This window comes from Dermacentor andersoni, chromosome 2 (genome assembly GCF_023375885.2).
Source record: "Dermacentor andersoni chromosome 2, qqDerAnde1_hic_scaffold, whole genome shotgun sequence".
NCBI lineage: Eukaryota > Metazoa > Arthropoda > Arachnida > Ixodida > Ixodidae > Dermacentor > Dermacentor andersoni.
Window position 1 is genome coordinate 140,218,610 of NC_092815.1, and position 72,089 is coordinate 140,290,698.

Genomic DNA, 72,089 nt, shown 5'->3' on the forward strand with positions numbered 1-72,089 from the left:
GGGCTTCGGATAAATTTTGAGCACTGGGTGTTTGTTTACGCGCCTACAAGGCAAGGTATGCTCGACTCTTCCTTACGAACCTTGCAGTCCCTTCTGGTTGCGGCCACCATGTCCGGGAGTTGAATCCATGACCTTGTGCTCAGCAGCAGAACGCCATAGGCACAGAGCCACCGCGTCATGCTTCTGGAGTGTGTATTCTGCGGCAGCCTCTCGGGAGAAAAAGTTAAACCGACAGATCTTTGAAGAATAGCATTATCATCATCAGCAGCATCATCATCATCATCCTATCGCTATGTCCAATGCGGACGAAGGCCTCTCCTTGCGCTAGCTGATTCCAACTTCCCTCGGCAAATTTCCTAATTTCATCACCCTACCTAATTTTCTTGCGTCCTCGACTTCGCTTACATTTCATTGGCACGCTTTCTGTAACTCTTATTTACACCGGTTATCTACCCTACGGATTACATCGCCTGCCCAGCTCCATTTATTTCTGTTAATGTCAGCTAGATTATCGGCTATCCCCGCTCGCTCTCTGATCCACCCCGCTCTCTTCCCGTCTCTTAACGTTACGCCCAACATTCTTCGTTCCATCGCTCTTGGCGTGTTTCTTAACTTATTCTCGAGCTTCTTTGTCAGTCTGCAATTTTCTGCTCCATATGTTAGCACAAGTAGAGTGCAATGATTGTACACCTTTCTTTTTAATGATAATGGTAAGCTTCCAATCAGGATCTGATATATGATCTGCCGTATGCGCTCTAACCCATTTTAATTCTTCTTTAAATTTCCTTCTCAGGATCAAGATCCCCTGTGAGTAATTGACCTAGATAAGCGTACTTCTTCACAGACTCTAGAGGCTGATTTGCGATCCTGAACTCTTGTTGCCTTGACAGGCTATTGAACACTATCTTTGTCTTCTGGATCTTAATCTTCAATCCTACTCTTACACTTTCATTGTTAAGGTCCTCAATCATTTGTTATAATTCATCAACGTCCCTAGTGTTGATGAACAGGACGATGTTATCTGCAAACCGAAGGTTGCTGAGATATTCGTCGTTGATCCTCACTCCAAAGCCTTCCCAGTTTAATAGCTTGAATACTTCGTCCAAGCGCGCAGTGAATAGCATTGGAGAGATTGTGCCTCCTTCCCTGACCCCTTTCTTGATAGGTAATTTTCTACTTTTGTTGTGGAGAGCCATGGTAGCTGTGGAATCTTTGCAGATATTTCCCAAGATATTCACGTATACCTTCTGCACTCTTTGATTACACAATGCCTCTATGATTGCTGGTATCTCTACTGAATCAAATGACTTTTCTCAGTCTATGAAAGCCATAAAGAAAGGCTGACTGCCCTCCGCAGGTTTCTCGATTACGTGATTGATGACATGCATGTGATCTACGTTTGAATATCCCATCCTGAAGCTAGGCTGTTCTCTTCGTTGATTCTACTGGAAATGATCTTGGTGAATATGTTATGAATACTGAAAGCAAGCTAATGGGCCTATAATTGGTCAATTATTCAACGTCTCCCTCCTTATGGATTAATATAATGTTAGCATTCTTCCAGCTCTCTGGTACACTTGAAGTCGTGAGGCATTGCGTGTAAAATGCCGCAAGCTTTTCAAAGCATATCTCCTCAATCTTTGATTAAGTGTACTTTTATTTCATCTGATCATGCGGCTCTTTCTCTCGTCGTGTCCTGCAATACCCTTCTAACTTCATCAATATCGTTGTAGAAGGAGCATCTGTACCCTGTTCATCACTACGTCGAATGAAGCTAGCGTGGCTGCTCTGGGTACAGGTAAGTTTAGAATTCTTCTGATCTTTTGACTATATCATCGAAATTGCTGATGGCAATACCGTGCTTGTCTTTCAGTGCATATATCTTTCCTCGTCTTGTGCGAAAATTTCTTCTCACAGATTTCATGCTGTGGCCATTTTTTACTGATTTCTCAATCTTTCCCGCTTTATAATTTTGAATAACCTTTATTTTCTTCTTGTTGCTCAGTTTTGACAGTTCAGCGAATTCTATCTGACATCTTCAGTTGGACATTTTCATGCTTTGTCGTTTCCCTATTAGGATCTTTGTTACTTGGAAGCGCTTATCTAATGGGTTGCCTTGGTGCCTTGTCTCCAACTTCACTTGCTGCTTCTGCAATCAGTCTAGTTACGATTTCATTCATTACCTCTATCTAATTCATGCATTACCTCTTTTGAATATACGTCTTCAATAGGTTTCCCTTCACATTCTTGTAGGCTAAATGGCACCTTATGACTAGGTTCTGGTTATATATATATACCTTTTATATACTGAAAAGGAGAAAATGCACCGGCATGCAACCTCTCATTTAAACTCGTGCTCCTGTAAGCAGCTCCTATGACCATGCTGGAATAGGCCATTAAGTTTTGTCTGTGAAAGCCCCCATATATGTTGCAGAAGAGAGAGCTTTTAACGATTTTAACTTTTTCGATGATTTCTGTTTTATCGCTACCGTTCGGTTATGTAGGTTCGCATGCATGCTCGTGTGCTATCACATACACTTGAAGCCTCTGCACGCAAGTCAAAGCAGCTTAACGTATCGCTTGTACATGGCCACACGAGCAAACGTTGTTTTGCTTTCGCACTGTTTCAAACTTTTGCATCGCTTGGCAGCCACAAAAACTGAAATTGCCGCTGAGTGTCTCGCCTGTGCCTTCCTCGAACCTCTCTTCCGGCACTCGACGTGTCACGCATAGGCAGGAACATGTCAACGAAAGAAATCCCTGAAAGTCCAGAAGCACGTGCCAGACGAGGCCAAACATGCAGCACGCCAGCGAGGGGCGACACGAGGAAACGTCGCTAAGCCTAACGTGTCGGCCAACGCCTGCTTGCTTTTTGTTTTCCCGGTCTCTCCGCCTGAGTGCGCGCGCATTTTTCGCGGCCGCATGCGCAGCTCGTAGGAAGGGCGCGGCCGTCTCACGTCACCCCCTATCACGTGTGCTCATACGCCTTTATAGGTGAGCGCGCTGAAGGAAGAGGTGGATAAGATGGGAAAGCGGGCGTTCGCTACGCGGAAGGGGTGTGCGGCACAAAGAAGGCGGCGGCGATTAATCACCGCGTTCCTTTTGTCGCCGCTTGGCGCAGTGAGCCGCACCGCTCGCCCACGCATCGCAAACTCCGCCGGGCGCCAGCGCTAAGGAGCCGCGCGTCAGCGTCGTTCGAGCATGGCCGACGCAGCTCATTAGCCAATCGTCGAGAGCGGAGGTTTCAGTCTATGGAAAATACTAGAGGTAGTAGAGTAGAAGGGGATAGCGGGGGAGACAGGGGAAGGTAAAGTGCTCCTTTGCGAAGCGCCATCGGCACTAAAGGTGCCCATTTCTGCCTCCCGACCCTTACCTTCCTCCTCACTTCTTACCTAGTACCTTACAGAATTTTGTGCAGAGGACGTGTACTGCGTCAACTTTCGGAGATTCTGTAGCCTTTCAAAGTTTCTCAAGTTTTTCTGCGAGTTCGTTTAACGCTGGCGAGCTTAATTAGGAGTCGATACTGCGGTCGGGAAGCTGCACGTTCCACGGAGAACAGGTCACGACGGCATTCCACGCACGACTGATCATCACGGCCTGATAATGACGGACTGAAGCTTCTTCTAAAAGGTTCAAAAGCTGTGTTAGTACGAAGTGCGTCAGGGAAACAGACTTTAAATTGAGTGCAGTCGAATTCAGCGCAGGCGCTTCCAATGGTGCGCAATGTGACGCTGGGTACTTTCTTTTATTTCCGACATGTGTCACTGCCATGCGGAGTCGTCTCAGGCGCTTTAACTATGGCTCTCTCTCTCTTTATAACTGCTATTGGCTCTTTAGCACTTATCATAGTGAAGCAAACTATCGAAAAAGTGAATGCGCAGATTAAAAGAAACATAGTACCATTTCTATAGCGCCCCCCCCCCCCCCCCTTGTATTTTCGACCGTTTAACAATATTCCCCAGCTCTTTCTCCTGGGAGGTGTGAGAACGCCAGAAATAAGAACTTCCACAAACACGAACCGTATAGCCATAAAAGACCAGCAGCAAGGCAGAGCATGGTTTCACAATGAGCCTCTTACGGTTTAAAGAGCTGAATCATCCTCACTCAGTGCTCTTAATGACCGCGACGAAATATGACGCGCCTTTGCCGTGGCATACTTGAAGTGCAGCCCCCAAACGGTCGTCGAGTGAACTTTGCAAAGCCTCTCTAATCTGTGGTCCTGCACCCAACTGTCACAACCTCCGGCGCAGTGTGGCTGGCAGTAAGGTTGCCCTGACGGCATCTCGCCGCTCCTTGCCGTGTCCTAGAAACAACAACCGCTCCCGCCTTGATAAGGTCGTCTGCCCTCCTCCACGGCGCGCCTCCTCTTCTCTTACCACGCTGTGGCAGCGTGCATGGTCCCCGCCGCTGCGACCGACGACGCTGCCGTCACCGCCTTTGTGCCCAAACCCGAACCGATCGGTGCGTAGGACCCGAGTGCAGGGCCAACGTAGAAGGAGGAGCACGCCTCAAGAAGCGCCAAGTTTTTCAGGCTGAGCAGACGCTTTCAGGCCGGCGGTTCCCGTCTCTCGATTGCTAATAGCGCCAGCGAGCTCGCGCTCATCGACGGCAGTCTTGGGCCAGAGCCCACGCGCAACCGCAGTGCTGCCTAATGGTGCGGTGGCGGTGCGAAAGAAAACCGGTGCGGCGGAGAGAGAGAGGTGAAAAAAGTACAGCGCGTAAGATGGGCACCCAAGGGAGGCAGCACTGGCGTCTCTGGTGCCACGGCGGCTGCGCGCGCAAGACGCGCGAGGGAAGGAGTCTTCGCGTCATCTTCGCCCCCGGCGGCTGCCCGCCAAAGTTTCTTCCCCTCCAGCGGTCCTCCTCATTTTCCCGACGAACGTGGCCCAAACTTTCGTAGGCCTAATCGAAACTTTAATCACCCGCGCGGCTGCTGGTCCGTGGCAGTAATTGATAGGGCTCCCTTCTCGGCGCACGGGATGTGCGGCGAAGGACGCCCGCGTACACGTCTTCTCGGCGAATGATTTCCCCGCCTTCTTTTGTTCGTGCATGCGTTTCCCGGCAACGCGAACTCGACGAAGGTTCGAGAAGCGCCTCGCTGATTAACGATTCCTGGATACAAAGAGGCGCCGTGGTCGGCGCTCTTTGGGGCGCGCGGAGAGCGCGCTTTTCAAGTCGCCAACTCTCCGCGTCCGCGGGAAGCGAAGCCACAGCGCAGCTCGAGGGTGAAATCTGCCGGTTGAGCCTCATCAGTGGGATGGTTAGACGGCAGCTTTGGCTGCGGATTCGAGGCGAAGCCAGGCCTATACAGCAACTCGCGAACGGGGAAAATAAGCGCAACGGAGGTCGCACATATGCACGTAGGCGCACATGTGTGCTTGGGCCATGGCACGGCGCGCGTCAGCGCCCTCTGTGTGCATCGTACCTTGTCTTCTGCGAGGCACGCGAACAGTGCAGGTCACACTTGAAGTGCCTCTGTCTGTAAGGTCTTTCGACCAGCCACGAAAAATATTTCCAGTAACAGCTCGTATAATGCGAAGCAGTGGCGTCATAGCTGGCGCAACATACTATATATGAACCGTAGGTATACTTTGTCTCGTACATCGGTAGCGAATTTGCACATGCGCGCCGGCAATTTGCTTTCGGGAAGGGGGAAAACTTCGTCAATGCCGACTCTGCCAAATGACGTCCATGCTTCTATGGTGGTATGCACGCTCCACGGTGGACGAGAAGTAGAGATGCGTGGCTTCTTGTTATTTTTTCCTTCCCTGCCTTTCGCTTCTAACCACTGGCTTCGTTTGAAGCAGTCCTGCTTTATAATACGACTCTACAGAGTGTGGTATAAGCTAATTATAGCTCTGCAGGTGCAGTCTCGTTTGGAGCATCGGCGGGAGCGAAATATCATTCGCAGCAAAAGCTTGAGCACATTTCTTTTTCTTTTTTTTTTTAATGTGGTATAGACTAGAGTAAGCACACGTATGTACAGAATAAGAAAACTTCCTTAGTTGCGGAGATGGCACTTCAGGTGGTGAAGGGCGGAGACACGGCAATTTCGTCCTTGAATTCCTATCCTACCTTTCGCATTTTACCACTGACTTGATTTAGGCTCTTTGACAGCCATGTTGGCGTACGCGGGATATCTGCAGAGCGCGGCTCGAAAAAATGAAAGCGACTATAGCTGCGTGACCGCACTCTCCAGGCAAGCTATGTTTTTCTCTGCTATAGCATCTGAAGAAACCACCGTTCTGCGGGACTGGAGTTCGAATCCAATCCAAGCAAAGCTCATTTTTCTCAGCGAGGGCTGTGATAGGCTCACTCTCCTCGGGTGCTTTTGACGTCCATCGCTAGCGCCTTTGTCCGCTGTGGCATCGATCGGAAAAATCCTGAAATTATTTGCTAGATGTTTACGAAGAAATAAAGAAAAGACTGAGTGGTCTGGAAGTCGCCAGGTTTCCAAATTCGGTTCCTTTACGCTGCAGTGTAAGCTTCGTTTGTCGACAAAGGATCGACTAGACCAAATCGCATGCTGTCAAAATCTATGACGCCTCAGATTTAGCGTAAGAACTTCGCCAACAGAGTTTCGCTTCTGCGCGTTTCTTGTAGTTCACCAAAAAGTCGTTCACGGTAATAAGCCTGGCAGTTTCCTTATTACAGAACTATAATTTACTGTTCCCCATCTAGCAACTAATATTTATGCTTAGTGTCCGTTTAGAAACGCTCTAAATCACGCGCTGCTTTCACAGTTCGCGCATGCGTTTCGTACGCCGAGTTGCTGATTGAGTACGTTCTCGAAACCAACAACATAGGCCGCAACTATCCAAAGGATGTCAAGCCTTGCGAGTCACGTGTCATGGTTTACGTAGAAGGCAGAAGCGATTTGGACGAGAACTCCGAGAATTGCGGTTTCGCCCCACTCGGCTCTTCTGGCCGGGCGGAAAACGTCGACACCTCGCCAGCATCAGCCGCGGTCACCGAGACTGCCGCCGTCTCCCAAGCGCAATTCGTGGGCCCCCGGCGAATCTTGCCAAAGAACGACCGATGATGATCTAAGAAAGAGGGGAGGAACACGAAAAGAAATAACTGTGGGTACAAGCGAGGCGACCGCATAAAGGTTGTGATGGCTCAAGCTGCGATTGGAGGAGGCACCCCCTTACAACCGTCGAGAGAGATACGCTTTACGACGAGTCAAAGAGCGACGTCGTAAACAGCGGCCATTTGCGGCCCATTTCGGAACGGCGCTCACCGAAGCCCCGGTCGCTGCCCCGCGGCGCAGAGAAGCGTTGCGGAGAAGCCAACTATGCAAGCGCCGCTTGTTTACTTTTTTTGCGTTTGTGTGTGTCAATGCGTTGTAGGTGTGTACGTATGGAGTTCTTTGTTCTTTCTTTCGCGCATTTTCGCTTTGCCTTATGCTCTTCTACTGGGTGACTGGGCAACTGAAGGTGAGCTAGTCGGCGAGCGCGAACAGCGCTGTTCGCGTCACCCTAGCGGGTGTAATCACTACTGCTCGAATGGGCCTGCCTTGTCATATCTCTTGAAAAGATGTTCTACCTCCTCACGGCGTATCTTGGGCACGTGTACCCGTACAACCTTGCACATGTAGACTGAGTATTCCGGACCATATCATGTCTAACTGACGTTACGTGCAGGCGGGGATGCTCGACGAGTTTTGCGGAGATAACAATAAGCGTTTTTCGAGTAGCAAGCGGCGCTATCTGCACATAGTGATCATTGGAAGTGGACTGGCAAAGAAAGGCCAAGGAGGTTTCGGCGCGGTGGGTCTGCCTTTAATGTAAACACTGACACAGTGATCAAGCGACTTTAAGTATAAAAGGAACACAACAGATAAAGCTGCGTGCAGAATATATTTCCGCACACGGTTACTCAGCTACGCCGAAGATGCGCTTGTGCACCCCTGATCTACAGTTGGTGCATTCCAGTGATAAAATACTCGATTTTTATTTTAAGCGAGTACGAAAATTGGCATTAAGAGCGAACGCTGAAAGCTGGTTCAAATGCGGGACGTATGCTACGCGAGTAATAAATTTATGTGAAATCTTTTTTGAAGCATCATCCACGCTGAAGAAAAATATTTCCGAGATATTTACGCAACCGTGCTCTAATCTCGGATCAACAGGTTGGCCATTAAAGTTACACCAGCCCAAATGGTACCGGTACCAATCGTTATAATGGCGTGGTTATCCTGCATTTTAGTACGGTCGCGTCGACCGTAGGCGACTGCTCGTTCAATATGGACCGAAAATAAATCTATCACGTGCGTGGCACCTGAATTATCAGTTCTCATCCACAGGCACCGTGCCAACGTGACAAAGGTCCGAAGAAAGAAGTCCTGTAATAGACCACGCCGAGGAGCGCGCGGTATAACGTGAGATCGCACGTAATAGCATAAACACCATGTACGAAAGAAGCCCGTACGTGTCACAGAGCGCTGCCTCGTGGCCTTTCATTCGAGCTGTGCTTTTACGTAGATCCACATGGCCACGAACCTGATAATCTCGATATAAGCGCGTACTCGCTCAGTGCTTCTTTGGGCGAGCGATACGAGTTGCCCGCGCATGAGTGCTATTCCTTACTTTTGCGGGAACGCGCGCACACGCACGCCACGGGACCACGTGACGATGAGAGAGGAGAAAACAGCGCGCACGTTGTCGAAACGCGTGCGCCGCGGCTCGTGGTGGCGCACGGCTCGATTCGCGGCCACGTTGCGGGCGCGCGCGCTCACCGCCAGCAGACGAAACTAGCAGACGACGCTTGTTGGAACAGAAGGAGCCCGTCTTTTCTCAGCCTCGCTCTTTCTCACCTCTCGCTCGATGGCGCGTTTAGGTACGCGTTCGGGCTCAAAGGCACGTTGCCGCCTCACCTTTTTAAGAACGAGCGCGGGCGGTTTCGGACTAAACGTCTATGGCGTCGCTGCGTGAGTCGCGCATGCAGACAATTCGAAGGCAAACAAGCTCTCTCTCTCTCTCTCTCTCTCCTTTCGGCGTGGCGACCAGGCGGCACGACACAATGCCGCCTGGCCGCTAAATGCGTCTTGTGTCGCTTTGCTGAAACGCAGCTAGGAGCACACCGGATCACCGCGTATATACGTGCGTACCAGAATACGCGCGCAATTGTGGAGCCTGCGATTGAAGCAGCGGCGTAAGCGTCGCCGTCTCTCTCTCTCTCTCTCTCTCTCTCTCTCCATTTTTCTTGATCCCGCTCTCGTTCCGCGAAGTGTCCACGTCTTTCGAGGGCGAACGAGACGTCCATTCATGGCGGAAGACTTGTGGCGCGCGTTTGAGGCGTCTGTGCACATACCGGTGAGAGCAAAGAAAGCGAAAGTCGTATATATAGCGATTAGTGGTCGCGTATTGTGCGCGCAGAGAATACGTAGTGTAGGCACCTGACGCGCAGACGCGAGTAAATTGCCCCTGCCCCTGGCAGCAGTGGCTTGCGACACGGCGACCGTCGTTTAGTACAAGGAAGACAAAGACGAGCAACGAGGGCGTGAAAAACCTTTTCGTTTTCTTCTGGCCGCCCACGCGTTCGTGATATTGAAGTGAATAGGCGGACTTGTATGCGACCGTGGGTAATGAAATTTAGCGCGGGTCGAAGATCGCTATTTTTCACTGTGCTGCAGGCGTGCTTTCGTTTTTTGATGCGTGTGTGTGTGTGGCAGTCATAATTTCCAACGTCATTATGTCATCGTCACCGCCATCACCTTGTCGTTATCATCACACCCGCGCTCACATCACCTTCAATTGGACATCGCAGTCAGATTTACACCACGAAGCTATCCCTGACTTCGGTAACAGATATCTCAATGGCTTCGGCCCATTTCTTTCTTTTTTTGTCTAATTAATCGGACGGCCACAGGCTAGTATGGGATGCTGCATGTCTTGAATACAATCAGCCGTCTGAATACACAAAACAAAAGTCTCTAATGTGTCAGGCTATGCCTGTTCGCTATGATCGGGCTTCATCGGAGCTGTTTTTTGGAAAGCTCCACACAGCGAAAGACGCATGCCAGACACATGTGAGAGCTTCTTATCCTTCTATCCTCTCATCTATATCGTGAGCGTCAAATGTAATCGCAGGAGCTGCGAGTTTGTATTCTAAGCAGCCCAGACGCATGCCTCGTTTTCGTGTTCCTGCGCAAAAGACGCGACCATATGCAGCACCATTGCAACCACGTCGTCGAAGCCGCTCAACGCTGCGTGGAACGAACATCCATTCCGGCGAAGGGGATCGACCGGTGCAACTTTCGGCAAGCTCGAAACGACAAGGTATATACATTCTAGAGGATCTCGCCGCGGCGTCCTCTTGAGGGCGAGTGGGAAGAAGGAATCATCGCGTACGCTGCCGCCATCCTGGAGCCCATCTCTAATATACGAGACAGGCAGGCCGCGGGCGGTGCGTGTGTGTGTGTGCCGCTTAGGGTTCGAGAGCACCGACTCGTTTGGGGTTTCGTATACGTGTGCGTGCGTGCGAACGACCCTGCCGTCCAGGAGCATCCCCGACGGCCTCGGAGTGCACAGCCTTACGGGGCGCCCCGGCGGAGATCTCCATCTCCCAGCGTTTCCTCGCTGATGTACGTTCGCAATCTTTTGCTTGTTACCGTTTTCTTGCGACTCGCACCTCGCACCGACGCTCACTCGGCGTCGGCGCGCTCCCGAAGGCAGCCGCGCAGAAGACGAGACGATCGTCCTTGTCGACCGAAGGAATGCCCGCATCGGATGCCCCGACGACGCCGGGACGGTGACGACTGAGTGAAGACCTATAAACGCCCGCGGCCGTAAAGGCACGGCGGTGAAGCGCCGCATTATAAATACCGCCACCCTCCTCTTCCCATCCCCCCCAACAGCCACCGCCCCGAACCAAGAGCAGGAGCAGCTTTGCGCCGATGGAACCGGAGGGTCGGAGAGCGTGTTTCGATACGGCGTACATGCGGGGACTGGCTCGAGTCGGATCCGCCGCTGGGCGTTCTCCTTCGGCTCGAGTCGGCGGCTCACTCGTCGTCACCGTCCGCGGATGCGATAAATCAGCGGGTCCTGAAAGAGACGCTGCCGCCGCTGAGTGGTGCGGCACCGGCCGTGCGAAGAAGAAGAAAACAGAGCCGCCGCAGCGAGACGGACAAGCCGCTGCGCCGCCAGCGCAGTCGGCCCAGCCGAAGTGCCGTATGAAGTGCACGAAGGGCTGTAAAAGCGGCGTCCGATGCCGCTGCTACTCCTTCTGCTGTCGCAACCGGAGGCAAGATGAGAAGGCGAGCGAGAGAGTCGGCAGAGCAGAGGCTCTCGTGTATAGGAACCAGCGATGGTCTCGACGCCTGCGCCGTTCCCTTCAAGTTATACGCGGCCTTGCCGTAACTAAAATGCTATTGTAGCCCTCTACACCGTAATCTGGTGCTGCAGTGCCGTCTGTGGCTGGGGCGAGCCAACCAGAAGTCCGATAGTGCAAAACTATGAAAAGCATGTCCCTACACCGCACGTCTTCCTTCATGTCGGCGCACGGCGTGCGCTTATAGTATTGGCCGCAGTTTCGAACCCAATCTCCGTGCTTTCTCCAGTGCCGAAGAAGGCCTTGTATAGCTTCCGCTGATGTGACATGACAATGAGCGAGCGGCTTCTTTCGACGTGCAGCGAGGTCCGGGGCTTGAACGCGGGTTCCCAATTACAGCAGCGAGAGAGAACAAAAGCAAAGACAGTGAAATTCACAAGATGGTATCTCCGGTTGGCTGCCCTGTAGTGGGTATAGAGGAGAATGGCTATGAAAGAAAGAGAGAGATGAAAAGAAAAAAAGAACTGTACAATATATGAACGAACAACAGAAAAATGCGAGGGCACTACAGCACAGTCTATGATCCAAGCACCGTGCACGTCATCTCACACCGTCAGTGTCAGACACAACGTCGCACAATTCACAGTGTCACGGAGTCACAATATGCTGCACAATCTGGTCTTTCTTAAGTAATGCAGAAGCGCCTTCATAGCTGCTCGAGCTCATGTCCATGTAGGCCAGTGTATCAAGGAGTTTGGCCATTACGCACGGCGAGAGAGAAAAACACGCTAAACCAGTAGCGGAGATTGTCAGTGTCCAACGTCTATATAGAGATGTATAGTTCGATTTTCTAATATTCGCTCAGCGGGGCTGTTTGAACGTACGTTATTTAATCACTGTCGGCTGCAGCGAGGAATCACCTGGACTCAACAGCCCCGTGGCCACAACGAGGTCTGTGCCAGCTGAAATCTGCAAGCAGCGCATGATATTATTTTCTTTGTGGTGCGAGTGCTCCTGCTCTTCCTCTGTAACGTGTCCAGACGTAAAACGAAATCATTTGGCTTCCAATGTACTTCAAAACTGCCACTGCAATTCACAGTCGTAAAACTGCGAAACACACTTCGGGGCGAAGAAAAGACACTTGCATCCTACACTGACACATGGATCATGGTAATCAGCCATATGTCCGAATAATCGCTTTGGAGTAGAAATTACGATGGTTTGCCCATCAAGAATGTACTGTTATTTTCTTCTGCGGACTTATTTCTGCGTAGGCTTCTGTGGCATGATAATTCTGGTACTCACACTTTCTTTTTTTTTTTAAGCACTTGTTTTTCTTTTCGCTTTGCCCCAGTCTCAGCGTTTTTCCGTTATTTGAATGTTATTCAGCCAAGAATGAGTGTCCCTACTAGATTTCCGTATATAATTGCTGCAATTTGACGCAGCGACGCCAATGACAATATGACGCCCACTCGTGTGGGCGTCATATTGGCGACTGCAGCTACTCAATTTCGTCCTAGCTGCTCGCTTACCTTACATTATGTAGTCACTAGGCTTGCTGTCACGCGCATGTGACATAGCACCTCTGAATGAATTCGTGGTTATATGTTGACTACGCTACACTGGCTTGTCACGCGCGCACACCGAGATGCAGCAGGTGCACGTGCCAAAACAACAGGCGTCCGACACAGGGATCACGTGCCATACGCATTTCACTTCGCGTTCATTTTGGAGCCTGTTATTTCACTAAGACGCAAGTTGTGTGGCTAGGTTATCTTGAATCATGGGCAAGGAAAAATGTCTGAGATAAATGGCGGTCAGCGAATAGAAACACAGAGTTCTACAAGCGTTAATTGACCGCTTGTACAGAGGCTTGTGCCTTGTCTTCCCGCTACAAAAGAATTGCGATTTTCTCTCATCAACGAAGTACGGGATTACACCGTCCCAGACTTTATCTTCTAGAAAGAAGAATGACACTTCATACTTCCTAAGATGCGTGGGAGGGGGGAGATAGTTGGTGCAAGGAAAAGAGAACCTTCAAGTTTTCTCTCCGCTATATGGCAGTAGAAACAACAGTAGACACGTTCCTTGTGACAGGAACAAGAACTACCTTTCCTTTCTCTTCTTTTTTTTTTTTTTTCTGTGAAGAGCGAACGTTACATGAAGGCCCATAAATAAGGATATATGAACATTGGTTTTATTGATATTAAAATACATCAACAACTACGCTAATGCGCTATATAGTCAATTTACTGCTCTCTTGAAGTCTACAAAAGCTTTAATAGCATGTTTAACGTGTGTAGGCTATAATTTCCAAATATAAACCCGCGAAGAAGCAGACGTACCTTGATGAGGCGTTAGAGGATGGTACGTGGCGCCCTCAAGTGTGGGGTAAGAGAAAGTACCAAGCCCAAGCTGGTAGAGCCTGCAGCGCACGCAAATTGCACATGAGGGGGTGAACATAATATAGACGGTTCGTCGAATGCGATGAATGCGCGAGGGCTTTTGGGAAACTTTGAATAAGTGCGACCCGCTGGGAGCTCTGCGGTGCCTCTTGTTTGCACAATGTGTTGCCCGGGGTGGCACGTACGTATAACTTACATCCACATAATGGCCGGAGCCTCACTATTGATGGCGCATTGGCGATATGAATACTACACTAAAGAACACGCACGGTGGCGGGTCCCAGGTCGGCCACGCGCGAGGGAGAAGAGTGCGCTTTTCGGGGCAAGCGCCATTATGACATTGCGCGTAAAAGTAGTGGGTACTTCGAAAACGCGCGTCCGTTCTTGTGTCTTAATGTTCTACTACACAGCTGCGTGATTGAGTTATAAGGCAACGCTGCTTGTATATATAGCTGCAAAAATGAGCGACTCCTGTGGTACTCTACACGGTATACAGTGCAGAGAGCTCCGGGAAGGAATGCAGTGTGCTCGAATGTTTACCCGCAAAGATTGCGCGCGCGGGAAACCATGACAGATGGACGGACGGACGGATGGATGGATGGATACTATGGGCGTCCCCTTTGTAACGGGGCGTTGAGATGTGCCACCAAGCTCTTGTTATTGTATTGCCTAATGTCCTGCTAAGGTAACAGAAAAAGAAAAAAGAAAAGGAGAAAAAAAAACCACGGAGAATTCCCATAACCAATTTTCCTGAATCTCTATTGAGAACTTTGTTTTTGTAAGCCTCCGTCGTTTGTCATTTTCCTACTGTTGTTCCACCAATCTTCCAATAGCCTGGGCACAAAGTGAGAGAAAAGACACCCAGCCATTTTGCATGATCTGTTATATTGGATTAGGACGTTTTCTAGATGCTGCTTGCAAACGAAATGTTAACTTGTTTCTGCTGAACTGATTGTGATTACATTTTGCGGTATTGAGGTTCATGTGTCATTTCCGGGGCCAATCGAGAATTCGTTCAAGGCCAGCCTCCTAAGAAGGATCAGCATCATCATTGTTTTATGTGTCTCTATAAAGGAGACAATCACCTGCGTATAACCCAACGAGAGATGTTATGTCTAGATTTAAGTCATTGATGCATATGAGTAATGAATCAGTCCCAAAACGGCTCCTTAATTGTGAGACGCCCGAAGTGACGGCCGCAAAATATGACTCCGAGCCTTTTATGACCAGCTTTTGCGAGCGACCTGGTAAATAATTGTTGCGGCACACACCTTCGAGCATTCTTGCAGTCTCTTGCGCTTCCCCGCGTGCTGCTGTTGCCCAGCCCTTATGCAAGATGCGGTCAGACTAGTCGGTGAGACTGCAAGGCAAATCCACATGAACAGAATTGTGCGGGCGACACCATTCACGAGATTCGCGCCGTCAAACTTGCGGTAAAAATGCATTGTTGTTCTACTTAATTTCATAACAAAACGCAGATTTCGGCACTGAAGCACAATACTAACTGCAACGCCAATGCATTTCTCCGCAAAGTTCGGGAATTAATATCTCAAAACTGGTGCCATCCTGAGAATTCGTTCCAATTGGATCTACCTTAAGAGCTCCCAGGTGACAATTCATAAATTGCGATATGAGTTGTAAAGTAATTGGTTAAAAATACATAATTCGTGAATTTTGATTATTATTGAGCAATGCATTTCGATTTTTCTCCCCCAGATAATGTCCACCTGTTTAGGCAATCCAGTTCAACCATTGTAATTGCGCTATATGCCACAGATGATTTTTGAAAATTACTGAAAGTCCATGCAGGAATACGTCCTATATATAGTGTACAAAACGCGAGCCGAACGCGCGCGAACTGCACCAACGAATTGCCGAAGCACAGGCTCTGAACGAGTGCCGTCGGGTGACGGTCTGCGCTTACTTCGCGTGCAATGGAGTGTCCTGCATATTCAGGGCAAGAAACGTGGCATTGGAGGCTAATATATTATCGATTCGCAGCAGTTATACCGCTTATCGTTATCAAACAATCGGCGTACATCGCTCACGGCGTAGCGTCGCCGCGTACATTTTAACGCTGCCACCGACCGCCTATACAGACCATAATTCAATGACGGTGCTGCCACCTTTAGCTCGAAAGCGCCTGGCACAGCCGTTAGTTGCGGAATTGTTGGCCACTTGTTGGCGTTGAGCGTACTATCAGCCGCTGGAGTGGACGTCTTTCTTTCTTTCTTTCTTTCTTTCTTTCTTTCTTTCTTTCTTAACGTCGAAGGAAATGTACGGAAAGATGGAAAAGCCTCTGCGTCTCAAGATCTGCGACACAAACAACTCAGGCTATCGCAAAACAGCGCCCATCGTTAACAACACGCCCCTCCGACTGAATCCTAAATGTGCAAACATAACCATAAACTAAGCGTGGATGCATATTCGAAATTTCGAATGCGAATCAAATGTTACACATTAACTATTCGTATTCGTATTCCAAGAGGAACTATTCGGTATTTTCTATTATTCGAAACGAATCACACATTGGGCAATGATCAACTGGTGAAGTCCTATTACTGCGCTGCGTCTGCTAAAGAAGGTATCGAAGATCACCTTAACTGAAGCAGCGATAAATGTTTTCGAAGGAATGCAGGAACGAAATGGACAGTGCAAGCTTTGTTTCTGATTTTGTGGCCGGAAGCTTACATGGCAAACTGTGAGTTCTCCTTGTAGTCTGTCATTTAATGTTATCGGCAGCTAGGTCTTGTAGTACGTTTGTCTTTTACGCCACAACCATTGATGCTTTTTTTTTTCCTTGAAGCGGGCTTTTTTACATGTGCTTACGGTGAATAATTCTTTCAACAGCGTATGATGCGTTAGGATTCTTAGGATACTTGAGGCACTTTTCGCGGGGTATCTATCTATCTATCTATCTATCTATCTATCTATTTAACGGTCCTCCCGATGCATTAGAAACGAACGGTCGGACCAACTTGGGTCACTGGGTATGTGCCAACGTGTACGTGCGTGCTGCTCTTCAAGGAACCTTTCTCACACCACATTGATCATTGTAGATTAGAGACTGGGTATAAAAAATTAAAATTAAATTATGGGGATTTACGTGCCAAAACCACTTTCTGATTATGAGGCACGCCGTAGTGGAGGACTCCGGAAATTTCGACCACCTGGGGTTCTTTAACGTGCACTTAAATCTAAGTACACGGGTGTTTTCGCATTTCGCCCCCATCGAAATGCGGCCGCCGTGGCCGGGATTCGATCCCGCGACCTCGTGCTCAGCAGCCTAACACCATAGCCACTGAGCAACCACGGCGGGTAAGAGACTGGGTATAGGCGCCGCTGTTCGGAGCAACTATTTTGACACCTACATGGAGCACAGGTTACGTGCCACTCGGTCCGTGCTCTTGAATGGACATCTTTGATGTCAACTTGGGTCAGCGGGTACATATGCCAGTAAGTGTGTGCCGTTCTACAAGGAACGTATTTGACGCCAACTTGACTAACTATAGCTCTGTACCCCTTGGGATGTGCGGCTCTAAAGTGAGAAAGAAAAATTCCTCAAATTTCTCCCCTGCTGAGCCGAATGGAACTCACGTCAAGCAACCCGACGCACTGGGAGGCTGCGCAAAAGAAAATGCACTGGGTATGTGCTGTTCTTCGATGAACCTCTCGCCAACTTGGGTCACCGAGTGTGTGCCGCTGAATGTGCGGCAAGCGAGGGAACAATCCTCAGCGTTCACAGGCACCTCTCCTCGGTAGTCACGCCCGGAGTTCTCGGCAGTGCCGCTAGATGGCGCACCGCGTCCAGAAAGAAGCGCTGGAAAAGAGCCTGGATACCGCACGTCGAGTTTCTCGGCCATCGCGCGCACCGGCGCACCATGCATTTGTGAGGCCACGTACGCACAGGCTTCGTGGCAGCGGCGCCTTATGGTTTCGAGGGTTTTAGGGAAGGGCAAAAAAGTCCCGCTGCAGTACACGCCTCATACATAACTCGTTTAGACGGTGGAAAAATGTTGTCTCGTTATGTTGATTCAATAGTAAGGCGTCACCTTCAAAAGTCATCGTTAGATGAGTTCCGCCTCTTTTCTTTATTTATTTATTTATTTATTTATTTATTTATTTATTTAGTTATTTCCTTTTTTTGTTTGTTTCTTTCCTTTTTTCTTTCTTTCATTCTTTCTTTTTTTCAACAACTTCTAGTTGATTTTCGGCAATAATATACTTAGCATTTTTGTGAAACCCTATTCCATATAGCAGCCATTCATTCTTGGTAAGTTCGTTTGCAATCGGGCTATAAATATGTTGAGATGCTATTATATCAGTATAGTTTATTTAAACGAGAATCGATATCGTCTTTAAAGCTTATATATGCTTTGTCCTTTTGGATGTCTTTTTTGGATCAGTCAATACAGTCATGATACGCAATGATACAGAAATAAATATTCCAGCTGTGGATACGTATATGCAACTGCGTTTGACTAGTCGATATTATATTCGATATTCGAGATTTAATATTCGCAAATTTTAGCATTCGCCCAGCTCTATACCATCAACCTATTTCTGACAGCTTCTTTTTCCTTTTCTTATTCTGCTGCTCAGTGGCTATGGTGTTAGGCTGCTGAGCAAGAGGTCGCAGGATCGAATCCCGGCCACGGCGGCCGCATTTCGATGGGGGCGAAATGCGAAAACACCCGTGTACTTAGATTTAGGTGCACGTTAAAGAACCCCAGGGGGTCGAAATTTCCGGAGTCCTCCACTACGGCGTGCCTCATAATCAGAAAGTGGTTTTGGCACGTAAAACCCCATAATTTAATTTTTATAAATTTTTTTTCTTATTCTGCGGCTGACTGTGGGCCCGTGGATGACGAGCATAATTATAGTACAACACAAGCGCAACCGCAGGCAACCACAAAGACACCGTGTGTGTTTCTTTTATTTTATTTTATATGCCTTTTGCTATCTTGCGCGCGTTTTGATCATTTTCGACAGCACCGTATCGCCAACGCTTCCATTCCAGCAGACGAGCCCAACATATTACTCATTGCAATCGCAGTTAAATGGGCTTCGGTTCGGCGCAGCATCATAGGACTTCGCGGCAAGGACTGCGGTTCCAGTCTTTACAATATACCGGCATTTGACGTATACTAAGTCTGTGCGGGCTCATTCGAACTGGACACTCGGTATGAAAATATCCACATGCGTAAACAGTTATGCGTATTGTTAAACATGCATTGCAAATGATCTCGGGGGCTGATGGGCGCAATTACATACTCGACATTCGAAACACATTGTCCAAAATCACCGCGAGATTCATTTAGATTGTAGCTGCACTCACTATCGCGACGAATTTTCTTCGACGTTTTGAGTGGACATCCACCACATATGTATAAACAATAAGAGCTCCGCGCGATTTTTTTTTTTTTTTTGCACATTCTGTCAACGAGATGCCGCCACCAACACAGCTGTTCTTGTCGACGTTCCAGCACCGGTGTTCTACGTATACAGTTCGAGCATCGGTGCAATCGGTATTCTCGCGATGACCTTTCATCAACTAGCCTCTCCGTACAGAACCCATTACTACTTGAGTTTCTCCAAAAAATGGTAGCAGTCACGGCAATGACAGGCTGTGCCATGTTTCTTACCAACAAGAAAAGCCATGCAGATCCAGCGCAACAATGTTACAATTTAATTGACGCGAAGGTTTTTTGAGTAAACGAAATAGAAGGTGGTAGCTGAGGATGATGCGCGCATTGCCTCATCGCCTGTAGCTGTAGGTCTGTGTGTCACACGAGGACGAATTTTTTGTCGAGTGAAGAACGGTGACGAGAAATGCATAACCCGAAAAACTACAACACACACTGTATCGGAATACGTTGAAGGATTCTAAATACTGCGTGTCATAGTGGCACACATTCACCCCGAAGGAAAAAAAAAATAAACTTAAGTCGTCAACGTGCCATCGCGGCACACCTGAAGCTTTCTGCGCCTAGATTCTCGATCTTTGTTTTCCCACAGAAATGTTTCTTCTCTCCTTTCTTTTTATCATTCTCTTTTCGTTTCCGGCTGTACGCTTCGCAGCGTGGGAAAGCTCTTGGCGATCATGTCCATCTTGTGGGGTCTGTTGGCGTAAGCGTTGTTGTGCGCAGGGACATTTTGCTTACAGTTATCGTTCTATCCTTTTTTGTTGTCACATAATCTCGCGAATAAAAAAAAGAAACAATGCGAGAGCAGCTATGTTTGTCGGAGGTTGTGTATACAAAAGGCTACTGCGATAGAGAGAGAAAAAAAGAAACGTGCGCATTCAAAGTGTTGAGGCTCGCCGGGCAGCGCGCAACAAGTGGCAGCGTGCCTCCACAATAGCTCGAGGTGGGAGCTAGGGGGGGCTTCGCACCAGTCGCGCATATGCAAATGCTTCACTCCTTCGTTGATTCTTTACTTGGGTCCCGACTGACAGGCCCAACAGCGGGGCGAGCATGCTCCGCTCGAAAACACTTCCCGGCGAGTGCTTCGTTTTCTCCCGGGAACGCTCCAGCAGCGTGTTAAGCTCGAGCCGTTGTGCTTTAGAGGAGGAACGTAAAAGCGGGGCGGTCGGGACGACCTGGCTTCCCTGGGCGTCCCAACCCGGGTTCGACGTTCCGTACACGCCCCACGCTTCTGGCCCTACGAGTGAACGGGCGTTACGCGATAGCACGAGAAAAAAGTACCACAAGAAAGAAAAGATGTCCGTGCTTCTGTTTCAACATTGGAGGCCGTGCCCGCGCTAACAATAACAGGAAAGGGGCAAGGGGGAGATCGTTTAATCGCAACCGCTTCCCGTGAGAACTCGAGAGCGCCCGCTTTGTGCCGCGCTGCTAAGTGGGTTTTGCCGCTTATACCGACATTGCTTATACCAGGATGCATGCAGGCGAGTATGTTGTTTGTGGGGAGCTGATTTTGGGGCTGCGGGATGTTCGGAGATTTCGGCCTGTCCAGTGGTTCATTGATTCGGGAGTTTCCCTATTGAACACGAAGTCCTGGATTTGATTACCGGTAACGCAGAGGTTTAGCGGGAAAAAAATCGCGCGGCAATATTCTGTTGCCTGTTAGAGCACCCCGAGAGATCAAATTTCATCCGGAGCCCTCCATTCGAGCGAAACAAGACACACGTTCGCAGGTTATAGAAACTTGTGATGAATAATGGTCTTAACAAAGGCTGCCTCTGGAGCCAGCGTTACAGATTGACTTGTCTTGGCCCTGACAAAGCCCCATTGTCGAAACGTTGGCCACGGCCTGAGGCTTCCGTTCTTCGGCAACTGTTGATCACTGCATTAAAGCGTGTTTTAGAGGTCATATGTTACGTCGAGATGCTTAACGACATAAATCAATCGAATCACAAACGTTCCTTTTTTATTGTGTTACTTATTGTGTGGCCACTACTCGGGCCGTTCACTGTAGACTTCGTCTGTACCGTAAAAACTCGTGTGCCGAGAATTTGCTTGACGCAAGCTCCATTTCTCGGCGTTCCTTATAGAAAACACGAAAATACATAAAAGAAAAGCGCCCACTGCGTCATCTCTTGTGATGCACGCGTTCAAAAGGCATCAGCGTCAACAATTAATGCAGGACTGAAGACATTCTGCTTTCCCTTGTAACGCTGTCCTCTTGGCTCGTGCACTGCAGTTGCCGCTAAAGCTGAATCCATGCCGTCGTATACAAATGACGACCGTGACTGAATTTCGCTGAAGGTTCGCGCGTTTGCGAAACCCCAGGGAGACTTCGGCACCACGCTCTCGGTTCATCCCTGCGTCCTCTCGTTTTTGCGTCTTCTACCTTCTTAGTTTTCTAGCTTCAGCTTTTATTTTATTTCCTGTCAGTTTTTTTTTCTTTCGCTTTTTGCTTCAGGGCCTTCGTGTGAAAGAGAGACCTCCGCCAACTTGGACGTAAGCTGCCGCAGCAGCGCGGCACAGAAATGAGGAGGTGGGTGGGGATGGCTGAAGTCGGTGACGGGATCGAGGTGCATGCGCTCTGAGCTCGTCGCTCAAGAGATCTTTTTCGCTTCTTTTTCTATTCTGTTTCAAGAGTTGCCTCTGTCTTTCTTTTTCTACTTCGCATATAGATGGGAGGACGCCCGAAGCGACGGCGTACACGGTCTTCCAAAGGCAGCGGCCCAAAGCTGACAGTCCATTGTCAACCGGGAAGAAGCGGGGACCGTGCCTATACCTTTCCAGTCTCCGTCGTCGTCAGTTTCCGAGCGGAGAGCGGCTTCGCGCTCGCTTGGGCTGCGTTTCCTTTACCTCGCTGCGTTCCACCCCACCTATATTTCCTTTCTCTTTTATTTTCTTCGCTGCCTCGCCGCCGCCAAAGCGGTCGCTATCCGCCGTTCGCTACCACAGGCCGCTCGCGCACACACCCAACACGCGGGCGGCGGCGGCACTCCCCGCCGTCAAAGGGACTCGCGCGGGATAGAGTGGGGGAAAGCGGGTTGCTCGCACTCTCTCCCGCTGTGGACGCGGCTTCCCTCCTACCGCACAACCTCCCGCGTCCCTAGATGCGCCGCCGTGCCCCGCTCCCCACGGCAGCGATGCCGCACCCACTGTCCAGGTGTGCGCTGGAATTTGTCACGATGATATTGGGCACGACCGGTGGCAGCGGTAGCGGCGGGAAGCCAACAACCGGGAGGCCGAGAGAGAGGAGGGGGTGGAGGGCAAGTCGCGATCAGACGACAGCCGCTCCGCTGCTCTCGCAGGCAGGCCGGAGCTTCCATTCTTCTGCCTAGCACCCCGCGTTTTTGCCGCGGTAGTAGCTGCCTCTCTTTCGTCCTTTTTTCCCCTCACGCTCGACGCCCGTGCTCCCATTCAAAAGCAAAGCCGAACAACCTGGCCGGGATCGCAACAGATGGACGGAGCGACGACGGTCCCCCTCCGATGTGTCTCCTATAAAGCACCGCACGCATACGGGCACGTCAGTGACGCGCTTGCAAGCTTCGGGTCTCGAGTCTTCTACGCCCCCCCACCAACCCCCCCTCCACCCAACCACCGAACCTACTGCTAAACCGAATCTCCGGATACCGCCACCCGCCTTTCTTTTGCAGCTTGCCTACATAGCTGCAGCATCCATCCTTTATAGTCGATGGCCGTCGCCGTGTGACCCCCCTCGTGAATCTTGCTCGTTGCTTTCGCATGCGCAGCGAGGAGGTGCTTGCTCCGCTCGGGCCCCATTCGCCCAGTCTACGCTTTCCTGCCTTTTTTTTTTTCTTCCGTTCCCGTCGGTCGCGCGGCTCGGACCTCGCTCGAGCCGCAGCCTTCAGCCGTCGCTTATGAGACCTGTCCCCGCCTATTCGAGCACTCCCTCCGGTCCCCCCTGTGCTCCTGCAGAGTTCATGCCCGCGCCACTCCATCGACAGCCCCTCATCTTCCGATTCAGGGAGGAGGGGGATGCCAGGTGACGATGAGCGGGAATGGGCGAGATCATCGAGAGAAACGAAAAAAAAAAAAAAGAAGGGTAAGGGCGCACACAACAGACGATTGGAGGCTTCGTCGTGCCTATACAGACGCAACCCGACGTCCGCCGATCTACATGGCAAGAACCCCGGTCCTCGCACGAGGCGGGCGAATCAGCAGCACCGCGGTCGCTGCGGGACGGTGCCCCTCACCATCCCTTTCCATTTCCCCCTCTGGCTCTAGGCTCAAACTCTCATCCCCGTAACCATACCGGTCGCGGCAGCGTTCGCTTTCGGGACCCTTCTCCTACCGGCTTTTGCCAACCGAAACTTCCCAGCGTCAACAGGGACGCTGGGAAAAAGAGAGGGGTGGAGGGGGGCACAGAGGACCTATTGTACCGCCCCACGTTCGTGTCCTTTTGTCACCCGGTATGGTCGACGTCGGTATTCTTCTCTTCGTTTCTTTTTCTCTCTCACACTCTCTCGCGTCCTGTTGCTGCACGGAGCGTACTTTTTTAATTCGCTTTCGGCGGGGCCGGCGGCTCTCGCGAGCCGACGCAACGCGGGCTCCTCGCGCCCAATCTGTGCATACCCACGGGCACGGCAGGCGGAACCTTGGCTTCGGCTCAGCCACCGACGTCAAAACCGAAGCCTCTCTCTGTCACAGCAAGCCTTGGCGGGACGTTCGCACTGCATGGCGTCTGCCTATACGGGGCGCACATATCCAGCAGAGTCCCGCGCGCGTTCGCTGAGCGCTGCCTATGTATTCCCCCCTTTTTGTGTGTTCCGGTCTGTGTAGCTAGCGCGCTCTTTGCGCCTAAACGGCCAGCCTGCAAGCAAGCCACGGCGCTTTGGGTGCGTAGGGTGGCGGGCGCGAACGCCGCGTTCGCGCTCTCTCACTCTGCTGGCATTGAAAGCGCGCCACAAAGAATGGAACCCCGATGGCCCCCAGACTCCGCGCATTATGTTTCCCGAGTGGTGCGCATACCAAGAGCATACTGTTCCTCGATAAAAGGCAGCCGGTGGCACTGTATGATGGAGTTCAATAAATTTGCGAAACTCGACTCTATTTGCGAACAGGCGCCAGTGCGGCTTTTTCGCAGAGAATACCCGCTTATTCGCGCTTCGGGGCGCCACTGAGGACTCCGTTTCAGCGAACACGCGGTGACGATTAAACGTGGCGACCGCGGAGGGTCCTTATTTGATTTTCAGTGCAAACCCGGGAGTCGTGACCTACAACCCCCCCCCCCCCCCCCCACCCCTCGAAGAAAAGCAACTAAACCTTTGTTCGCGCAGCTCAGCAGGCCAAGAGGCAGGTAGGCGCGTGTACAAGCTCTGTAGTTGAGTGTACACCTAAGGCATTATTTGCCTTCGGTTCAAATCGAGAGACCTCGTGGCATTTAATGCCCAGTGAAGAACGCACACTCGTTTGTTGTGTCAAGTTGTACGCTGGTTCGAGTGATATGCACTGACCAGTCAATGACCTGTTGTGTGCACTGCCACAGTTTACACTTCCTGCACAGTAGCGCCAATGGAATAGTATTCGTAATGCACACAGACGGTGGCGCCGCGCGTGGAGTGGCCAATAAGAAAAATGCTTCAAGGATTATCCGCACAGCGACTCCGTTTGGCTCCGTTTGTGCGGGCGCGTTTCTGGTGTGTTTAGAGCGTGTATTTACGCCATGAAAACAAAACTATTTAAAAGCAACACGATGTGTGGCGTGCCTCGGTGCACCAGTCAGTCGATCGGTGAAGGGTGAAGTAAGTCTGCGTTCCTTTCCGACGGGCGCTTCTCCAAAAAGCAGTGGGCCGTTAAGCTCCCGATCGGCGAGCATGTGACGGCGTCAATGAAGGTTTGTATCCTGCACTTTGTTGACTCCAAAGGCTTCTTCTGGAGCATCAACAGAATTTCGCTTGCGGAGGCTAGACGGCGCAAGTGGAGAAAGTGTCTACGTTGGCGGTGACGCTCGCCTCCCGAAATTACGGGTTCGCGGCACTTCAAATATTTATATCTCCGCTACTAATGAACCAATTTGAAAAAAAAATATATTGTGGTAGAACATTCCTTAGAGGGAACTTAACAGCTTCTAACGCATAACCAAAATTCGCTACGTGGACTGGTGAGTCGCCCCTTAAGCTTTTACGACGTTGTGGATGTAGCTTACGTGAACGTCGCGTTCAAGCCGCCACGAAAAGACAAGCAAACGAGTCCACTCCTTTCCCCTATGACGTTAAAGGCTGTCGGAACCCCACCGCAACAGTTGATTATTTGTAGGCCCGTTAGGCAGGTGTGTCCGGTTTTCAAGTGTCAGCGGGAAACTAATGGCGCGTTAATTTTGACAGGCCATATGGACGCTGCGAACGTTCGCGGGTCTGTGTTTTGAAGTATTCTTCAGTCTTACCTTTTAGTGCGGTAGTTTTATGACGGTTTTTTAACATTCTAATCTATTGTGGTTGAAGAACTATACAGTTCCATTCCATGTCAGAGAGAGCAAAAGAAGCAACTGAACTATTTCTTTTTTTTCTTATCCCGGCCAAGACGGCCGCATTTCGACGGGGGCGAAATGCAAACACGCCCGTGTACCATGCAGCCAGCAAGCACGTAATGCTGGATATGCGCGATAGTAATATATACTTGCACGGTGCGTGCATTGTTATGTTCAAGAACGCCATTTATGTATTTACGCGGGGCGCGCAAGGCGTGGCCAAGCGTGCGGTCAGATTGACTGAAAAATACCAAAAGCTCATGCGTGCTTACACGACTGCCTTCGTCAAACATAAACTCGAATTCCTAGGAGGCTTGTTCTGAACATGCGACGTCTGTAAAAACAGTCCTTGAATAGTAACAACTTCAGCGCTGCATGCCTTGACGGGCGACGCGACTTTCAATAATAGTAATAGCCGGCTTTCAGAAATTCCTTGTCTTCTGTTTGGCGCGCTCCGCCCCCCCCCCCTTTTTTTTGACAGGTTTGAGGGTGATCCACCGTGTCACCTAAAGACACCTGCTTTGCAAAAAAGGCAGCGTCATCGCTACCTTAAGCAACCGATGAGAATAAGTTCGACGTGCTACGAGTTGCGCCAAGACGCGCCATCTTGGGCTCCAAAGTTATGCGGGACAGCCATTCCCCGGTACGCGTAGGAGCCGAGCTTGCGCGACAGTGGCAGCAGCGCTTGTATTTTTTGTATATTTCTTTATGCTTTCTTATTTGGCGAATAAAGGTCGATCGCTCAGCTCATGATTACGAGCCTAGATATCACGCTTGCGTGCCTTAACATTTAAGGATGACCTAAAATGCAGCGTTCGACGAACACACACACCGGAGCATGGTGGCAACGTATGTGAGCCTTTGCAATTTCTACGCGAAGGGTCAAGTATAATGCTAAGCTTTCAATGATTAGCGATAATTCTTATTAGGCATGCATGAGATCGCAGCTCGCGATGGCTAAAGAACGTGAATGTGCGCATTCATGAAACAGCGCTGTCCCGGCCGTCCAACATTCCTTTGTGGAAAGTATGAAAGCTAAATACGATCCAGGTGAATGAAGCGAAGAATTGCATTGGCACTCTTCTGCTCCACTATGTTCATACTAACGATTTCAGTGCATGCTTGCACCGTTTTGCACGTCACGAGCGAGTTTAGCCCTGTTATGGGTCTCGCATGTATACCAGACACATGCGCTAACTAAGGCTCCAAACGTTACGCATTTACTGCATGAGTGAAGTTCTGGTGGGTATATTGAATTGTGCAACTTGTGCAGCGCTATGATTAGATTAAAAAAAAAAAGGGCAGCGCTTTTCTTTTTTTACACCCCCTCATACGCCACGTGAAACTGATTCCCCAAGCTAACCGAGAAACAGCATCCGAACACAATTTTCGGCCAGCAGCATCGAGGAACAAGCAACAAGAATAATAACAATGCCACTGTCAATTGTGTTTCGTCGGTGGGTTCCTGCGGAGCGTTGGTTTCTCCGCAACGTATTAGAACCAGTTTTGACCACGTGATGGCGCTCGGCGAATAGCGGCGCTATAATCGCTGGCGGTGGTCAGAGCGGCGCGCGGAAAGCAGTGACACAATGCTGGCTCCCTAGAGGGATCATATACAGACACTCTAATCACGGATCACCTCGCCTGCCACGTGAAGTCCGTGCGCATTGCGAATGCGGACACTGTAGTGCTCTGTCGTTGAGGGCAAGAAACAAACACAACCATGCTTCATCCGCGGTTCTGAGCTTTGACTGGCGGAGATCGCTTATTTCTGTTTTAACCGCCAATCGGTTGCCTTTAGTGCGGGATGCAGCGGCGTCAACGTTTTACGGGAAGTTATATTGGCCACTTGTGCACAGAAAGAGAGAGATAAACGGGGTGGGAAAGGCAGCAGGCACGTACCCAGGGCCACCACTTCTCGCGCACATTCCTAAAGCGCCGCCAAACCAACCTTGAGACTTGGCAAATTCGGCGGTCAGCATTTTGCTGCCCCTTTCACTCCTTTTGGATGGCGGTAGTTATCGGCATCTCCTTAGGCGTGAAGGCCAGTCTTCTCATCGATTCGGTGCCCGCGCGTTTAACTCGAGATTCGCTCAGTTGTCACCATCTATTGCAACGGTCACGCGCATCACTCTTGGTTCGTTAGTTCAACCTTCCTTGTTTAGACTGATCCAGGGACCAGGAAATGGATTCAGTTCGCAGTCAGCTGGTCTGTATGCTCGTGGAACTAGTTGCGGCGGGATAAAACGCCAGTGGCCTTTAACTTTTCCTTTTGCTTGTTTATTTCCTCGGATGACGGCCCGCCGCGACGCTGGCAGATCCTCGGAACCATATACCAGCGATATCAGTTAGATAAGGTGCAAAATAAAATCATGCGAAACAGCGTCCATCATCAAACTCTGTAATAACCGTTAAACCCACAAGAAATATGAATGTCACCGGTTACCTCGTCTGGTTTTTCCCGAATCGTACAGCACTGTTTATGCAAAATTGGCAACTGGAAACAAGAGTCGCAGAGTTGAGAAATTAAACGATCTACCAAGGGAGAGAGCTGAGGCAACAGCCAAACAGGAAGGAAAAGCAAAAATTAACAAATTTAGCCATTGTTCGTTTAAGCATTTATGGATCAATATCATTTTATTTAAAAAGGAAGTAGAGAAAACACCGCCGGAAGTGGGGAAGGATTCCGTGTGTTTTGAATGACGCTTCTACCGTTATCAGTCTAACCGCCTGACGTAGCCACTTCTCTGCTATGCTTATGTGAGTGTTTTTCTAACTTTCGGCGGTGGCCGCAGTATACGTCTGGAGCCGCAGCGTCCTGCGCTCTACGCGGTTGTACGGGACTGGCGGCCACGCATCGTTACGCAACTTCCCAAATAATAACACGAGTCGGTGTTGGCACTTAACTTGGTAGAGCACTAAACGAGGGATCCAAAAAAACTGTGATTGTTCCGGAAATATATATTTCTATACAATTATTTCAGAGATGATTCAGAAAAACGCAATTATAATTCTTTATTTGACATGTTCGCTTGTTTACTTGTTCTTGGGAGTGTTCTTCCTGCGCTTCTTTCCTGAGCGATTTCATTTGATATGGTTCCTTCTTTGCCAAGTGAAGGAGCGATGTATCTCACAGGCGTACATGTGAGATACGCTTTATTTCATTTATCTTTTGCAGTTTTACGCGTCTTTATGGCAAATGGTGGGCATTCCTCACATTTGTATTAGTAAAGATACACCCCGCCCCTGTCATTTGCATAGAGAAGTTACCTTAGCTTGTCCACCCCCCCCCCCCCCCCCCCTTTTGGAAAAACAAATCCTCAGTACGTGCCTGAAAGGCAGCGAGGTTAACCGAATAAGATTCTAGTTTCCGAAACTGGTTTGCGAAACTAGGTTTGCTACCTTCCTCTGAGGCAAGGGTAAGGGGAAATGAAAGACGGAAAAAACAGCGGAGAGGGAAAGCAATGAAACGAAAAAAAAGAAACAATAGGTAGGGAAGGTCGCGAACGTCCATGAGAATTACAGTCTCTCAAGTATTTCAGTATGAGATGAGCTGTCCCTAACCTTTTGTTTCAGGATAGCAACTTTCTTTGTGTTACGTGGGAAATCTTTAGATGTGGCTTCATGAGACCCATCCCAGTTACCGCACCTAATATTTGTTGCGCAGCAGACGTCGGCAGTGTGCGACTCCGCGCACCGGGGACCCACCATAGATTTTGCACAGGCGCCCTTGAGATGTCCGATACTGAAATACTTGTTGCATTGAAGCAGCTTGGGGACAAAGGGTCGAACCAGGTGTCGCAAGTGACCAACTTTGACGTGCAACGGGACGGTGTCGGCCTTGATCACTATCTTCACGCAGTGGTAGTTTCCAAGGCGGCATACGTGCGTTATGACCACTCCTTCATACGCCAGTTTAATCAGGATAGGCAAGTCTGAGTTCGTAATTGCCAGGTCAATGTCGTAGACTACGCCGGCAGTACAGGTTCCTTCCATTGGTATAACGGGTCGTACTTTATTCTGTCGGAGCTTGTCTAGCGCATTCCACAGGTCGTGTCGAGAGCCAAGACATTCTTCCGCGTGTTTAGTCGGACCTCCTTAATTTCATTTGGCGCTATAACCTCAAGGAAAACCGAGAGAGCTTTCCTGTTTCATCCTCGAAGGCTGATGGAAGAGTCCACAGGTATGAAGGGGATGGCACGCGGCCAGCGTTCATGCTTTGCTTGCAGGGTTGATGTACTTCTAGGTGATGACGTCTTGATGAGCGTTCTTTTGGCTCCTCACCGACACAGAGCTGTCATCCGACGAGTCATCGCCTGAGGCTGAGTAAACCTCAGTGTCTTCGCTGGTGCTGGACCAAGTGCCCAGGTTCTTTGACGAACTTATCAAAGTAGACCTCTGGCCTGTCGGTATGGCAAGCTCCGCGTCGATGGCCACGAGAGCAGGAGCCTCAGTGGAGTTTTCACTGCTGGTGGACCAGGTGGCATGTGTCAACGAAGAGTTCGCTGTAGTAGTCCTCTGGCCGTTCGGGCCTGTGGGAGGCTCCGCGTCCATAGCCGTAAGGCAGGGCGCATAAAGCAACCCAGAAATCGTGTAGAATTGGACTAAATACAGCTATACCAGGAGAGAAACTTGGGCGAGTTTGTGGTACCTCATGTTTCGGCGCCAATTGTTAGTGGCGAGAACTTGCAGTGGCGCCCTCTTGCGAGTGACGTCACGGCCAGGACACCGCTCGCTCCGGCTCGCTCGGCTGCCGCACGCGCTAGTTCCCTTCGTTTATGCTTGGGGTATGGGTGGCTCGAACCGTACTTATTGGAGGATATGTCGGCTTCTTTCTGCTGTCATGCCTGAACCACAGTTCCTTCTTCAAAAGCACGTGAGTCGAGAAAATTTGCGGCTTGGATATCGCAAGCTATGTAGCGTTGAAGGGGTCTACTGGTATTGCAATGCATATATGCGCCGTGTCTATCCATAAATGTCCGCAAATGTTGTCCGCAAAAGAATGTCCGCAAATTCAACACGCGAAGTTGTGTATGATGCTTTGCTAAACAACATTCCCATAGTACTTACCTATGAGAGACGGTGCATTTTACGTGAAAGAATAATCTTGGTATTTGGTGTTAACATGTGATCCGTGTTAGAAAGACACTGCCCAGCGAAGCTGTCATCACGATTATTATTACTCCGATGTGTTATTCTAGTCTAATATGGCCACTTTATTATAATACGTAAAAGAAAGAGTTAGGTGCGCATTTCGTATGAAAAAGATTGCTGCTACTATCACCACTCTCTGAAACAAGCCCCCATAAAACGAATTGCTCATGGCTGCTAACACGACGGCACGTCATGTAGAGTATTTACATAGTTAATTCAAAAATACCATAGCACCAATCACCTGTACAAAATGTTTCATGGTTAAGATCGGGAGCCAATCAATTGCAAGGGATGAAATGTGTCATGGTGGCCCTCAGTAGCCTTTATCAACAATATGACACACCCCTTACGCAACGGTAGCAACCGACTGTCGCTATGGCTAGGCACGAATTGTTCCCGTAACCCATCAGTTCACTGCAACTTCGAATTGAAACCATGAAACAGTTTTTTACAGCGCCAGTTGCAATGCCTAAAGTTTACTCGAGGTACTACAGCGCAGCTTAGGGTGCCTAGAAAAGGAAAATTCAAGCATCTTCTGCCTCACCATGTCTCAATGCAGCGCTTTTTTCTCCTCTCGCTCTTTGTGGTCTCTACAAACCCTATATCCCCACCCCAGTGATGGGTAGCAAACCGGAAACTCGCCTCTAGTTAACCTCTCTGCCTTTCCTCTTTCTCTCCACAGCTTCACTCTGCGTTCTCTGACTTAACTTTCCGCATTCTTTTTTTCCAAAGGGGGCCATTTCGTCTCTTCAGTAAAGCCAACCTTATGTTTATTGTATTTTCTGGACTAGGCGACCAAGTTTAAACGACCCCCAGTAGTTGCTTAGTGGCTATGGTGTTGGGCCTCCTGTTAAGCACGAGGTCCCGGGATCAAATCTCGGCCCCGGCGGCCGCATTTCAACGGGTCGAAATGCGAAAACACCCGTGTACTTAGATTTAGGTGCACGTTAATGAACCCCGGGTGGTCCAAATTTCTGGACTACCCCCCCCCCCCCCCCCCCCCCACTGCGGCGTGCCTCATAATCAGATCGTGGTTTTGGCACGTAAAACTCCATAATCTGGTAATCTAATCTAAGTTTAAACGTGGAACCGTTCCCTAGAAGCGCAGCGACATCCAGCAAAGCAAATTAAAACATAGTAATCGCCCTAAAACTGCAGTAAACAAAGCGCGATTGCTTATGTTCTCATTCGAACAGCCGCGATCCACCGCCGCCGTCGCTCTTGCTCGTGAAGCAGCGCCGGAAACTTAAGTGTTTCCCTGGCGAGTTTCTGTGCGCTTTAAAGCAACCAACTACGCAACAGTTGTTTCAAGACATCGCTGAAGGCGGACAGAAGCATTAAATCCCGATCAAGAACGCAAACATGACAGCATGTGCGCAGGCGCCGACGGGAACAGTGCTCGCCCGATTCCGCTATACGCTTCGCATCCTTGGCGACAGTCGATGTTGTCAGCGTTTTGTGCATGGCGTATGAACCAGATGACGCATACGCGTCTATGAGCCAGAGCCCAAGCTTCGTGTGCCAACAACAGCACCGTAACACTAAGCCTAGCGGGCGGTGAACACAGTTCTCAGTAGCGAATACCGTGCATTTAGTGTCAACAAATTCACCGATCCTCTCCAGACACCATTTTCCCTGTTCCTCACATGACAGGGAACCAACGTGCTGGGATGTAGAAGCACATGCACTAAACTCAGTGCGCATGGCCATGGAAGAACTTGGCTATGCAAATCGGGCTAAGCAAACATTGACACAGGGGGGCACCTGTTATCGTTAAATATGCCGTGCCACCTTCGGATGCCTCCATACCGGAATTGTGCAAGCATATTTTAGTTGAACACTAAAGCTGTCGTAGCGCCTCCTGTTCAGCGCTAGTTCCTTATAGTCGGTGACAACATAAGGATTGCAAAGAAGCTACGGCCACAAAACCACAATGCACCTACTTTTCACCTCTCAAAGAGAGCCAATCCAGATCGAGTTCGCTCACAGCTTAACGATTTTGCTTTGATAGTTAGTATAAACGCCAGGCTAATTGGCAAATAAAAGCTAGTTGTTTCAAGCTAAATGATACTTTTGACTAAGCGCTGATATCAAGCTCTTATATAATTTGCAACGACATGAAGGTCTCATTCCAAAACCAGCGACACAAAGTACTGCACTGAGAGAACAGCCACTCCAGACACATGATAAAGCTCGACACCAGGAAAATAAGCAAACGCAGTTGGCTGGCCCACTTATGCAAATTCTGTTTTGAGTTATACAAGCATATATAAACTTTTTACTCTTAGTTGTCACCAGCTATACCAACTATCATGCACCAAGATTTAAAAATATGCAAATGCCACGTAGCTGGACAGAACTAAGGTAATGTTGTATGCCGTCGTTTGGAGGCCTAATTACATAATCAGCATTAATTTGCTAATCAATCAACTTCTCAAATATTACAATTAGATTAAAAGTGTCAATGAGAAAATTGTAGACAAAGATAAGAAACTCCGAATACAGCTTTCTGTTGCTCAATACGTGCTACATAAAAGTGTTTTTCCGAGCCTGAAAGAAGCCCGCGAAGAAACGCAATATTGTCGCTCGACTGGCCGCTCAAGGCACATTGCGTGTATTCGCGAGCTTAATTCTTTGACGCTCTTCTTTTCCAGCTGTCACTTACGAAACCTCGATTCGGCATTGTACCCAATCACCTTACGATTTGACGCAACATTACTTGATCAGCTGCGGCTCGGAATGGCACTCACTAATTATTATTCTTTATCTCATAAGAATGGCTGGTGCTTCATACATGTGAGCCTAGTGCAGACATGTGAACTTTGTCGAGCCCCTACTTTGTTGCTTCCTATCAGCTCTGCCGCTGTTCCTGCGGCATCGAACCCCTCCAGGATTTTCAATATTGCTCTCAGCAGGCTAAACGGTTGACCGTGCTAAGGTCCTGGCAACCACAGCGAGACACACTAACCGCTACTGTATACCCCCGAAGGAAATGGACTTGAGCGCCCCTACTTTCTAGAGGTACGCTGGCCGGTGTATAGTGCGAGTGGTCTGTTTCAACATTTGTCTGTCTCCTTTGCCCTCACTCGTTTCCAACGTGTCGTGTAACCACCTGAAGAAGGCCTCTGTTCAAACGCACATACACTGTTGCGAAGTTGGGGGTCCGAGTGGACACCAAGGTTCCGTGGCTGGTGATGTGCCAAATGCCGGGCGAAAGAGTGGTCTAGAGCGACGACCAAGAGGTGCGAAAATCAGCGTTATGTACAAGCTTACATGATGTGGATTTACAAGTACTGCTCATGATTCTAGGAGCACACTACATGTCAAAGCTCTTACATGTCCGAGCATCCCTCACAACACTCAAGCTTCCCTATTTCATCAATTGATTTCCCTCTTTCGCTTCAATGTCCGAATTCAACGTCCTTCTCGGCCAATTGCAAATGTCACACCGTGTGCAGAATCTCACAGATGATGTCGCGCCACCCCGCCAGACTCCGCCTCTGGTGTCCAACCATCGACCCGCCCTCGATGCAATGAAGATGCAATTTTATGTAAACCTGGGGTCCAAGGCTATTTTCACGAAGTCGTCAGCGAAGGCTCTCTGCAGAAACTAGTAGGCTGCACATGGCGAATGACCCCTCTACAGTTTGGGGTGGCAGAACTCGTCTCGTTCGTCAGCTCCGGGTCGTTGAACAGACACACAATCGCTTGGCAATTATAATAACGTGACGCTGGTTTCGTCGACACCTCTTTGGCGAAGACGACGAAGCGTGAATGGCAGTCCGTAGCTGCATGCACGCTGAACGGTGTGCATCCTTGGTCCATTACGGCCGCCAGGCACAACAACACGCACACTCCACAATGGACACTCAACACATAACACACTTAACGATTAACGCCTCTGCATGTGTATGCGTGCATACCGTTAACTTTTCTCCACAACATTCACTCCACTTTCTCCGGCACAGGGCAGTCAACCGGTTCTAGCCTGATTAAGCGCCTCGCATTTCCTTTGTCACTTGTCTCTCTAACGCATGAAGGCACTAGTCGTGACACCAGCCTTTTCGACTCCCCTCGCACCTGCAGCAGATCACGTGACATCAGATTGGAACAAAGACACGGTGCAAAGGCGAAGAGAAGCACGGCCACGTGAACCGTGCCTGGGCAACACCCTCTAAACTAGCTAGTCTAGAGGGTGTTGGCCTGGGACAGCACTGCAGCTGCGTGAGCAGCGACGGTGCGAACGCGCCTTAAGTGTGCGTAGAACTGTCCTCGCAATAGAAGAGTTGTTTGCGCGTTGAGATGGACTTCGGCAAAATTTGCACTGTAATGCACAGACTTGTTCTCTTGAACTCCAGTCATACTTGTGCAGTGTTCGCCGGACGGCGGCAACACCGTGACAATTGTTCTAAGAAAACCGACCACACGATTGAACGAGAACGACACGTGACAGCCCTCGACGTCACCGGAAGGGGGAAGAAATAGCGGAACATAGTAAACAGGTGAGCCGAATTGCCAGGTGGACAATTCGCAACATTATGGACAACGTGTCGATTCATTGAGCGAAGGCAGCGACATGGCACTGGCTAAGCCTTGCGTATATGTATATTTAAGTGTCGTCGCATGGGACAGCCGCAAGTTTGTTATATACGATCAGCCGCGGGCGAATACGGGAAACGTCAGCCCGGAGCCCGAGTTTCGACAAGGTTACATGCTTTCGTCAGGAACTCTATTTACATGAACACGTCAGAGTCGGGGCAAATGTGCTTTTCAGGTCGAAATCCGGTTGTCCGATTCATGGAAAGGCCAGCAAGCAGGGCCAAGAAAGCGCCGGGATGGGTTGACTCGTTCGACCCGTTTGGTAATCTGCAGGCAAACGCCATCCGCTCGTGCGGGTTGGCCCAACCTCTGACTGTACCGAGCTCGCGTGCACTTTATGGAAACAAAGCTAACGTAAGCTTTGGGGCGTTCGCTCACTTGTGGGGAAATGAAGCCTCCGTCGCCCTGCGACTCCATTATCTGGTTTCTATTGTGCTCCGGAGTTAAAATAATGCGCCGATAACTAAAAAAATGCACCTTTCAGCAAGCAGCACGCAGTTTTGCTTCCTCCAATATGCGAAGAAAGTACCGCAAACTCAATCGTTAATTTTTTCTGATCCCCTTTCCGTTGAACTATATTATTATTTTTTCAATATTTTAGGAGTGTGATTTTGCAGTTGGGCATGTGGTAATTCAGCCCGCGCATAGATCCTCATTTGTCTTGCAAATTGGCATTCAAATTACATACGTTCCATCCACCACGCCGTAGTAAACTGCCCCCCCCCCCCCAAAAAAAAAGAAGAAAATAAATAAACAGACAAACAAACAAAAAGAACTTGGATGACGCAAAGTGATAGTTCACGTTTTCCCGTAAACAAGTTACTGCAGCAGCAAACCACACACGTTCGAGGGCGCATCCACACTGAACCGGACAATTACGGTGCCTTTCCCTCTTTTCTTAAGGCCCACGACCACTACTACTCGTTGGTATTCACCTGTTGGAACATGGTTAAACAGACCGAAACGTTCGGGACACAATAACCGTCTTCGCTTCCTTTCGCTTTTATTCCGTTGGGGGCGCACAACAGAGTATAAGCGGCACAGAATGCAGATAATGGAGAAGTGAGAGCGGCGCACTTTGCAAAGGCATCTCGCTACGCACAATAACTTCCGCGTGCCGTTAGCGAGGGAAGGCACCGGATCCCCCGCGCCAGTGCGCGCTAAACACACGCAGGGAGAAAGACAGGCGTGCATTTCCGCACACTTCAATGCCACTGGCACACTGCCCGCGGCGCTGTGTTCCCCGGACAGACACTCGTTTGCGCTGAAAGGTAACACGTGCCGGCTATAGCTCTCTCGCACACACACATTGTGACGGCATTGACACTGCAAACGCAGAACCGGGCCTGCAGACAGGCTTTTATATTCGTCTGCCTCGCTCTCTCTCCCTCGCCCGTATATATAGTATACACGAGTGAGGTGAATAGTCTCAAGTGCACGCCCGCGACCTTCCATGTGGCACCGTGCGCATACTCGCGCCACAGAGAAGGGCGTCGCGCCAGAGAAAGCGCGCATTGAAAACGCCGTAATCTGGCGGCATCAAAAGCGCGCCAGATTCCTTTCAGAGTTAGCCAGAAAAGAGCGCGCGCGCGCGGCGCCCGTGTGACGTCATCGGGGAAACCCCCTTCCTTCGCGGCGCGCGCATTTCGTGCCTTCCTTTCAGCGTGTACTCCGGCGCCACCGCGCTTTCGCACTTCCACGGCAGACAGAGGGCGCCACACAACACGCCGCTCGAAGCTTTGTGATTTCCCCCTCCCGCAACCCCTACGCGCTCCAATAGAGAGCCTCCATGTTTGAGAATTTCGCTACTCTATGTGCTATATCGTTCAATGGAAGGCATGCGCACACAGCCGTATGCCCACATGCGCGTCAATAGCGTCCTCGAGAGTGTATGCATATAGTACCGGGGTTTCGCTTGTACCAGTATATAAAGAACCCTGTGGATGACGGGGTTGTTCAAGCATGGGAGATATGCGACAAGGAAAGTGCATTCCAGATCGTTTTTCACGTGTCAGTAACGGTGCAAGGTCGTCTCAGTGACACGAGGCACCACGCGTCTCCGTCTGTGCATTGTCGAGATTAAATGTGCGTCAGGCGAGCTTCCATGGATCGACCGGATTGCCGAAAAGTGCTTGGGGTCTAGCAACGGCCGTTGTTCAGCGTCGGTGGTTCCGCATTGCACGTACAGCCTGACCTTTCGAAGCTGTTCAGAACGGCATCGGATAACTTCACGCACTCCGTCACCGCCATGCTTAGCAATAGCGTGCGGAGATGAATAAGTCCTACAAGGAATGACAACACTTTGATTCAGCGCTGCGTTGCCCCTGCCCGATCACGGCAAGTAAGCAGTGGACAACAAGGTGCTGCATTGTTCCAAGATGGCGGCTATGAAAGCTTATGCAGCTGAACTTTCAACGTGTTTGTAGCCACCGCCTTGTCTCGACCGGAAATGTGTGTGTGTGTGTGTGTGTGTGATAAAAGAGATGAGAAAGGCATGGAGATTGACCGGTAGATATCCAATTTGCTACACTGCATTGGGGAAGGGATAAGAGGAGACAGAAATATATTTAAAAAAATGCACACACATGAAAATAGTGGGAGAGGGGAAAGAAAAGAATTACACACACGCACACACACAGGAACGCTGGACTGTCACAGTCGTTGAAGCAGGTCGCTTGACCGGAGAAACCTCAGTAGCGCCTTCACCGCCTTCTCGTCTGAAGGTCGCATCAGCCAGCACTCCAAGATTGTCTGCTCAGAAAACGGCGGCGAGGAAAGAATCGAACATATTCTGTGTCATTGTCCTCGCTTTGCAATTCTCAGAGCCGATCGCTCGTGACGGCGTTGGCCCGCCTCGATGACCGGAAATGTGAAGAAGCTCGGAGCAGCTATACTTAACTGTTCGTCCCCTCGCAGTACAATCTTTGTCTTCCATAGTCTACTGCATGTGCAGCATATCCCTATCTCGTCGCCCTCAATACAGAGACAGAAGTCAGGCAATGCTGTGAACGTCGAGCGATGTTCGGGGGCATGGGTGCTTCATTACTAGCCTTTGGCTAGGTAGGGGTCCAAACAGTTCATGGAAATTCACTGCACGCTTTTTGTCAAATACGATTAGATTGAAGTTGCAGCATTGCTTATTACAAAAGAAACCGTTGGGGATGACTAACGTAGGTACGAATATAAAATGGAAATGTTATATCCTGGTGAATAAATAGCCTAAAAGTGAGTGTCAAGTTCTCTCTCAGGTGTTCTGCGCTGACTGAACAAACACAAAGTCCGAGCATATTATGGCAATCAGTTCTGCCTCCTATCAATTTGTTTTTAGATGCCCAGATTTAAGCCCTAGTTTTTTTCCCCCGTTTTCCCCTTCCAATTTGAGTCACCGTAACCACAGTGTGAAGGGCTTTGTCTGGCGAAAGCCCCGTCCTTTGTAAGGCACCTTTCTTTCTTTCTGATTATCTGCACTGCAGCATGAAAATCCTGGCCGATCAATTCCACTTATGTTTTTCTGGAACACAGAGTCCATTCTGGCAGTATTCTTTTTGAGCTAAATTCTTTTTCTTTCCCTATCCCTTTCTCTCCTTTTGCGGACCTATAGTTGACAATTTGCAAGCGTCGGTTTCAGTGTTGAACTTTTCGAATTGATGGCAGGGACAACTTCATATTTCACTGTTTTGCGCATAGAACCAATGTAACGAGCCAGACTAGAGCAACCGTAAGGCCACGCTCAGTGAACAGGCACAGTAAGAGCTAAAAAAAAAAAAAAAGCTGGAGGTATTATTTAAGAAATTTCAAGTCCAGGGGTAAACAGCACAGCGATATATAATCATTTCTTAACTATGGGCTAATTCAAGGCCAAGACAAGCGCAGTCATTCTCGGCGTGCCCATCAGTATATTCTTCGTCGCTGTCTGCCATCGTCATAGAACCATGGTCGTCTTTCTTGTCATTGTGCCCTCTCCATCACAACCTCAGACGCAGTCGTGCTGTTGACTCCATTGTTCCGGTAAATGATTTTATGATGCCATGTTTGCGTCCGGCCCGCTTTTTTCTCCACACAATTTGTTCGTGCTTGCATGTTCATTGGTCTGTTATTGCACCTAGCGCCGCTGCCACGCTATCTGTCGTCATTTTAAAACGTAAGACTGATCTAACTCCACTAATGAACCACGAACATAAATTGCCTCTTACTTCCTTGCTTTTGTGATCTCATGAGTAATTATTCCTTTATACCACACCACATGAACGCATATCCAGGTGGCACAACTATCCTTCCCGTTACCTCTCAAATAGATTGCTGTAACGGCTCTCTTATTAATTCTTGGTCGCAAATTGTTAACCTATAGCATACTTTATTGTGCAGCTTTTCCATGCGTGCTGTATAGGTTTTGGCATTTCACAATACAAAGGAAGCCCGGCAGGAAACGTAGCTGTAGAGGATGGCCTCATTGCACATTTAGTTAGAGCCAAGGTACCTTCACATAATGACCCTGCGATTAACGCATTCGGCTCGCGCCTAATAAAGCAATTCGTTTTCCATAGGAAGATTAATCCCTGTCTACGCACACATACTGGAAAAGCATCTTCGCGTTATTCTCCCGGCAATGTTATGCGATACTTCGTTCGACAAAAAGCTCACAATGCGACTCTCGCCATTTTTCTGTTTTCAAGAGACCGACTAACATGTTTGTTTTTCTTCACAAGAACTGTGAACTCTAAAATGAAAACAGCAAGACGCAATTGCTTCATTCTGCAGGGGAATTTGCGGCGCGCTCCAGGGAACGCTTCGGTATAGAAAATAAAGAGGTCACCATTTTACAGAACGCGTACGAAGTACACCACCCCCACCAGGGCGGTGACGGGGAACTGCTATGCAAATAGACCCGAAGCCAAACCAAACTAGAGAGCTTAAATAGAAGCGGCGCCGGAGTATACAGTATCGCGCTGAAGACCCTCTCATGGGCGTACTGCTGAATGTGCTCGTAGCGGGCTTTTAATTCGCACGCTGGCCCCGCGTGTACTGGAAGCCAGCGCTGTGGAAAACATGGCTGCTAACCCTCGTCGGGTGACAGTTATTGGGCACGGTTTAGGGCACGGAGTGCCCCCGCCACGTTTTTGCTCGGCGCGGTGGGACGGACAATGCTTAGCCTTCCCGCTCGCTCTGTATGGGTGCGCGTTGTGCGAAAACGGAAGAGTTGGGGAGGGGGGGAGTGAGAGGGGACGACTTTCAGCTTTTGTCGGCTTCACCCGCTCAACTGAGGACGTTTCTTGCCCGAACGAACGTCAAGGACGGAGCTCACTGTGCCGTAGTTGAGTGTGTGCCGCGACTTGGGTATGGAAATACTGCAAAAAATCTAGAGAATTATGCTAAATGTTATTACATGAATACAACATGCCTATGATGCGCGCCGCATTCGTAACAAAACTTAAGCTCCGCAATTACTGCAACAAGCACGACATGACACTCGTGAAGGAAGCGGCTATCGAAGTATAAATTATAGTGAGATAATGCCCGGGTTTCACTTAGTAGCTGCGGTATGAACGCAGAAAACTGACACTCTATCTGGGTGCAAAATTGAAGCTCCTCAACTGCTGCAACAAGACGCCTTGGCCCTCGTGAGCGAAGCGGCTGTCAACAAATAAATTAAAGCACGAAGATGCCCTGTTTGTACCGTTTGCCTAAGAGAGAAGTAGTAGTGGGCATCACCCATGATGTACAGGCACATTTAATAATGATAAAGAAAACCTGTTTCGCACAGTACCCGCGGAATTAAGGAAAGAAAACCAACACCTATACGGTGCGTTGCTGTCTTTCAATGTCAAAGAAGATTACGTAGAACATCGCTGTTTTCCAGAGACGCAAAGTGGTCTCGCATCTGAGTACGAGCAGCGAAGGAAAGCTCTAAACCATATTTGAGAAATAAAGTACGGAGTAAATAAGGCGCGTAATGCCAGGAGGCGGCACGAGCGCAACACTACACCAGCGCCGTCAACGCCTAGCGTAGCCTAATCGTTTCGATAGGAATAGACCTCGTCAGATTGCAACACTGCACCACATCCTCCTCCTTCCGCGTTCTCACATGCACTAGGCGTCGAACTGCAAGGAAAAAAGGGGGACAGGCTCGTGCATTGTGGCAATTCAACGATGAACTTTCGCGCAAACAGAGGGGCGCGAAGCGTGTGCCGCGCCCAAGCAGCTGCCAACCAGCAGCAGGCCCGTGCCTCATGGCTGCCGCGTGCCCAAGAACGCCGCAGAAAATACGCGCGCCGTAACCTAGCGGCGCGTAGCGGCCACCGCGGCCCCTCGTCGCACTTTGGTCACCGGCGGCGGCGCTTGCGAGGCCGCGCCTGCGCGTGCGCGCGGCGGGGGCCGGGCGGGCCCCTCGAGCGCCTCCCACCGAGAGGAGGCGGCGGCCAATGGGAGCGCCGGGACGGCTCAGGCCCTCGCGGGCCGACCGACCGGACCGGGCGGCCGGCGGCACACAGCGGTCACACCGAGCTTGTCGGCCCTTGTGCGCGCAGCACGTATTGCCAAGTGCGGAAACGGTGCGCGCGGGTGTCATCGTGCCCCCGTCGCTCCGGTAAGCGTTCGCGGTGGCCTCCACGTCGACTTCGCCCTGGCCGCGCGCCGCCGCCGCGTGGCAGAACGATGCGGCCGCCGACCTGCGGCCCGCGGCGTGCCCGTGCCAGCTATGCTCGAGCGGCGTCACGGCCGCCGACCACCACCGCCAGCAGCAGGCCAGCCCGGCGGCGCTGGCCTCGCTGGAGCGGGAGTACGCGGCCGCCTTCCCGTACGGCGGCCCGCCGCCTCACCAGCCGGCCATGGAAGACCTCAAGCCCGTGGTCTCCTCGAGTCCCCCGCAGCAGGTGGGCGGGCACACCAGCCTCCAAGGGGGCCAACACCACCACCCGGGCCAGCAGCAGCCGCACCCAGGCCACGCGGCGGGTGGCCACGGCGGCGGAGGCCATGGCGGCAGTGCCTCCAAGAAGGACCTGGACCGCGTCAAGCGGCCCATGAACGCGTTCATGGTCTGGTCGCGAGGCCAGCGGCGCAAGATGGCGCAGGAGAACCCCAAGATGCACAACTCGGAAATCTCCAAGCGGCTGGGCGCCGAGTGGAAGTTGCTCTCGGAGGCCGAGAAGCGACCTTTCATCGACGAGGCCAAGCGGCTGCGCGCGGTGCACATGAAGGAGCACCCGGACTACAAGTACAGGCCCCGACGAAAGACGAAGACGCTGCTCAAGAAGGACAAGTACCCGTTGGCCGGTGGCTTGCTCTCGGCCGCCGACGCCGCTGCCGCCGTGCGGCCCGCCAGCGCGCCCCAGGTGCCGCGCGACATGTACTCCATGAACGGCTACATGCCCAACGGCTACGGGCCCAGCGCCGCGGCGGCCATGATGCACGACGCGTACCAGGGCTACGGCTCGCAAGTCCACTACCCGCGCTACGACCCGCAGCTGCCCTACGTGAACGGCTCGTACGGCTCGCCGAGCCCGTACGCTTCGGTGCCCCAGATGCAGCTCAAGTCAGGCGGCGCCGAGTCCAGTCCCACGCCGCCGCAGGGATCGCCCGGAAACCCCCGCGGTCGCGCCGGCTGCACGCCGGACCTGCGGGACATGATCTCCATGTACCTGCCGCAAGGGGGCGACGGCACGGACCCAAGGCTCGCCATGCACTACCAGCAGCAGCAGCTCCAACAGCAGCAGGAGCTGCAGTAGCGCACCGACGACCAGCCCGGTGAGTGCGGCCGTACGCGTGTGACGACTGACTCTCTTCGCCTATGGCAGACGGCAAGCGCTGTACAGATCTCGCAGACAGAGTAACGACGGCTCGCGCGGAACACGTGAGAGAGAGAAACGTGGGCATGGTCGTCCGTTGTTTTAAGTGTGTTTATTACTTCGTTTCTCCCGGTAGAGCAGGCACCGCGCACCAAATGCACGCCCGAAGGTTTCTCTCACGTTCGCTCAGCTGTAACGCCACGCTGCTGCTTCTCCAAGACCTCACGCGCGATGTGGTTCGGTTGTGCGCCCGCAGCTCGCGCCCGCGGAACACTCGGGAACTCGGCGCGCGCTTGTGTGCGTGTTTGTGTGCGTGTGTGGTTTACGCGTGCGAACTCATTGCGGACACACAAGAGAGAGGAGGGAGCACGGTCGCGAACACAACGCGGAAAGGAAAGACTGCCCACTCGTCCACCTGCAATGCACGCGTGAACATCCCAGCCGACTCCTTTCTACTCGCTCAGTCAGCGCCGGCAAAACTTCGTCATCGTCGTGTAAGAGGCACAAGAGTTGGAGGAGACAGAGGCTCTAGAGGTGGGCTTCGCCGGCCGACACGGAGTTTCGAAGGGCCCTCGCAGTCTCTGCATCAGCAGGTTCGTTATCTCTCTCCATGATACATATTGTTTGGTTATTTTTTTTTTTCGTTCGCCTCTGTCTCACTCTGTCGTTCCCCCATCATCTTCTGGCCGTGTGGACCCCCATCCGCAGACGAAAGTCGGCCAAGACAGTGCGATGTGTATGTGTGTGTGTGAGAGAGAGACTCGATTGTGTATAAAAGAAGACAGAAAACGAGGAAAAAAAAAGACAAAAAAGCCTTCCTGTTGTCGCGTGCCGTGCCGCCCTTATGCGCTCCGAGTTGCGGGCGTGGAAGAAATACCATTTGTAAATAGATTGCACTTTCACTGTCTCATGAACCATGCGCGCGACACGGTCAAAAATAAAGAACGACAACAGTGAAAAGAAAAAAAAAATGGCCTTCGAATACGTTAGTCTGACTCGTCTCATTATTTCGGTCGGCTTCTTGCACCATCACTGCTGGAGCGGACATGCCAACAACCGCGATTGCTTACAGCACGGGGCGGTTTCCTTGACCACTATGTGTAGAATACGTTCAAGTTGTGTGGTCGACGTTTGCTGGCGAGGGGTGACGCTATGTCAGTTTGTGTTTCACTTTTGCTTTACAATTGGTTCTTTATAACCAGGGCAACGTTTTGTGGTTGCCAATAGTTTAGCATTTTATTTCGCATGCTGTGGCGGATCCGATCGTGATGGTTTACGTTCGCTGTACACTGTCCGAGCCCCCATGCACCCAAACATTTATGCATAAGGATAGTGAAGGCTGTATTTCCTTAGCCTTTCACTCGCGCCCCCTTGTACCGATAAGCAATTAGCCGACGGTATTCCTATGTATGCCGTCGCAACAGTTCGCTGTTACTGACAAATGTTTACTTCAAACGAGTAGTCACGTAAATTTCACGCGCATCGCGCGTGCCCATTAGGTAGGAACTATGTAGAAAGCATATCGCGATGTTTTCCAATTTGCATGTATCTGCTGCGTTGAAGTGCGATACTTTCGTCGTAGCCGCATGTATCACTGCGCCAGGAAAGAAAGTGTTCTAACGTGATATCGATACGCTTCGTTGCACAAAGCATCGAGTGTTTATTAGGCGCGTTAAAAAGTAGATGCCGCGCTGATTGCAAATGATGATTACGCTCTAGGCGGTCGCACTGCTACTATACCGTTTCTAACGCTGATTTCTGCATGGACATCGCTTTTCTAGCGATGGATCAGGCTTGAGTACGGATATAGGGGTATCTTTATTGGTGCCTGTAATTATTCAAGTCACTGGGGATTAGCGAGTTTGTGTAAAGCTTTGTAGTAATGTAAAAAGGCGCCTCAGAGGCATCAACACAGCGTACATGCATGAAACTTCCTACGCATAACACCCCAATTGTGCCACGCAAGTTTGTTGCGCTCAAACAGTTGAGCTGGTTCCCGGTAGTCTAGCTATGGCATAACGCGCGATGGGAACATCTAGAATTCTGCGGTATACGCCACGCTCGTAACACAAACCCGCGGCAGATTTCGGAGGTGCATGGTGTCACGTGCTGCAGAGCATAGCCTTGCGTCGGTTCTGCATAAATGCTTTTCTTTTATATTGAAATGCCACTACGTGTGCAGCTACATGCGTGGTTTCTTTTGACGTGTGTTGCTCCCGAGTTGCGAGTTTTTTTGCCATCGTTTCTTCGTGCGCATAATGCAGTATACACAGCGTATACTCTAATGCAAAATATAGGAGCTCGTAGGAAAATGTCCTATTGTTCTCAACACTGAGCATGCTGTGGGCCCATCGAAAGGTACAAGGTTGATAAGTTACATTGTCAGCTTAAATCGCTGCCGACACTTTGAAAGTATGGTTATACCCTAGCTGTTACTTGGCATTGGAGTTGCTCCCACATTGTCAGCTGCAGGCATACAGTAGAAAGGCGTAGAGATAACTAAGCCCGCTGTTTTAGCGCATGCGATCGTAACAGGGTTCAAGTGTATTGGAATCTTATAATCGAGTAATTAAACGATGCAGGAAAATATACCTTAGTCTGCCACGTTTTCAGTATGCTTAGTCATCACCGTGCTTCACATGTTTGCATGTGGCACTCAGTACAAATGACCCGATCCTTAGATTGTTCGTTATCATTGAAAATTGTGTGAAATATCCTCAGTTATTTTAGATCTCGCTTCGTCTCGAAATTATTGCGAGATGTAAATTGTAGTGGTGTAAACCTGGGGATTATAGTGTAACCCAGCATGTAAGCTGTCGAGGGTGCTTTTCGGGCACGGCGTACGTGCTTACGTGAGTAATAACAATAACGCTACTCAGTTAGCCAGTTAGTATATATATATATATATATATATATATATATATATATATGACCGGGGCAAGTCTAGACGTCTTCTTGTTCTTGTCCCGTTTTTAGCGCTGCTTGCTTTCAAAAGCTTACTATCTCGTCTCTATTCCCGTAATAACGATGGCAATAACAATTCTCGTCTGCGTTCACAGTCTATAGTCCGCAGATACCTTAAAACGATGTGATTCGCTATTGATTGCTTCAAGGCGGATATGTTTGGGGTCGAAAAGGAAAGGCAGATGATGTACTGTGAGGCAGCGATCAATATAATGCCTACAGCAAACCTGCCTTTTGCGGGTGCAGTCATTACTTCACAGGAGACGGTTATCTGGAACTCGCTGCAAGCTATACGGGAACATTCAAGTGTACGGAATGTCGCCGCCTGTGCGACCTGAAGCGAAAATAGTAAAACCACACATGCGGTTATGGTAGCGAGCTCCAGCACAATGGGATAAAGCTCGCACAATGCGCCATAGAACGCGTCACATTACAGTCGCCTTAGAACCCTGCAGTGTGCAGCGTCACGCAAAACGATGGTGTGTGTTCTTGCACCGCGACAAACGCTGAATTCTTTCTTTCGAGGTGTTGGTGACAAAGGCGGTCAGTTATAAACACCTCAGACGTATACATCGCGAGGAGGCGGCTCAACCCTGTCGTTTTCGATCACCCTGTAACGGCTAAATTCCATCACGTCTGTTCCAACGACGAAATACGTTGAAGTGATAGCAGACAGATTTCATCGACAATTTGATAAGAAGGATTTCAACCACAGGAGCTGTCGAGTGCCACCAGCTTATTATCTGTGTACAAAACGCTTCAGTGCACCTTGAAGCACACTTCGTCACAGCTGACCACCCATTTAAACGAAAAATACAAACAAACAAAAGATGCGCCGTCTATTTTGATACTAAGGTCTTGACGTCAGTACAATGTCATGGAGTAGAGTGAGCACAACACATACCGCGGCGCGTATACACTGTCCCACTCCTTGGAGATTGTCGCCTTTGCCAGTGGCCGCTGTTATAACAGGTTGTCCCTATCGTTCTAGGTGTGTTCATCTTATCTGCCCCATTCTGAACCATGTCGCCAAATTTGAAACGAGACACACATATACGATCACATTTCACGCAAGACGTACTTGAGCTCGTACGCAGAATCTCAAATCTATACGTGAGTGCCGGCGATTGGGTCTGAAATGTAGGGAGACTTATGTGTAAGTTGCAGTCAGACTTCAGCATTGCGGGTCGATTCGACAACCGCCGGTATTGTTCGCCGCTACCATTGTTTGAGCGCATGACCTTGCGGTCAGGCCCAAGTCCGGCCATCAGTAAATTTGATTCTTATCGATCCTTCTAGTACAGTGTTTCGTGTTTCTTTACCCTCACCTTATTCTGTGAAAATTTACCGTCGCACATACGTACGTCTATACGCATTGCCGGTAACATTGCTTGCTGTGTTGATGGGCGGCAGACAAACGGCCAGCTACTTTTTAAATGTTCGACAGGGATGCGTTTTGTTTGTACTGTCCGCTTGCTTTCTCTCCGTTTCCAACGGCGAACTATACGGACTATTAGAGGAACATGTAATGGCATTTCTCGCACCGTGGTCGCAAATCGTACTAAAGAGAAAATTAGTTCCTCAGTCTGTTTTGGATTGTACGAGCTTTGTTTTGCTACGGGAACCATTATGGGTCGTTTCAGTTTTTGACACGTCCGTCCACCCACCCAACAGATTTCTGCCAAAAAGAAAAACGTATCAACGTGCATTCACGAAAAAAAAAAAAGCCCGGTTCACAATAGGATGGTAGAATGTGTACATAAAAGAAGGAATGTTGCGCTATAGCATCGCGATAGGTCTCTCCAACTTGTAGTATACGGAAATCGCGAATTGTCGGCTGTCGTCGTCAGATCAGCTACTTTTGTTTGTGGTTGCGCTTGAACAGACACTATAGAGATGAATATTGAGTTCAGTTACACCTGTGGGAATTACGCTTCTGCTAACGAAAACGGCGAATCTTAGTGCAAAAGAATATTTGACATATCAGAAACGGGCGCCAACACAAAAAGCTAGGTGCGGACATGATGTCTCGTAGTGACGTCATTGGCTCATCGTGACGTCACAAATTATTGACAGCGTCTGTTTAGTGCTAATCAATTGTTCATCTTAAAGAAATACTGTACGATCAAAAAAGAAAATGGAAGACCAACTTAGCAAGTTCTGTGCACTTTTCCTGCGCAAAACCAGCGAAATATATTGCACTAAGCAGATTTGTGTTAGTCTATATAGATGCATTTATCCGTCGGTTAGTTCAATGGGCGACTATTAAACTACCATTGAGCACACCTTTGTCGCGCGTGATTAGTTTACAAGAAGATAGGCTTCTGTACGAAAGCGCAGCTAGTAGCAGAGTGGTGAACATGGCTAGTCGGCACATTGGAACACGGGAAAAAAAGAGAACAATGGAAACACACGGCAGACCAGATGAAGGAGGCGACAGGACTAGTTGGAACTTACAACCGAAAGATTGGCGCTCGAACGACAAAACATACTTGCCGGCAGGCGCAGTAAGCCCCCGCGTCAGCGCTTTTCGAAATCCTCAGCCGACTATGTGGTACAGTACGCAGGCACGCATGGTGCTCTCTAGCTGTGCTCATGAGTGCGACGACTTGTATCGTAACTAACAACTGTGTCGTCGTCCTGGGCTCGTTTTGCGAGGCGTGAGACATCGACTCCAACGTGTTGCTCCCGTTCCTCGCAATCAGCGCTGACTTACGCTCCTGGAGACGCCCGCGTGGTGGTACTTTACCGACTCGCAGACGACTCGGCCCATTGTATAATGGTCTGTCAAGATATTCAACCAGCAAGGACCATACGGAACGTGTCCGCTTTCCGATAGCGCTGAAGTTCAGAGCTGATGGGAGCATTGACTCCGTAGTTGTCATCGGTCGAGAGAGGTTTAAAGTATTGCAGGGGGGAAAAGCAGGTAAGGGATGGAACCTGTATTGTTACAGGCATACACAGCTTTATAATATAGATAGAGGTGGAGCTTTTGATGAAACGAAAGAATATGAACTAGAGATAGGCGAAAAAAAAAAAAGAATTCTAGGCTGTGATACATTTAGTAAAACTTCGCCAGCTCATGAAAGCTAGGTGGTAATTTGTCGCTGCCCCGTTACGAAGGGGATTCCATTAGAAGTGATCATTAGAAAGTGAGCTGGTTCGCCCATTTATATCGCGTTCTGTGAGGTTGCAAGAAAAGTTAAGCGCACAACGCAGTCCGCGCCGAAAGAAAACAAGAGGGAAAATAAGAGTCGTTGCAGAGTATAAGAATAGCAACTGCTGTCAACATTTTATACATCGTTTTAGTGCGACTGCTTCGAACAAGAAAGTATTCAACAGCCCTCGTTACCAGGTTTATTACATATATAACGTGCTTGCGAAGCTAAGGAATATAGCCCATTGTCTGCCATGTGTGAGTGTCTTTGTCCAGGGAGAAAGTTCGTGCGTCGATAAGTTTTTTTCCGAGTTTATGAAAAACAAATTAACACGCAGTGATGTGCGCCTCGAGTACATCGCTATGTGCTCGGAGCTATTGTCTCGTACATATTATCTCGCATATATCATAAGTGCTTGGTATATAGGTGGATATAGAAATAGCTATTCGAAATTTTATATCTATCTTAAAATTAGTGTTTTTTTTTATTACGTTCGCTCAAATAAACTCGCCATAAAGTCGGTTGAATGTCACTGATATTCAAAGCAAGCCATCGTTTTTGTCCGCCTTTGGTTAGTCCTGTTATGTCAGGAATCTGTTGAAGCAAGGCGTTGTTGTTGTCCGCGATCGTAGAACTTGAAACAATGACATACGGTTGCAGAACTGTATTTGAAAGTGGGTAATTGCCACTGTCTTTGCAACAAAGAGGACATAATTATTCTTACTGCATTCACGCACAACAGTTAGTTTGGAAAAGCAAGATGGAAGGAGAGAAAGTATTGAAGGCTCCGTTAGGCTTCCTCTCACCCCTGGCTGGGATAATGCAACGATTCTGTGCCAGTTCCATTTCTTTTGACGCTTCGTCAGAATGGCGTGCACCTTACGCGTTATCATCGGGATCAGCAGGCCATGAGTGATAGGGGATAAGAGTGGCACAGAATCGAACGGAAGGAATCGCTATGCTATACCGGCACCCTTATCTCTGTCACTGAAATATTTACCTCAAAATAGGTGCCACTAATAAAACCGCCCGCGCCTCTTGATTACTGCGGGACTTCGCGACGTCCAATTGACGTTGTTGCAAGCAAAGCTTGCGCACACCTATACGTTCTATTAGTTGTAAGAGCAATTACCGTCTCGACGCTCTGCTGAACCGGGTTTGCTCGTGCGCTACTCAGATATCATCACGATCTTCTTGTTCTTCAATTTATTTTTTATCTCCACTGCAGGACGACGTCCTCTCCTTGCGATCTCTAATTATACCTGTCTTGCGCTAGCTGATTCCAACTTGCGTGCCTGCAAATTTGCTAATTTCGTCATAACACCTTAGGCATGTGCATATAAAATTATTAGTGCACTACGCCGCATGGTTGTGTATACCCGTGACAGACTGAGTGTTCATTCCTGACAAGAACGTCGTTATATAGTTGAGGCGTCATTGTGTGATTTTTTTTCTCCCCCCCCCCCCCCAAAAAAAAAAAGACCCAAGCAGAGATACAGACAAGGGTGTCTTTTCGGCTTGCTTTCTCACTGCCTCCACACATTATATGGATATCACGCACAACGTCACACCCCACTTCCTATGCTTCGATCTTTCCGGTTTAGCGGTTTTTCTCGAGAATAACATGGACAAGTGGGGTCTACGGGACGGCGGCACAATATATACTGTGCCACTGGCACCGTAACCACCTTCGCTCTGTATATGTAGGTGCACCCCTCAACTATATGTTCCAGAGCGGAAGAGAAATCAGTATACTTACAGTGTGGAGGATTTTATTCACAGATGAGTGAAAATGCGCAACGCGGCTGAAGTACTGCGAAGCATCGACAACGAGTGTTTCGAGCATGACGTGGCTATATTGGTTCCCGTCATGGTAAGGATCATGAGCGACAAGGTATTCGCGGTTCACCGCCAGCGTCCGGTAGAGAACCCTGCATGACTGATGAGCCGCCAAAAATTGCGCTGAAGAAGTCGAGGTCATCGTGCGAAGATACTGGACTTCGAGTCAGTATAGAAGCTACCTATACGCAAGTTAGGGAGTATGGCATCGCGATTACGCGGTGTCATTGCCGGGGCATTCAGTTTCCATGCAAACAAAGACCCCTCGCACTCTAGGCTCGTGTAAACTTTCTCGGGATGCAAAATTACTACAAGTGGCGACCACATTTGCAAGCTTCCTGCCAAAAGATAATGATTACGCGCGGCGAACAGCGTCGTCCCGTGGTTTTGCTCGCATTATGCTTCGCCAACCCATTTGTTTACAAACATGCAGCTTGTCCACAACCCGAGTCGAGACGTCCGCATGGGATAACTCAAGGTGACAAGCTTGGTCGCTGTCCGTGGTTGCCGTATAATTAATACGGTTTGGAAAGAACACACCCACATTCGGAGACGCGCGCCCATCTTTCGCGTCATTAAATTTTTTTCTCATTACAGAGTCCATTTTTAACGAAAATCAGGAACGTACGCGACACACCCCTCTTTCACCGCGCAGAAAGATATGCGCTATGTCTGACGCTTTCAGCAGCTATGGACAACCCTCACCACCTACGCTCGAGAAGAACGTCGTGGCAGAAGAAAGGGAAACGTCTGCAGCGCGAGAAAGTCATGGCGTGCGGAGAAAGGCCAAGTTTGAGGATACATCAAACCTTGGACCTGAGATAATGAGGCGACAATGATCATTTCAATAGCTTCTGCCACAACGACGACCAGCGACATAATGAGGTCGCCCGGGCATCTCGTACATAACATGCGCCCATGCATTTGTTGTTTTGAGAGCGGGAAACTACATACACCGTGGTTCTCACTTTATAATCACGAAATTAAGGCAAACGATACCGTAATTCTATACCGAAGGAATCCGTCGTGCCAAGCGCGCCGCGCAAGAGCGGTTGTCGCCGCGTAAAGCAAGCCCGCGAGTCCGATGCCCGACGCAAGTCGTCGGCGTGCGGCATTCGGCAAACTTCTTTACGAAACGGAATACGCATATACTTCACCGAGTGTGTTCTGCTAGATATAATGAAATAATATCTAGGGTTTCACGTGCCAAAACCACCATCCGATGTTGAGGCAGTCGAGGAAACAGGATTAATTTTGACGATTTGGAGTTCTTAACATGCACCTATAATGTATAGTGAACAATCGTTTTTAAATTTCGCCTCGGTCGAGAATTCAGTGGCCTCGGCGGGTATCGAACCCTCGTCCTCGTGGTGAGTCGCGCAACGCCGTATAGCCGCTAAGGTATACGGGCCGTGGTGAGTCTGCTTACTCTAAAGTGATTGTCTATAGGTGAGGATCTGGTTATGAAACTCTGGCACCACGTCACAGGCAGGCTAGCGATACACGTACGGCTCTCAATCTGCAACGAAGGGTATACGGCGGCATTGAGCCATTTAGAGTTTAAGATCAAGTGTACTATAGAAGACCTGGCGCTGTGTTGGCGCGAAACGCGAGTATACAGTGGCTCGTACCGCATGGTAAATGTTGGACAACGTACGCATTTGTCAGGACAAGCTTCTTCGGACAAGCTTCCGATGACTTATTTTAGCGCAATGTGTCATCGCGTGCCCCTTTTGGCTCCAATTCTTTTTTTTTTTTCAGCTGGAATTTAAAAGGAAACAGACGCAGCTGCGGTCGCAGCGCTTCTGCCGGCTTTTTTGCCGTCTGTATAGCGGTGCTTCCGGGAAAAGACAAAAATATCAAACAATCTCTTGGCCTGCAACCACGACGGACAGAATTCATCGTTTGCTTTCTCCGTGTGTATTCTGCAAGCCCTAGGCACGCGTTTCTTTTTCTTTTTTTCTTTGTATTGCCGTAATTATTGCAACCACCGGCCGCCACAGCGTCTCTCTTCCCTGGGTTCTGCTACACCGAACTTCATGCGAAATAGTCATCGCCTGGGGTCACCTTCGCCTCTGCATGGTTCTCGCCCCCGCATTCACAGACGTGCCTCGACCCAATGGTGCCTCTCGACGCCGATGGTGGTGGTGGGGGTGGTGGTGGCGCTACGGCCGCTGCTGCTGATGATGATGGTGACAAGACAAGGGCAAAGTATCATGCGTCAACTTTCCTTTCGAAACGGGTGTGCTCTTACAAGGGCCTTCCCAAGACTCAAGAACAGGAATTAAGAGCGAGAGAGAGGAAGAAAGAGCAAGGAGAGGAAAGGCAGGGGGGTCAATTGACCAGACGAGCGCCCGGTTTGCTACCCTACACTCGGGGTAAGGGAAAGGGGGATAGAGAGTGAGAGAGAGAGCACTGAGTGCACGTGGAATTAAAGAATCAGGAAAGAAAAAGCTATGCTACACCGCCGAATAAACAGAAGTGCCTAATCCCGTATATGAAGAGTATAGGGCAGCAAACCCGTTTAGCGCAACCTGGTTAACATGTCTCTCGTCCTCTCTTCTTCTTCGAAAACAATTCCGACAAATGATTCTTAGGGTCGCAATCGGGGTATCCTGATTCCTTTAGAAACTCACATTGGAAACTGAACCGTGGAAGTTCCTGGGCGTTGTATGCTGCGTTATGCGTGATATGTGTGCGGTAGCTGACGTATGTCCTCTGGGTAGTATTTCATTTATCAGCGCATTCACCTGGGGTCGCATACTATAGGCTCGCCGGAAGGCGAAGCTTTCCAGTTCTCATTAAAAAGCCTCTCTGTCTCTCTCTTTATCATGTTTATAGGTTGATACTGACCGCTTGAAAACACTCTTGTCAACCCTACTCAACGGGAGCCGTTCCTGTAATAACCCATGTTGCGAAATATTTGACTGCGCAGATAGAATCATTGTTTCGTTACATGAAGCGGATGAGGGAGAGGTGTTCGTGCGCAGCTAATAAACTTTAAACGATAATTGACCGTTAAAGTAACTCGCCTTCAGAGGTGCTACAGATACAGGGATCTATTCAGACCGCTGTCTTGTTCTCCTTGTAAATCGCAAAATGCGGGCGGCAGTATGTGATGGGCATGTTTCTACTATTTTTACACATTTATGATATCAACAATCTTTTTTGAGCATTAAACTAGTACAGACGATCCTTATCTCTTAGCTAGAAGTTTCCCTTCTTTGACTACACTAATTATCGTTATCGCACAAGGCGTGATAGGTTTATACACCTGTTCCCCACTTACAAGCTGCCCACTTTACAAGAATTTCAGTTGAGAACAACGATGCTAAACGTATAGCTTCAGTACAACCTCTTTTTGTGCTGTGATCTTAAGAGAAGAAGACGTTTGGTATATGATTAGGTATTCGAGGACAGATTTCTTGGAATGAGTATTTGATTGTGGTCGAATATTTCATTGTCAGAAAAAAGAGAGAACATTTTAGTGGGCGCCATGGAAGTTTTCGATTGCAGCCTTAGCAAAAATATTTACCGCTAACTAGATAGACTGGCACTATGCGCAATGGGCTTGATCATTTGTAAAAATGTTTAGCTATAGCTTTACTGGAAAAGACAATATTTTCTCCAATTCACATTAAGGGTATTATGCATGGTGTTCCGTCTATAATGTGGACGCTCATGCAACCAAATACCGGTAAAGCTTCTAGGCATATGCGAAACTGCTCGTATAACAGAAGGAATTCATCATTGCGTTCAAATTGGACATGCGCTTCTTGGCTGTGTGGGATGTGATATGATAACTTGTCTCGTTTACTTGGATATTTAGACCACAAGGCAATGATCCTCACACTGGCATTACAGGAAGCGACACATTTAAGCAGCCTTCCGCGCTTTTTGAGAAGTTTTTGCGAACTGAATGGGAAATCGCTTCAGTATGTATACGCTTTGATCGATGAACATTTGTCAACTACAGAATGTGCCACCTGAGTACAGATTGCGCCTGCATACTGAACCTGTCGTTCGCCGAGGACCAACTGCGAAGCGGCCACCACGGGGAACGCATTTTCGGCGTGTCGTCGACCAATGCGAAACTGTGTTGTCCTCCGCGAAGACATTATCTTAATTGGATGCTAAAAACAGGGATAATAAGTTAAGTTGCATTAGTTAGCAAAGTGGTCACTCCCACCATAATCAGGTTTGGCATGCCAGAAAAAAAAAAAAAAAAAAAAAAAACGCAGGAACGAAAACTGTGTAGTAAGCCGCCTTGACGTCATGGATTTCGACTGTTCCTACGCTGGCCCAGTTGTAATGTCTATCAGTGAAGAAAGGCTACGTTGCAATCGAAAAGAACAACAACAACAAAAGAAACAAAGCAAGCAGCTTTTCTTGCTGCCTAAGGGGCCCAAATACAAGAAGATACTTCAAAATCACTGACGTCCCATTCTGGCACCTACACAGAGATTTCCGCGCGAAATTCAAGACATTAGACTTTGGCCTTAACCGTGTCCAGTAGTAGCCGACTATTTACTGATGAATGCAACACATCAGAAGTTTGGAAGAATACTAAATCACCGTAAACCTCAACAAACTGCATGTGTGTTAGTAACATATATCCACACGAATGCGCACCTGCTTTTTGTTAGCCATTCAAGAAAAAATGAACTCATCGCAGCAAGGTATACGAAAGTTCTTTTTTTTTTTCTACATTCTTCTGGGGTAATTTTTACGTAGAACTAATAACGCGTTTTTTTAGTCACGTTCTCCCTAGTTTCGACCGAAGCAGGCCTTGTGCCCAGCTCCTAACAATATTCGGGCGCACAGAAGTGTGAGAAAGCGTGCTCTGTTAGTGTAAGCTTGTTAAAAGCACGTGTCGGTGTTCCAACTCTGCAGCGTTAAGTTCACCCACACGAGGTTGTCGTAGCCGCCGATAGGGGTCGCCCCGAAGCAGCGACAGCGTCCTTCATTACGCAGCTGCGCCACTGTTTATCGTCGCCAAAACCTGTCGTGCCGCGCTGCCGCCCGATTGATTTACGCGCTTCTCATCCCCCTCGACACACGGCCTGCACGAGCGGGTCTAATAGTCGACGCAATTATTTGCCTTGTTTTTTTTTTATTATTGCGTTCGTTGTCCCTCACGCAAACGGTATCGATGCGAACCACCTGAAGCTGCTATATGGCACCCAATATAGCTAGCTGCCACTCAAGTTCACCGAAAACTCCTTGACGCCGGCAACGGGTCGGGCATCTTGTGGGAGGAACGTGATAAGCACTCGAAGTCGGCGCTGAGAGGGTTGCTTTCTGGCATAGCGCTAATGGAATGCGGCATGGTTGCACCTCTTTTCTGCTGTTATTGTTTCTGAACGACGGGTATGTGCAGCTGGATTTCTGTTTAGTTTCTGTAACCTACAATGCACTAGGGAAGGAGGTAGCTGCAACAGTTGTCTAGCAACACTAACCAGGTTCTTTTACCGCGGGCAAAACGGGAGTCTGCGGGCGTCGTTTGTCCTTAAGAAAAATATTCCGGCCGTTCGGGCCTTTAGATAGCGCTGGCTGCACCTTTTCCAATATAAATGGGAATTATGAAGCTGACAGGTAAGAAGTAGTTACATAAGAACAAGTTCAAACTTAATGTCCAACTCATATAAGTAACCGAAACACACATCATCTATTTATTGCTCGATCATCACGCTGATTCAGCGAGCAGTAAAAGAGTATCTGCAATAAAAGCGGATGAATTTCGGTTTAGCAAGTTACCATACGCAATAAATTAACGGTGTGCTGAGTGAATCATCACTTGCCATTCGCGAGCAGTTCTTTTGAATTCAGCCTTCTATGCACATGGAAATTAAGTTCGTGGTCTTCGACTACATTTGAGAAACTCGATAGTGGTAAACCTGCCATGGACTCGATAGTGAATTATGACGCGATCTGACAGTTGTCGCATATATTACCGGCACTGGCGCGTCCGATCTAGTCCATCATTTCCAAATGACTGTTCTATTTGACGTGAAGATAGGACTCAGTTGCGAGATGCTGTTTCCTGTTGCCTTCCGTAGGACGCTACTGCCCGGTCACGAAAAAAAGGTAGGTGACGCTGGAACTTTTTGGCCACTGTATATGTTGTGTCGATCAACGATACTAAGCCAAGGGCGTTCTCACATTAGGAACATCCGTCCACGTAATAGTTCTGCGGAAACCCGCAAGGTGGATCCTCCACCTTGCGGATTTCCGCAGAACTATTACGTCAAACTCTTGCCTTTGCTTCGAGTTGCTGATGGATTTGACTTCCTTCTGCCATCTGCTTGCGGCCTGGTTAGCTCAGATGGTAGAATGGCTGCCCCGGAAATGCGGTGGTTCCGGGTTCGAGTCCCGGACCAGGCCGAATTTTTCTTCAACTACGGGGCTTTTCTTTCGAGGAAGCAGTATGGGTTTCCTTTGCAGCTATTGCTACGATTGGATGGATATCTCATTTTACCTTTATTAACATCCATCTCAGTGACTCAAACCGTGAAGTTTGTCATCCGAGGGCAAGCATGTCGTTCTGCATAATTTCTTCTAAAGTTCATCCTCTTTCCAAGCATCCCGCCTTTACACGCGTATTCATAAACACCGACTCACCCGAATGGCTACAGGTCATGTGCAGAGAGCCGATCGGGTTGGTGAAGTTGCACGGTGCCTGATAAACAGCTGTATATGGTGCCATATATACGGCAATGCTTTATAATCAGCATTGCTGTTTAGGCACCCCCTATTCTGTAAGGCGGTTATGGTGCCAGCGGACAATCTTTATTATTTTTTCTGTGGCCTTCGGCTGTCTGTTTGTAAACGTAATCTTTTTTGTTGCCTGCCCATCGCCCTGTTCGGGAAGAAAAGGGAACGGGGGAGGGGATCAGTACTAAGCTGTGTTGTGCTGAACACAGTACAGCCTCGAACAATGACCGACAAAGTAGTGCCGGTGAGATGGCCTCTGCTCTGCATAATGAAACAATAAATCACGACGTAAAACCTTCACATGTAATTATCGGTTCATAGGTATTATGGGTGTATGCAACTGTGGCACGAGTGGTTTGGAATCCCTTAACGTACATTTAGATGTGTGTCTTACTTCTCTGTACATTATATATGCCTCTCATCAACACTCTTCCCTTCACAAGCATCCTAACATCGTTCGTTTCTTTTGTGTAAGACAGCTAAACTGACGAGACCTTCCGTATCGGAACCGTTCTCTTCGGCCTAAAAGAGCTAGCCGCTCAATTAAACCTAAATTGTGGGGTTTTGCGTGCCAGAACCACGATCTGATTATGTGGCAAATCGTAGTGGGGGACTCTGGATTAATTTCGACCACCTGTGGTTCTTTAAAGGGACACTAAAGTGAAAAATGATTTTTTTCTGCATCAGTAAATTACCATTCTACAACAGCAAAAACACCACTCTTACAGCGATAAGACGTTTGGTAAGCCAGAAAAAGCGCCCGAACGATATACGGGTGGCGATGCCTACTTAAGTTCCCACACCTGGAGGCTGTGACTTCTTGGATTTTGATGGCATCTTCTAGGGCCTACTAATTATATATAGCGGTACAGATTGACTACATTGTGTTCTAAAGGAACCAAATATTAAACATTGCAAGTTTAGGGAACCTTAATTCAGCCAACGCGGCCCAAATGCGATAACATACTTTGGTATCCCTGACGTCACGCTGACGTACCGGCGCTGGGGTTTCGGCGCGAAATTCAAATACTGATACTTTGACCTTCATTTTCTCATCTAATAATCAAACTCTTTTTTTAAATGACTGCCTGCAGGGTTCTCAAACAACGCTTCATTAGTCTAAACTGAATTATTGTTTCGCTTTAGTGTGCCTTTAACTTGCACCCAATGCACAGTGCACGGTTTCCCTTTTTTTTTCTTTGTTTTTTTTTTCTTTGCATTTCACTTACATCGAAATGTGGCAGCCGCGGCCAGGATTCGATCCCGCGCCCTTGTGCTTAGCAGCGCAACTACGTAGCCACTAAGCAACCAGGGCGGACAGCTAGCCGCTTCCGAGAGCTGAAGACCAAGAAGCGTCGAGCTCCACGTTGTCAGCAATGTGCATTACTTCAGAGATACTGCAGTATATTATCGATCGCTGCCTGCTCCGTGCCCTTTCGCGATCCGATTCCGGCCGAAACTTACGCCAGGGTAATACGGGGTGTGGAGGGAAAGAAAGGGGGAAGCCGAAGAGGGCTGCCTGAGTGACGTTCGCGTGATTACGCGTCAACGGGGGACTGCAGACGGGGACCGAACGCGCGTTTGTCAACCCGAGATGACACGAGCTATGCGTCGAGCTTCTCCGGAGAACGGACTTGTCGCTGCTGGGCCTCGCTGCGGTTCCGATCGCGAGCGCCGCATTCAGCGGAACGCAAATTGGCCTGCGAGCTTTCCGCGAACGAGGGGCCGCTATCGCGCACTCCGTGGGGATGCGCTGTGCTATAGCTGCGCGCAGCCGGCGTCGAATGACTATATAAACCGAAAGTGTTAAATGCATCGCTGCGTGGTAAGAAGACACGGGCACGCACGTGTCCGCGAGATACTCGCGTGTACACGCAGCCAAGCCCGCGACGCTTTAAGACGTGCCAAGTATCTCTCTTCCGACCGCGCGATCGAAATTGTTTTTCAAAGAGCTGCCAGTGACGAGGAGGACTGTCGATAGCTAAACGCGGTCTCATTCGAGGCAGGCTAATTAACGTGACGCTGACTCTTTTACCGGAGGCGTCCTCGTTTTGATGGGCTTTGAGAACAGAACGGCGTCGCCGTTAACTCTTTGTTTTTTTTTTCTTTTTCGCGAGAGTTCTGGCCTAATAAATGTCTGCCACAGGTGTCTAGGTCTTGCGTCTATAACATCGGAGAGTTTCTTTTACCTTATTCATCATTACAACTAGCGGTATAGTTTTCTTGAACTTTGCATGCGCCGCTCCTTCGTAATATAGTTAGTCGCATTTCGGCGTCGCCGCTTTGGCATGCTCTCAATACGGGTAGCCTGCTCCCCGAGAGTGATGCTAATTGTAGCCTGGACAACCAAGCGCTCGCGTTCAGTAGATCACTACAGGACTTTCTGTTTTCGTTGAGCGGAATGCGTTGCTTAAGGCTGCGCAACTGAAGCTAAGCTTAAAATAGCCAGCACTGAGTAGAGAGCAAGAGAGGGAGAGAAAAAGACTCAATGAGAGTAACACTGTCTCCGATAATGTATATAAAAATAAACATTTGATGATAAGAATACAAGAATTTAGTGTGTCTTTGTCGTATTATTGCGGTCATGAAATGCGGCGAGCGCAGTGGCCTCCTGCGGCGTTGTTTTGCAACAGGATGCTTTCGAAGTGGATTGTTCCCGCGCTGACCAGGGACTCTTATGTACAGAGGTGAGAGCGAGAGGAAAATAAAATCGGGAAGAAACAAAATTCGAAGAAATTACCGGGACAGCATTGTCTAATTCAAGCAAGAGCTTGATGCTGTGAATCAACTCCAGTTGCGTTTACATTAAGCGCGTTTAGCGGACGACATAGATGACGACGACGACAATGGCTGGATGACGACTCAGACAAGACGACGGCACTATGACAATGGCACTTCAGCGATGGATCAGTGACGACGGCATCCCGACGTTGAAGCGTACTTACCTATGTACGGAATGGTTTGTTGGCGATGATGCTTCTTCCAATTTTGACACCTTTCCTTCACAGACCTTTTTCTTTCTTTTGTTGTTTTTTACACCGAGAGCGCTCGGGTACACTAATTTTGCTGTATTATTGCGATAGCAATTACATGGGCAGTCCCGGCGCATTTCTGCCGTCGCCGTAATGTTCCAGATAAAGTCCCGCGCGCCATATGCTGTATGTGCGAGTGAAACCGTGCTAGGGTGAACTGACGAGGGCGGCTCATTCTCTCGCGTGGCAGGGAGGAAAGCAGGGAGGAAAGTGCGCCGTCTTCCGTCACGCGCAAGGTACCGGGGAGAGGGAAGGGAGGGAGGGGGCGTTCTACTCTGGCTGCTACTGGTTATGGCGCGGGCCATATCTTGAAAGCGATTTGCGGTGGGACAGAGTGTAGGTGCGACGAGGGCTGATAGCTTTGTATGCGCTGTGTTCTCGCCGCTTAGTTCGTGTTGAAGTGAGAAGCAGCACGAATGTCAATTCGCTCGCTCCTGCTGCCGCGCTTCCTCACTCCAGCGTTCTGACAGCGAGTTTCCGCGGTCATCGAGTGAGATGTATTCATGTATGCTCTTCTACGCGTGAGCCACGCTTGTTAATTTATTTAGTAAGTGAATGTTTACAAAATTATGCTGCCTATAAAACTACTATCCTTACTTCGTATAGCTGTCTACTAATTTGCTATTGCAATCGATGCTTCGCTTTTCGGGCGAAACTGCGGCTTTTTTGTTTAGGTTTTGCATATATCCAGCATGCATGGACGTCATCGCAGCCGCCATGGCGTTGCGTGTGCATCTAGCACGCGGGGGAAAGCAGTGTGTCGTCTCGATTGACTTCTCCCTGTAGGAGCGTTGCAGAAGCTGCGATTAATACTATGGCACCAGCGATGTCACGTTACTACTCTTTGTAATGCTCACCAAGTGCCATTGTCGAAGAGCCGCATATACCTTCTGCGGGAGGGCACCTGCTCGATTAAACCTTTGTTCAACAACCGAGAAACAAATATCTGTCTGCACAAAAAATTGAAGCATACGATAAAAGCCGTGTAGACTGACGGAGGCTTCAATGCTCGTGCAATTATTCGGCACACAGCCAGTATGCAACACAAAAATTACGCAATCCCGTACAGATATGCAAATCTTCAGCGCCGGGGTGCTAACGCGGTGACTGTTGAGACATAAAACACTTAAATACACACACAAATAACGGCGTACAGTGATTTAAATGTACATTCGCTCACAAACAACGAAGTATGTACACTTCATTACAATTGTAAACAACGTACACAAGTGTCACATAAGTAAAATGACACCCAGAACATCAGCTATAGGCGCGAGGCTTTTCTTCAAACAAGCCGGATATTTCGCAACGAGTAAAGATTGACCTGAAACTTCTATTACAGGCTCAGTATTATATTATACACAGAGACGCGGGAAGTGAGGCGTAATCGCAAACTTTCAAGCCTAGCACAAATGCTCGGATTTCGCTGCAGAGTCAACGCGAAGTCCTCCGCCATACTCTCACCTGCAACCCGATCGCGTCACTTTCGTATTGACAGCGGCGGCAAGCAACTCCGTCGGAGCGAAGCGATGTCAGAGCACGCCAATAACAAAGAAGAGGAAGACGTAGTTTATTGAAATTCACGATCGCTTTCTCTCCGCTCACCCGGTTATGTACGCCGAACAAAAAACGCGGCAGCAAAGATCATGCCGCTCACGCACGATCGTCGCGCTCTTCCTCGCCTGTCGTTTAAGAAGGGAGGGCGACCATAAATTTCGTTTCTCGCGCCAATTTCGTTTCTCAATGGGAAATGCACGGGCAGAACCCATAAAGCTCGCGCCAGGTTTCCTCGTTTAATTGGTCGTTTAGAGCGGCCCATATGGTTGCGCCGCGGCGTAGCCAGCTATTAACGATCTCGAGCCGTCTCCAGACGCCACGTGCACTTTTTTTTTTTTTCTCCCAGAGCGTGATGTGCGGGCCGTTTTCGAGCGGTTAGATTACTCTCAACAAGTGGCGTCCATATACAGACATATATATCTGCTCGGCAAGCAGAAAACAACGCAGCATAACGGGGTGCGGTTGTGGCGTGTACAAATGGACTTGTATATTCCGGTTAAGCGACTTTGAAAAAGCTGATGGCGTGCTTCATTTTTCGTTTTTTGACGTTCTCAACCTGTCTTATTATTCTCAAACATTAAAACTGAAGTAAACAAGGGGGCCGTCTTGTTAAGACAGGGATGATATTGAGTATGCACCCGTAAAAGGAGAACCGCTTTCCTTTACGGAAATGTAAACACGAAAATAGTGTAAACATCAATACCACGTGCACAAACTATGCTTGCAAGGCATACGCGCAGGCTTTTGTCCCAGCGAAAATGGTGTATAGTCATGGCTGTCATATTAAACATTGGTAAAAATAAATGATTGTAGTCATTGTGTTCGGTGAACGCTATTTATTTTTTCTCTTCTGTAAGTCTACGCATTTCTGAACATCACGCAATTGAAATGCGACATAGAGCACTGCACGGGCCCACAGTATGAAGCTCGGGCCAGACCCAGGCTCACGAATTCAAGCCCGGGCTCAGCCCGGGCCTGCGACCATACATGAACAGGCCCGTCCCAAGCCCGACCCGGGCCTTCCGAAGGAACCTATTTGTACACATGCCTTAAAACCGCCATTGCCTTGGTGGTGTATTCTAAGACGTTACAATAAAACTGCGTGCAGAGACAATAAAACATTGCCAACAACTTTTCTCTACAAAACACATGTACAGCTAACATGAAAAGGCCGACGGAAGCGAAACCTTGGTAAAGTATTTCTGTCAGGGCATTTTGTTGTACACATGCGCACAGAACTCTTGCGTGCACTTTATGTTGCGAACCTCAGGAATTATACACGCTAGTAAAATGTATAATCGTTTCGCCAGAAGGCGAAGATTTGACAGCACTTTGACAGCGATAACGGGGATTAGCGTCGCGTTTTAGCTGCTCGCACGGTGTTCACACAATACGCGGAGGCGGCATGGCGCTACGCAGCAGGAATAGCGCCCTGCCGTGTCACCTACACGCTGTAGCGTGAGGAATGTTAGCAACGACGTTACTGGCGCAGCAGCTCGGCGGCGTGCGAGGTGAGACAGACGGAAAACTGGGAAAGCTTTGGACGTTTTGGCAGCGAACTTCGCGCCCACTGTTCTTAATTTTCACACAGCCCATGTGTGCACCACGGTGTGGTAAGCACACAGCTACTCATCAGGAATGCTAATGTGTGCGCGCACAGTCCTAATGGTAGCTGTGGAATACAGAACGTCGCCCTGGCTATGGTAGAGACGATTAAGCGCGGAGCGCGTGGGTGACTCAGTTTGTTACGCAGCGTGGAACAAGATGGAGCACTAGCTATCCCAGTCTCATACCCTGCGTGAGAGTGACTTGGTTTCGGCGCTTTTGGAGCTAAACGCAACCATCCATGTGCGGTATCGATCCAAGCGCGCCGATATCGGAACAGCATCATGGCGGCAGCGCAAGCGATCCGACAGCGCCCTACTTGCAACCGCAATAAAATGCTTCTTACAGCAAGAAAAAGGCAAGTTACAGCAAAAAAAAAAAAGCAACTTAACATTTGTTAGGTGCAAACGCATCTGAGTGTTCTAGCGTGAATATCGTAACTTGTGCACGAAAAAATGGCTAGTGCACTGTTATGCCAAGCCATTTGTGCCCACGAGGAAACAATTCTCACGCATAAATGTAAGACATAAATGTAAATGTAAGAATGTGATCGTGACTCCTGTTAAGGCGAAAGTTACGTTATGGGCGAAATGGCACAAGTGCAATAAAATAATCGTGTCGAAAGCGATGAACTATTGCAATCGCAAAGAAGTGGGAAAAGCTGAGACCGTATTAAGAGTGTTTGGATTTACAGTTTTTTTTTTCGAGGACAGAGCTTGTTTTCGAGTGCAGCTCCTAGGCGCCCATTCCTGCGGCGAGCGTCGGCGCCGTCCCCCGGCGTCCTCGTAACTGAGCGAACGAGCACAACCAGGATGAAAGAGCGAAGGCAGAGTGCGGATGAAAGCCGGCGAGAGCGTATAGAGCGCGAGGAGGAAAGCGGAGGAAGAGGGTGCAGCGGAATCATGCGGCGAAAGCGGAGGAGGAGGGTGCCGCAGCGAAGCCGTGAGGCGGAAAACTGAGGAAGAGGGTATGGCGAAAGGCGCGAGAAGAAAAGCGTAGAGCCGCGCAAGACCGGTTTTGCGGCGACGATGGCTGCGAGATGGCGCCAGAGTAGCGCGCGTCGTCTGTTCACCGAAGATGCCACCGATATCATATATGGAAAGAAAGCGCTGCATGAGCGGAGGTCTGGCTGCTGTGAATCGCGCCCACGCGTTGCCTCTCGCGATCTTCCGATTAGCGAGGCAGTCGCACCGCACATCGCTCCGTTTGTAACTTGCAGCGCGACACAGATGGTCTACGCCAGACAATATATCGCGAAATGAAAACTTGTATACAGCTGCGGTCAAAGTTCGCATCAGGGACTATTGTAATCTTCGGTGAACGTTTTGTAGCATCAAAGGAACTACAATTAGAAAAATTTTTAAACAGCGAAGTCACACAAAAATAATTAGAACTCTTTCTTTACTTTGCTTGCTGATGTAATTAACAGCCATTTCTTTCAATTGGTCACTTGAGCTTTGCACAGAATGCCTCGGATCTATATATGCAAAGCAGCCACGTGTGCTTGATGGTCCAACCTAGGCTCATCAGTGAACGGGCCCGGGTCTGGCCCAGGTCTGCTGTTTCAAGCCCGGCCCAGGCTCGAAGGCATCAGACCCGGCCCAGGCCCGCCACAAATTGCTTTAATCTGCTTGACCCAGGCTTTCGGCCCAGCCCGGGCCCTGCACTTCCCCAAGTTATTGCAACAAGCGCTTCTTACAAACTATGCCAGTTCACTGTGTGTCAGCGTCGACAAGACTACCGTGGACTCCTACGTGACGTGAATAAATCTGTACTATTGGATATCGGTGCATGTATATTATGCTATTTCATTGGAGTATTGGAAGCTATTTCAAATCTTGCGTACTTTAGTCGCTGGATCTTCCACAAAATCTGAGTGGGGGATGAATATCAGAGAGTTACATGAGGAAGGGAGAAAATAAAAAAGAAGACGCACACATACATGCGCTCATTGACGAACATCCATAGTGTCAATGCGCTTGAATCGATGGCCATTGTTGGAATCGCACCGCTGGCCCGAGTTGTTGGGGTCTTGGTGCTGACGCCCGTTATTGCCAATGGGTCGCAAGCCCCAAGGGTAGCGTTGGCCTGGCGGCCTGGGGCACTGGAAGCATCCGAAGGTCCCGGCAAAGCATGAGAAGACTGGTAACAGAACAACTTGTTTATTCTAACATAGCAAAAGAGCGGCCGGTCAGGTCGACCGGAGTGGAGAGACGGGAGAGCACGTAACTCAGCAGTACAAATCGGAGCCTCTCCCCTGGCGTCCGGGGGCAGCTGCTCTTATACTCTCGGCGTCGCGGTCCAAAAGGGAAGGAGGGAAGGTCACGGGATGAAGGTCACGGGACGGCGCAGCAGGGGCCCACGACGGCGCGAGCGGTTGAGCCGAGAGACCTCCAGGCCCCTCATTCGGGGAACTCCGCTCCCCGGCTGCCGCGCTTTGACAAGCGAGGGCACACACACACACACGCACACACGAAGACACGTGGCACTGAAACACGCCGGGACACGCTTGGCGGGTAGGCGTTGCGGCGGCGTCGAACAGGCCAAAATGTCCGCCGTTTTGAACAAAGCCCCGGCGTCCGTTGCATCCGCGCCGGCATTACCGCGCGTTGTAGGCGAAACGTAACAGACCGCCCCGCCGGGGGAAGGAGATCCCGATGGTCAGGGGACTGCATCCGCTGTCCGGAGGGATGTCGCTCGATGATGCTCATAACCGAAGTTGGGCGTCCTTGGCGTTTCTTGAGCGCAGCGCACAGAGAAGGCCTCGTTCTCACGTTCAGGTGCACACAGGACACTGCAAAGTGACTTCGGGAGAGTTGACATTTTTGTTCTCGTTTCCGGCAAGCGTTAGAACCACGCCTGAAAGTCAACCGCTCAGTCAGCAAGCACGGCACAACCCTCACTAAGCCCTGCCAGGCTCTTTCCCCTTTTATACTGCTGCCTAGTTCCTCACAGTAGTTTAGCAGCACTCAGAACGCGTCCACAAATCGGAAAAATTGCACTAGAAAGCACATCATCACTTTGAAACACTACACAAAAGCAATAGGTTAAAAATCCTGCCTCAGGAAGAAAAACATCAGTAACAAGCAATTTTGAGGCTGATTCCCACGTTAGGGGCTTCGACTTAAGCCATCGGCGTTACCGTTGAGACTCCCCTTTTTGTAACGCACCTCAAAGGAATATTGTTGCAAAGCGAGGCTCCAGCGCAGGAGGCGGCCATTTTTGGGAGAGATGGTCTGCAGCCATTGGAGAGGGCAGTGATCCGTTTCAATGATAAACCTCGAGCCGGCTAGGTAACATGACAATTTCTGAACGGCCCACACGATACACGCACACTCTTTCTCGGTGGCGCTATACGCCTGCTCACGACTGGTCAGCTTACGACTAGCATACAGGACGGGGTGTTCTACTTCTCCATTTTCCCGTTGGCACAGTACAACGCCCATGCCTCGCTCACTAGCATCACACTGAACAACGAACCCTTTTGTGTAGTCGGGCGATCGTAGCACAGGCTGGCTTGTTAGGGCGCTCTTTAGGGCGCTAAAAGCTCTTTCCTTTGTCTCGTCCCAGACGACTGTTTGCGGCTCTGTCTTTCTTAGAGCATCCGTCAAGGGAGCCGCGATATCAGAGTACCTGGGGATGTACCTCTGATAGTAGCCGGCGACACCTAAGAACGACCGAATATCGGTCTTCGTGCGCGGTTGCGGGAAGTCTCGCACAGCGGCCACTTTTATTTCAGAGGGGCGGCGACGACCCCGACCAATCACGTGTCCGAGGTAGACAATCTCGGCCTGTGCTAACTGGCACTTGGGAGCCTTGACTGTCAAGCCCGCATCGCGAAGGCGGGTTAGCACTGCCCGCAAGTGCGCCATATGTTCCGGCCAGGATGCGGAGAATATCGCTACGTCGTCTAGATACGGTAAAGCGAATTCTTGCTGTCCCCGCAACACTTTATCCATGAGGCTCGAAAAGCAGTATGGCGCGTTCTTCAAACCAAAACTCAAAACTTTAGGACGGAATGTCCCCAGTGGTGAAATGAACGCCGCATACCTACTAGCCTCTTCTGTAAGTGGAACCTGCCAATAACCCCTGACAAGATCTAGGGTGGAAATAAACTGAGCGCTACTCACTCTCTCAAGGCGCTCCTCGATGTTAGGGATCGGATAAATTTGATCCTTAGTGATGGAATTAAGCCTGCGGTAGTCGACGCAAGGACGAGGTTCCTTGCCCGGTACCTCAACTAAAATCAAAGGGGACGTATAATCACTCTCACCCGCTTCAATAACACCGAGCTGTAGCATTTTCTTTACCTCAGCCTCCATAATATCGCTCTGGCGGGGTGACACCCGGTACGCCTTGGATCGTACTGGCTCTGGGGAGGTAAGTTCTATGTCATGAGTAAGGACAGAAGTCCTACCAGGCCTCTCAGAGAACAGACCTTGAAACTCTTGTAAGAGCTGGTGTAGTTCGGTTTTCTGCTCAGGCGACAGCGATGCTTTACTTATTAAGTCACTAATGACTTGATCGGCGTCTTTCCTGTTTGTCACTGAGCCTAGTCCCGGAAGCTCGACCGGAAGCTCTTCTAACTTTCCCGCATCGGGAATTTCCTCTCCAGTATCTGGTGCCTTTAACGCTACAGGCTCAATTTTATCCCGTTCGGGCGTGCTCTGAATACTAGCTTGCTGCGCCTCTGACCCTTTCTCATCGTTCAACAACGTCGGCCCCGCAACTACCGCCTTTGCAGCGAGCTCCCGAACCTTCGATCTGGTTAAGGCCTGAACGCTAGCCTCACCAAACAAAAGCCCCTTCTCGCGCAGGAGGTGATCGGACCTGTTCGAAAATAGGTACGGGTAGTGGGGGGGGCAGCATAGATGACACTGCGGCCTCCGTCTCAAGTGCTCCGAAAGGTCCTTCAATAAGCACCTTTGCTACCGGCAGACACACGCTATGAGCTTCCACTGCTTGCTTGATCCATGCGCACTCGCCTGTGAACATATCGAGTTCTACGTAAGAGGGGTGAACTACATCCATCGTAGCTGCGGTATCGCGAAGCACTCGGCACTCTTTCCCGTTCACGAGGAGGTCTCGCATGTAAGGCTCGAGAAGCTTGATGTTCTCGTCAGTGCTGCCTAATGAAAAAAACACGACTTTTGGTTTTGTTTCTGGGCACTGCGCCGAAAAGTGTCCCGGCTTCTGGCACGTATAACACACGCGCACTTGCCTCATCTCGAACCGCTTTCCGCGTTCGGCTTCGGCTGCCGCCGTCTCCTCACGTTCGGTCGGACACTGCGCCGAAAAGTGACCCGGCTTCTGGCACGTATAACACACGCGCGCTTGCCTCGTCTCGAACCGCTTTCTCATGGGCGTGAACTTCGGCCTCTCAAACTTGGAGCCAAATTCACCCTTTTGACCGTCCTTAGCTCCGCGAGCCCGACGCGTCACAAACTCCTCGGCTAGCTCAGCGGCTCTAGCCACCGTACTAACGTCTGGCCTATCCAAGACCCAGTACCGCACGTTCTCAGGTAACCGACTATAAAACTGTTCTAGCCCGAAACACTGCAGAACTTTCTCGTGGTCACCAAACGCTTTCTCTTCTTTGAGCCACTCCTGCATGTTTGACATAAGCCTGTACGCAAACTCTGTATATGACTCACTTCTGCCTTTCTCATTTTCCCGAAACTTCCGACGGAACGCCTCCGCTGACAGCCGGTACTTTTTTAGCAGACTCGATTTCACTTTGTCGAAATCCTCTGCCTCCTCTCTCTCCAAGCGAGCGACTACGTCGGCCGCCTCGCCGGGTAGCAAAGTGAGCAAGCGCTGTGGCCACGTTTCCCGAGAGAACCCCTGCTTCTCGCACGTTCGCTCAAAGTTAACCAGGAACAAACCAATGTCCTCTCCAAGCTTAAACGGCCGCATCAGGTCAGTCATTTTGAACAATACTCGTTCTCCTGCACCGTGTGCCTGACTTCCATTACGAGCGCGTTCCATCTCTAACTCGAGACGCTTCATTTCCAAAGCGTGTTGACGGTCTCGCTCTTCCTTTTCTTTCTCTTTTTGTTCTTTAAGTTCGCGCTCATCTTTCTCTTTCTGTTCTTTACGTTCGCGCTCATCTTTCTCTTTCTGTTCTTTAAGTTCGCGCTCCTGTTTCTCTTTTTGCTCCTCCCTCTCCTCAATGGTCTCAAGGCATTCCGACAGCTCGTCATCCTCAGCTTCTAACTCAAGAATAGCCCTTAGCAGTTCTGGTTTTCTGAGTTTGTCTGAGACATCCAGACCCAACTCTCTCGCAAGCTCCAGCAATTTCGGTTTGCGCAACGACTTCAAATCCATGGCTGCTCTGAATGCTGCTTTCTCTACTGCCTACTATTGTCTTGCCGCAAACTAACCCGGTAGCAACGACAACCACAATTACCAGCTCTGTTTCTAACACTAACAAAAGCCTGGCAAAACTCAGAAGAAGAAAGTCCCGCACTCACCAAACCTCGCAGCCAAGAATTCAGCGCAGTCGTTCCGCTGCAGGCAACCAGTCATCACACAGGGCTCGTTGCGCTGCTCCCGGATGGTCGTTGTGCTGCTCAGCATACAGTCAACCGCATCTCTTCGCTGCTGGCCTCCGTTGTCGCGATCTCACCGCTGGCAACCAGATGTTGGAATCGCACCGCTGGCCCGAGTTGTTGGGGTCTTGGTGCTGACGCCCGTTATTGCCAATGGGTCGCAAGCCCCAAGGGTAGCGTTGGCCTGGCGGCCTGGGGCACTGGAAGCATCCGAAGGTCCCGGCAAAGCATGAGAAGACTGGTAACAGAACAACTTGTTTATTCTAACATAGCAAAAGAGCGGCCGGTCAGGTCGACCGGAGTGGAGAGACGGGAGAGCACGTAACTCAGCAGTACAAATCGGAGCCTCTCCCCTGGCGTCCGGGGGCAGCTGCTCTTATACTCTCGGCGTCGCGGTCCAAAAGGGAAGGAGGGAAGGTCACGGGATGAAGGTCACGGGACGGCGCAGCAGGGGCCCACGACGGCGCGAGCGGTTGAGCCGAGAGACCTCCAGGCCCCTCATTCGGGGAACTCCGCTCCCCGGCTGCCGCGCTTTGACAAGCGAGGGCACACACACACACACGCACACACGAAGACACGTGGCACTGAAACACGCCGGGACACGCTTGGCGGGTAGGCGTTGCGGCGGCGTCGAACAGGCCAAAATGTCCGCCGTTTTGAACAAAGCCCCGGCGTCCGTTGCATCCGCGCCGGCATTACCGCGCGTTGTAGGCGAAACGTAACACCATTGTAGTGGGCGGCGCGACAATGTGTCCTCGGTGCAATGTGCACATGTGTTCAGCCACTGAAAACAAGGAATTGAAGAAGGCTATGGAAAATACATGGTACGCTCCCTGTTCCAGGTCGTGAGATCTCACAATATAGTGTGTCGTCTCCACAGTCATCTTTTAGACAACGTCATGTCGAAACTTCTTAACAGTGGTCTTAACTAGTCTGAGCATTTACTTTTCTTTTTTTTTTTATTTTCCGGAGTGCGCCACTTTTTCGACGAGAGCGTGAAGGAAGGAGCTAACGCAAACGCATAGTACTAACGCGGTACACTTTGTGTGAACCATGAGGATGTACGTGAAAAGGCCACGTCACCGAGATATGCTGCGCGCTGGTACTGCCTGGAACGCTACCGCACGTCGACACCAAGCAAGGACTAGAGATCGCCAGAGGTCTGCAGTGAAGTGACTTCTAAGAGCGAATTGTGGGCCCTACCGGCTGGGCCCTACCTTAGATGAAATGAACGAGCCTGAGACTCACCGCCACAACGGCGATGGGGCGAACAGACCTTAGTAATTCAGGTGGCGATTGGTGCTCATCGTCTGCGATTTCCTAATGTGAGATCGCAGGCGTCCGGACAAACGTTAGGTAGTAAATATACTAGAAGCTTGCGCCACAAGCAAGATGATTTGAGACGAACAGCCAGTTTGGGAAGACGTAAGATCCACACCTGAAACGAGAGATGAACACGACCTGCCGTTGGACGGGCAGGTAGGTAGCAGGCGGATGAAGGCAGAAGGGGGGGGGGGGGGGTGCTTACGAAGAGAAGTTGTGTCTAAGG

At 49.7% G+C, this 72,089-nt stretch overlaps 1 protein-coding gene and 1 long non-coding RNA gene across 2 annotated transcripts; one reads left to right on the forward strand and one right to left on the reverse strand.

Annotated features, from left to right (window-relative positions):
* Positions 1-12,172: 12,172 nt before the first annotated feature.
* Positions 12,173-51,894, reverse strand: LOC129387310 (uncharacterized). Its single transcript, XR_008614580.2, has 3 exons — positions 51,794-51,894; positions 14,951-15,039; positions 12,173-13,699 (listed from the first exon to the last, which is right to left on the reverse strand). It is a non-coding gene; the product is annotated as an uncharacterized lncRNA (long non-coding RNA).
* Positions 41,802-44,109, forward strand: LOC126540661 (transcription factor Sox-3-like). Its single transcript, XM_050187496.3, has one exon. The coding sequence runs from the start codon at positions 42,164-42,166 to the stop codon at positions 43,058-43,060; it is 897 nt and encodes a 298-aa protein (XP_050043453.1). The 5' UTR covers positions 41,802-42,163; the 3' UTR covers positions 43,061-44,109.
* Positions 51,895-72,089: the final 20,195 nt, after the last annotated feature.

Excerpts from the sequence above, each read along its gene's own strand:
- LOC126540661 (XM_050187496.3), top strand. The coding sequence starts at position 42,164 with ATGGAAGACCTCAAGCCCGTGGTCTCCTCGAGTCCCCCGCAGCAGGTG.